The following is a 72089-nucleotide window of genomic DNA, read 5'->3' on the forward strand; positions in this document are numbered from 1 at the left end:
GTGCGAGGGCGCTCATCAACTCTATGTCTTGTCGAGACAAGTGTTGTTCTCCATTTGGGTTGGAAAAGCTTGGAATGAATGTATCTCCTTAAGCAGTGGAAGTGTGGTAGACTCCGGGCGCTAGATTTGAGTTAGGAAATGTCAAATCTGTAGAAAAATATGGTGAAAATGTTCCCGGTTCGATCATCGGTCTAGAAATTTAGAGCTGGGATAGATGAACTAATCTTGGACCGATTTGGGCTGCTTGAAATCCATGGGAGCAGGCTGGGTCGCGAGAGAAGGGTAGGCCACGGGAGTGGGCTACTCGGCGTGTAGCGCACGTGGGTACGAGGCTAGGGCTCAGCTTGGCAGCACGTTGGGTTCGCGTTGGGTTGGGTGGCACGGGCTGGTTTGCCTTGGGCTTGGAATGACACGACTTGGGCCGTAGCCTTGGTGCCATGGGCTTTGGATGGCACGGCAAGCTTGGATGACACAGCTTGGGCCATGGTGATAATGCCATAGACCTCGTCGTGGGTGGCTATTGTGGTGGCCACCGCGGTGGTTGCCATGGTGGTGCCTTGTGATGGTGGTGCCGATCCACTTATTGTCACGTTTAGCCTCGTGAATCGCCGTGGTCCCATCTTTTGAACATTGGAATTTTCTTTCTTTGAAGTTTCCAAATTTCTTGCCATTATACTTGTCTTTTATGTTTTCCCAAAGAATGTTTGCAAATAAAAAATTCTAAAAATAAGAACATACAAAAAATCTACAAATGGAGATACAAGAGTCTTCTACAAGTGTGGGATTCAACTCTTAATAAAAGCACCAATTTGTGGATGCAAATTTCTTCCTCCTTGTTCTTGGACAAAATTGCACCTACAACACAAATAACACCTTAGGTAAAGGCCAAGAGCCTTACGCACTCATGATGAATTGGGGGGGGCTTTGGCTGAAGAATCTCCGATGCCAAAGTTAGAATTTTGAGGGAAAAGTGTTTGGAGAATTTTGAGAATTTAGCAAGAGAATTGGAATTGAGTTTTGGAGAGAATAAGGTAGTATTTATAGGGGTGTGGCCGGCCCCTTTAGGAGGAAGAGGACTGGCCACTTGGTTGATATTTTGAGTGAGGTTCTTGATTTGTAGCTAATTAGGAATAATTGAATAATAATTAATATAATTAAAAATGAATGATTTGGGGGCTACTTTGTGGAGATGATTTGATGAGGATGGATGAAATAGGTTCAAAAATAAATACCTATTTAGGCATTTTTTACTTGATTGATAGATGATTGTCCACTGCTCACACGTAGGAATTCTGGTGTGCATTGAGGGTAATTTTGTCATTTTCACTCAAAAATTCACATGTCGCCTCTTAATTATTCTTTGCTCCATAATTGAGTATTCAACTTCCCTAAAGAACACGCTTTGTATGGCGGGAGTCCAACATAAGGAGGTAACCGATGCCCATGAGATGGTTTGAGGATAGAGCGCATCATGTCACATCCAGGATGTCCCAAATAGTCATGCCAAAACAAAAAAGTGTCCTGAAACTCAGGCATAGGGTCGGCCACACTGTGGGCTTCTATGCCGCAAAGGGTTGTGATGTACAACCTACTAGGGAGATGCTTCAACTTCTTGTGAATACGCTTCTAACCATATTCGTACGAAGTGATACAAAGAAATTCAGAACCATTATCTTCAGTCTTTCAATATGATATTGATTATCTCGAATATCTCTAAAACTCAACAACGTTTTTTTGGAACGTGGAGAATAGAATGCCTCCTTAATGGTTAAGATTGTACCATTGGACAACATGATACGGGCCTTTCTGTATCCTTCAATCAAGTTGGATGGGCCTAAGAGAGTTGTCAAATGAGCTTTATTGGGTATTAAGTTAATAAAATAGTGTCGTTCATGCAAGATGGTGTGCATGGCTGCACTATTTGCCAGTCAACTAACTTCCTCACTAAACATACCTAGAAATAAATTGATTGAATTGGTCACATGCATAAATATAATTCCATTTATTCAATGAAGCAATTCGAGAAAATAATATCCATTCAAATAACAATCCATAATTCAAAACAAATCAAAACCAAACAAATTATTCCAAATACTTTGAAAAATTGTTCAAAATTAAACCATAAACCTAGAGAAATAGGGGGAAGGGCCGGCCACTCCTAGTGGATTCGGCCACTAGGGGTAAACACCCTCAAACCATAGGAGCTGACACCTCCTAAAAATCCAACATCTCCATTGATGTAGTTGCATCTTCCGGATGATCCACATGTGACCAATGATCCCTCAGGGGAAGCTCGGCATACGCGTGACCAATGATCCCTTGATCCACAGCGGTACCACATGTCCAGTTTAGTAGAAGCAGGTTGAACGGGAGCTTTGCCCTTGTTCTTGAAGTTCGAGGCTTTAGGGGCAAATGTTGGAGGTTCCTGCGTCATATTTTTTCCCTTAGGTACGGCACTCTATTGACCTTGGGCCCATGGTTGGGCTTGCCACCCATTGCCATGGCCACGATGATTCTTTCGTCGTTTATGGCTGCTAGAATTGGTTGTATCCGTTTCAGGTTCGACGTTCGAGGCAGTCGGTCAAGCTTGATAATTCTTCATCAAAAGCTAGTTCTGCTTTTTAGCGAGAAGTAAAACAAAGATCAAATCTGAAAACTTGGTGAATTTTTGTGCCTTATATTGTTGATGCATGACAATATTGGCGGCATGGAAGGTCAAATAGGTCTTCTCTAGGAGATCTGTTTCGGTTAGTTCCACTTTGCAGAATTTCAACAGTGAATCGATTCTACAAACTTCAGAGTTGTATTCATTCACGGACTTAAAGTCATGGAAGCAAAGGTGCTACAAGTCGTGTCTTGCTTCAGGCAAGTATATATTTTTCTAGTGATTGAAACGGTCGGCCAAAGAAAGCCAAATGTGCATGGGTACTCCTCAGCGAGGTACTCGGTCTGCAGTGCATCATGGATATGTCTTCGAATGAAGATCATTGCATTAGCCTTTTGAGCTTCATCAACAGGTTTATCAGCAATGGGTGCCACGATGGTGGCTTTAATACCCTTTGCAATCAGATGGAGCTTCACGGCTTGAACCCACTTCAGATAGTTTCTTTCGAAGACTTCTAGAGCGAAGAAATAGAGCTTGTTTAAGTTCGACATGTCCCTAAAACGGAGGGAAAAAATGTGATTAGTCATATGGTAAGCCATAAACATATATTGTAGAACATACAGGTTCTATAGGCATGTATTGGTTTAACTTATGCATGAAAACTACAGGTTTCATGTGGTATGTTTTGAATGAAAACTTCAGGTTTCAATGGCACTAAATTTGAAACTACATGTTCAACTTAGTTTTATGAACAATTAGTTCATAAGGAGAGGTTCCTGCAAGAAATATAGAATGCAATATACTAATTTAAGTGTAGTGGGTTTGAGTTTCTTTGGGAACTCAAGTGTGAGACTTCGTTACTACGAAAGTATGCTAACGGTTCAAAGTATGAAAATAAATTATTGAATCGTTAATGTGCAAAAGTGATCTTCAGGTCAATAATTTTGTATTCATTGTCAGATTAATGGACTGCAGGTTACTTTTAATTAATTCAAAAAATCGGGCCATACAGGGTCGATTGTAGAAGCAAGAATAATATCATTGGGTCAAAAATACCATAGCCCAAAACTTGGGCTGGGTGCCGTGAGTAAAAGGGCTCTGGTTGGCTGTAATAGCAGCCTATGGGTAATGTTTTCATGCATCATGGGGAATATTTTCATGTTTCGTGGACATTTCAAATATCTTCTTTTATTTTAAGCATACCTGATTAGCAGAAAACAAATATAAGCCTTTGAATTTTGTAGAAGATAGCCTCCTCCTACGATGCGTCAATTCCTCAGCTTTTAGTAAGAGCGTGCTGATAACATGTTGTATGCCTATTTGATTGATCGATCTTAGGGTTTAGAGAAAGAAGGGGCCAGCGGCAATTAGAGAGAGGAGAGAGTGATTTAATTGCGAGGTGTGTTTGTATCAATTAGAGAGAGGAGAGAGTGATTTAATTGTGACATGTGTTTGTATCACCCCATTATGCCTTTATTTATAGTAGTAGGATAGGTAAAAACCTTTCCCTTTAGGATTACAACATTTAATTGGTAATCAACTCCTAATAGGAATATAAGATACATTCTCATATCTGCTAGGATTTACACAATCACACTCCTATTCTAAATATGACTGCAATAGAACTTAGGTTTTTGGAGAAAATGGGGTGGTATTTATAGAGTGTGACCGGCCCCTTTGGGAGAGATGGGGACCGGCCACTTTAGTGGTTTTTTTTGATGTAATTCACAATTAATTAGCTAATTAATAAATTAATTGAGTAATAAATCAATTAATTAGCTAATTAATATAATTTGAAAGAAATAATTTGGGAGTTACCTTGTGGGGAGGATTGATGAAATAGGCTTTGAATAATTACGTATTTTGACCACTTTTGACCTTAATTGATGAATGATTGTCCGCTACTTGCACGTAGAAATCTCGGTGTGCTTTAAGGGTGATCTTGTCATTTTAATCCAAAAACTCACATGTTACCTTCATATTTGTCTTGATTATTTTTTGCTCCACATAAACGATTTTAATCATAATAAGCATAAAGTTTCGTAAAATCGGTCATGTTATTACTTAAGGAGGAACGCTCCTTATCCATTGAAGAGTCAAACTAATTCCTATTTTAATTAGTTGGAATATATTAACGACCACGTGCGATCATGAGTGTGAATTAACAAACCCTATGTGCAAGGGCACTCTAATTTACAAGTCATGTTCAGACACTGCAGGGAGATTGAGTTCAAACGCAAGGTAAACACGGAATATCGTAATCAATGGGCATAAGCAAGCATTGGCTTATGGAACTTCGGTGAGTGTGACTTCAATAATACATATATTCAATACTACGTGTGTTTGTGTCTAATTCACAATTATTTAAATCTTCTGTTTTCAATCTTAGTCATTCATTCTCATATATCATTCAATGCTATGCAATGTCTTGAAGAAATTTTCCTTAATTTTTCACACTTTTATTTCCTTATTTTTTTAATAAATCACATCTACTTACCTGCGGGCATACTAAAGAACAGTAGTATGATGGAATTGTCTTTTCTAATTTATTCACAGAACTAGGGTTACACTTTTATACACATATTGCATAGTACGATCGTACTCTATTACGTACAATCAAGGCTGACAGGTAGCTAAATAAGAAAGTGAATAACTAATATTAATTTACAATATTTGACCAATCAATCACAATCAATCAAATATCTCTTTCTTAACACTCCCTTTCAAGTTGGAGTGTATGTTGATGACACCCAACTTGCCAAGTAAGGTCTCAAACTGTGTTGAACTCAGTGGTTTGGTGAATAAATCTGCTGGTTGATTTTCTATTCGTATATAGGCTGTTCGCACCATCCCTCCTTGAATTTTCTCGCGTACTAGGTGACAGTCTATTTCTATATGTTTCATTCGTTCATGAAATACTGAGTTTGAAGCAAAATGCATGACGGCTTGATTGTCACAGAATAATGTAATAGGTTATGCATGATTCACTCGCAAGTCCTTCAAAATATTCTTGAGCCACGTGACTTCGCAACAGGTAATGGCCATGGAGCGATATTCTGCCTCTGCACTAGAACGAGATACAATGCTTTGTTTCTTTGTCTTCTAAGAGATAGGTGCTTGTCCAAGAAAGATACAATAACCAGTTACTGATCTTCTTGTGACTTTACATCGAGCCCAGTCAGCGTCACAAAAAGCTTGTAATTGCAATGAACCTGTAGTAGGTAGAAAAATTCCCTGTCCAGGAGCCTGTTTAATGTATTTAAGGACTTTATGTGTTGCTTCAAGGTGTGGTTGTCGTGGTTTATCCATGAATTGACTCAACACATGGACCACATAGGTTAGGTCCGGTCTTGTAATTGTTAAATAAATTAACCTACCCACGAGCCATCTATGTGAAGATGGACTACTCAACAGTGTCCTATTTGTTTGCGTGAGGGACAAATTTTGTTCCATAGGAAACTGTGAAGGCTTTGATCCAAGGAAACCAGCATCGTCTAATATTTCCAACGCATACTTGCGTTGACATAAAGTAATTCCCTTGCTTGATCTTGCAACTTCTATTCCCAGGAAATATTTGAGTTATCCCAAATCCTTTAGTTTGAAATGTTGGGAAAGAAAGCGTTTAGTCTCTTCAAACTCTTGTAGGTTATTTCCTGCAAGTATTACATCATCAACGTAGACTAGTAACGCCATAAAACTACCTTGATGACTTCGAACGAACAATGAGTAATCAGACCACAATTGATGGAAACCAGCAACTTTGAGGGCATTGGATAACTTGATAAACCATTGTCTTAAAGCCTGTTTTAAACCATAAAGTGATTTGTTTAGTTTGCATACACAAGTCTCCCCCTTTCGTTCGAACCCAGAAGGCAAGGTCATATAGACATCTTTGTACAAATCACCATTCAAGAATGCATTGTTCACGTCGAGTTGGTGAAGATGCCAACGACGGGTGCAGCAACGCTCAGAAGGACACGGACAGTGGTGAGCTTGGCAACAGGAGAAAAAGTTTCCCGATAATCAATCCCCTCTATTTGACTGTAACCTTTCACAACAAGTCGAGCTTAGTAGCGCTCGACACTCCCATTAGGTTTGAGATTCACTTTGTACACCCATTTGCAACCAATGGGACGTTTGTGAAATGGTAAGGGCACAAGAGTCCAGGTATGATTTGCCTGGAGTGCTGCAATCTCATCTTACATGGCATCACGCCATTTGGAGTCCTGAACAGCCTGTGAAAAACTAGTGGGTTCCTTGATAAGGGTGAGATTAGTGGTGAAGGTTTTGTGTTTATGAGAGAGGTGGTCGTATGATAAATAACGGGAGAGAGAATGAGACGTACCTGACGATTGAACCATGCTCGTGGAAGAGTTAAGAACAACGCGGGAGGGGAGAGTTGCTTCTAAGTGAAAATCCTGCAAAAAGGTGGAAAGTTTGGTGGGACGCGTGCTGCGATGAGGGGGGTGGGGAAGTGCTGAAGTAGGTGATGAGGGGTCTAGGATAGAGGGTGGTGAAATAGGAGTCAAAGTAGGGGAATGGTGTGTGTTTGATGAGGGTGGGGTAGGTGCATTAAGTGGTGGAGTAGAATCAGCAAGTTGAGGGGAAAAATCAGGAGGGAGGTCCCCTGATGTGTCAGCTAAAGTTGGGGACTCATTAAAGGAGACCATATGGGACGGTAGCAGTGAAATGGGTAGGTGGCAAGATATGGTGTTGGGCAGCGGAAGTTTGATTATTTTGATAGGGAAATTGGTCCTCCAAGAACACAACATCTCGTGAAACAAAGACTTTCTTCAGAGTGGGATCAAACAGTCGATAACCCTTTTGTCCATAAAGATATCCAAGAAAAACACGTGTTGCATGGGGGTCAAATTTAGAAGGTCTGTGTGCATGTGTGGAGGCAGAACACAAACGGCCAAAAACTCTTAAATGGTAATAGGTAGGTTCTTTATGAAATAATTTTTCGTAAGGTGTTTTACCTTGGAGAAGTGGAGTTGGTGTACAATTGATGAGGTAAGCTGAAGCAAGTATGGCATCCCCCCCCCCCCAAAAAATGTTTTGGCAGAGAGGCTTGAAAAAGTAATGCCCTAGCTACGTTGAGCAAATGTCAATGCTTGCGTTTAGCGACACCATTTTGTTGTGGTGTGTTGACACAACTAGACTGGTGAATAATCCCTTTGAGAGCATAAAAAATCTCAAGTTTAAATTCAGGACCATTGTCACTTCTAATTATTTTGACCTTAGTATTGAATTGAGTTTCAACCATATGGATCAATTTGACTAAGAGAATAGAAGGAGATCTTTTGTCCTAGTATGATCATCGATAATAGTAAGGAAATATTTGGCACCTGAAAGGGAAGCAACTTTATAACCACCCCAGATATCAATGTGAAGTAATTCAAAAGCTGATTTACTAGAAATGGAACTAGAAGGAAATGGTGATCTTGTTTGTTTATCCAAAGGACAAATTAAACAATTGTCGGTAACACAAGACTTATTATGAAAAAAGGGAAATAACGAAGACACTTTATGAGATGGATGTCCAAGACGTTGGTGCCAAAGATTTGGAGACACTGTGTGAACAATGTTGCATATTCTTATCTTTGGTGGATCGAGGTAGTAGAGCCCCTCCCGTTCAATTCCCATCCCAATCATCTTCCCCGAGTGTAGGTCCTGTATGACACAAAAATGTTTTAGAAAAATTGTGACATATAGGGAATCGTAGGCTAGTTTATTGATGGATATCAAATTCAACCTAAAAGGTGGCACACACAAGACATTATCAAGGATGAGATTGGGAAAGAACACTATTTGTCCAATATGAGTGACTTTGGCAAATGACCCATTTGGTAGTTCAACAGTGTAGTTTTCAACAGGTTTTGAATTTGTAAGAAGATTGGGGTTACAAAAAATGTGGTCCGTAGCACCACTGTCCAGGATCCATATGTTTTTCGTGCCATTATGTGTGAAAGAGAAGGCTTTACCTGAAAGTTCTTCATGAGTAGAAGAATTACCAACTTGATTGACAAAGGATGACTTGTTCCTGTTGAGCATTTGAAGGATTTGCTTGCAATCCTCCTGGGAAAATGGAAAATTGGGCGTGTCCATCTTTGCATATGTTGTGACTTGATTTCCCTTTGAAGAAAATGAACGATTTGACTTGGTCTTAACATCAGCTCTTCTCTTTCGACAGAACTCGAAGGTATGACCTTTCCACCCACAAAAAGTGCACTTGAGATGTGCAAGACAGTTCTTGGTGGTATGGTTAGTTTTGTTACACTTACCACATCGAGTCCCATTGTCGTATGTATCAGGTTCTCGGCTGGGGTTTTTCACCGTAAAAACAGCAGCTTCTGGTTGAATGTTCTTCCCGTTGGAGACTTCTGCATGTCGTTCATATTGAATGACTAATGCATAAGCCTTATTCACTGTGGGCAGTGGGTTGAGAAGAAGAGTATTGCTTCGAACAGTAGCACATGAGTCATTAAGTCCCATAAGGAACTTCATTATTTTATGAGTTTCAACATATGATGTGATTTCTTTCTTTGTTCCACAATTGCATGCTGGGATTGAACACAAGACATCGCGTTCATCCCACAGGCTTTTAAGTTTTGTGAAATAAGAACTTACACTCATGTTACCTTGTATGCAATCATGGATTTCATTCTCTACATGGAATAGCTAAACAATATTTACATGTGAAAATCTCTCTTGCAAGTCAAGCCACATTTGTCGAGAACACTCCCTGAAATTTCTTTTGACATGGACCCTAGTAGCCATGTCTTAACCAAGTTGTTGCAGCGGTTCCATTGTTGTAACTCCTCAGGATTGTTTGAACTCGGTTCCTTGATTGTTCCATTAACAAGTCCAAGTTTGTTCTTGACAATTAAGGCCATGCTCATGGACTGAACCCATGTGCTATAATTATCTTCCATCAATGGCTGTGGTACAAGAATTGCACCAGGTTGGTCTGAGTGATGAAGGAAAAGTGGATGGTTGGGATTTTCCCATTGTGAGTGGGAAGTCATGCCTGAAGTGGTTGACTTTGATTCTAACTTGTCACCCATGCCTTGTCAGCTAGGGTTAAGTTTGTGTTGTGTGTTTTCCCATATCAGTGCTCTGGTACCAACTAAAGAACAATAGTATGATGGAATTGTCTTTTCTAATTTATTCACAGAACTAGGGTTACACTTTTATACACATTGCATAGTACGATCCTACTCTATTGCCTACAATCAAGGCTAACAGGGAGCTAAATAAGAAAATGAATAACTAATATTAATTTACAATATTTGACCAATCAATCAGAATCAATCAGAGATCTCTTTCTTAACAACATATGTCACACAAGATGATACTTTAATGACTACATTAACCATTAAAGAAGCAGCATGTTACTCTGCTCAGCTGCTACTGCAAGACTCCATGACCAAGTCAGATTAGAAAGAGAGAGCAGAAGTTACAATTAGAGAGATGGGTTTGCAGGACGCCATGAACGCAAGGATTGGCGGTTGGGGAGTCAAAGGCCTTAATGGTGGCTAAAAGAGAAGAGTCAGCATTTGCATTGAGCTTCTCACACGGCCTAAACTTCTATTCCTCGACAAACTGACAATCGGCCTTGACAATGCAGCTTCTTATTATGTCATGAGCAGAATTGCGAATCTTGATAAAGGTGATGGAACTCCAAGGACTATTGTTACATCCATCCATCAACATAGCTCTGAAGTCTTTCAACTTTTCGATAGTCTTTGTCTGCTGTCTTCTGGAAGAACTGTTTATTTTGGTCCTGCTTCTGCAGCAAATCAGGTGAGACTAGCCCCATGTATATTAGTTGGTTTATTTTCTAATTAAGTTCAGAAAAAACCTGAGTTATTTGATGTTAACTATGTACTGCTGTTCTTAATTGATTGCAGTTTTTCACTTTAACTGGTTTCCCATGCCCAACTCTCCAAAATCCATTGGATCACTTCCTTAAGACAACAACAACAACAACAAAGCCTTTTCCCACTAAGTGGGGTCTGCTATATGAATCCTAGAACGCCATTGCGCTCGGTTTTGTGTCATGTCCTCCGTTAGATCCAAGTACTCAAGTCTTTTCTTAGGGTCTCTTCCAAAGTTTTCCTAGGTCTTCCTCTACCCCTTCGGCCCTGAACCTCTGTCTCGTAGTCACATTTTCGAACCGGAGCGTCAGTAGGCCTTCTTTGCACATGTCCAAACCACCGGAACCGATTTTCTCTCATATTTCCTTCAATTTTGGCTACTCCTACTTTATCTCGGATAACCTCATTCCCAATCTTATCCTTTCTCGTGTGCCCATACATCCCACGAAGCATCCTCATCTCCGCTACACCCATTTTGTGTACGTTGATGCTTCACTGCCCAACATTCTGTGCCATACAACATCGCTGGCCTTATTGCCGTCCTATAAAATTTTCCCTTGAGCTTCAGTGGCCTACGACGGTCACACAACACGCCGGATGCACTCTTACACTTCATCCATCCAGCTTGTATTCTATGGTTGAGATCTCCATCTAATTCTCCGTTCTCTTGCAAGATAGATCCTAGGTAGCGAAAACGGTCACTTTTTGTGATCTTCGCTAGATTGCTCCGGTCATTAGTGTGGATAAGTATATAAATGGATAGAGATAGGAAAGCAAACACAAGATGTACGTGGTTCACCCAGATTGGCTACGTCCACGGAATAGAGGAGTTCTCATTAATTGTGAAGGGTTTACACAAAAGCAAACACAAGATGTACGTGGTTCACCCAGATTGGCTACGTCCACGGAATAGAGGAGTTCTCATTAATTGTGAAGGGTTTACACAAGTACATAGGTTCAAGCTCTCCTTTAGTGAGTACAAGTGAATGATTTAGTACAAATGACATTAAGAAATATTGTGGGAGAATGATCTCGTAGCCACGAAACTTCTAAGTACCGGAGTGTGGTATCGTCTTGACTTGCCTTATCTGTCTCATAGGTAGATGTGGCATCTTCTCTGGAAGTACTCTTCCTCCATCCAGGGGTGGTATCTGTAACTGGTGGAGATGCACAAGGTAATGTATCAATTTCACTTGAAGCTTACTTGTAGTTTCATGCTTGGTCAAGCGCGATACAAACCATGTAGTAGGAGTCCCCCAAGTCGCCGAGCTAGGGGATCTGCTGAAAGAGGTGACAGACAAGGTAAGCAATCAGAGCTCCGGCTGATTGTTCACATTCTCCCTATCTTGCGGGCAGCATGAAGGATAAAGAGAAGAAAAATGAGGAGAGATGATATGGGATACTTTTGCTTTTGAAGAAGTAACTTTCCACAGGCTTATTCTTGAACTGGGCTGGAGGGTTTTCAGGTTTCCTCCAGAGTATAAGGCCGACTGAAGAATTTGAGGGTCAAAACAAGTCCATCAAATCTAGAGTACGTTCGACCCTGCTGATATGGGATACTTTTGCTTTTGACAGAGTAGTGGATGTATCGGCACGTGTGCTGTTACGCTTGTCTCCACATGCTTCCTTGTATCCTTCTCACTTGCCCTATTTGTTCCTCAGGCAGATGCGGTATCTTCCCTGGAAGCATAAGATGTTGAAGATGAGTACTCGAGAGCAATGCCAGGTAAGTAATCAGGTAAGGGGTCTCAGGCAGTCAGTTCCTGGCTGGAATCTTGATTCCAAGTGCTGACTGATTGCTCTCTTTCTCCTTGTCTTGCAGGTAAGAACAAGGCCAAAGGAAAAGACAGGGAAAAAGCATGATATGGGATACTCTTGCTTTTAACCCTGATGATATGAGATATTCTTGCTCTAGTATAGCTTGTTTACAGAGGTATTATCGGGGGGAAAGAAAGCTGAATATTTCGAAAGGCTTCGTTGGGAGTGCCCTCTCAGATAAGAGAAAGGGTTGAGCATTTTTGCAGGTCTGCCTGTCCGTTAAGGATGGAGGTCGACATATATAGGAGTCTCCCTAACATCAAGTAATAATGCTATTCATTTACCCTGCTTGGTTATAGCACGGTAGTGGGAGCTGCCAGCTTCACATGTTTTAACTCTGTCAGAGCACTTTGAAAAAGTGGTCTGTGGTATCTGGAAAGCTGATGTTGCGTGTGAAGATTACAGACAAGCTTTATCCAAGGAGATCCAGCTCTTGAAGTTGGGAAAGTGGTGCCTCTTCGATTTTCGAACAAGCAATCCTGTCGGGGATCTGGCTCTCGAGATTCAGAGAACGATGCCTCTTCGATTTTTGAGAAAGCAATCCTGCTGGGGGTCTGGCTCTCGAGATTCGGAGAGCGGTGTCTCTTCGATTTTTGAGAAAGTAATCATATTGGGAGTCTGGCTCTCGAGATTCGGAGGGCGGTGCCTCTTCGATTTTGGAGCAAGCAATCTTGTTGGGAGTGTTTTCTCGAATGTGAGTAAAGGTTGGACGTGTTTGCTAGTCTACCTTGCCACGAAGCACAGAGGTTGACACACAGGGACTTTCCAATTATCCAGCAGTGGTACTGTTCCTTTACCCTCTCTTCGATTTTTGAGAAAGTAATCATGTTGGGAGTCTGGCTCTCGAGATTCGGAGGGCGGTGCCTCTTCGATTTTGGAGCAAGCAATCTTGTTGGGAGTGTTTTCTCGAATGTGAGTAAAGGTTGGGCATGTTTGCTAGTCTACCTTGCCACGAAGCACAAAGGTTGACACACAGGGACTTTCCAATTATCCAGCAGTGGTACTGTTCCTTTACCCTCTCTTCGATTTTTGAGAAAGTAATCATGTTGGGAGTCTGGCTCTCGAGATTCGGAGAGCGGTGCTTCTTCGATTTTGGAGCAAGCAATCTTGTTGGGAGTGTTTTCTCGAATGTGAGTACAGGTTGGGCATGTTTGCTAGTCTACCTTGCCACGAAGCACAGAGGTTGACACACCGGGACTTTCCAATTATCCAGCAGTGGTACTGTTCCTTTACCCTTGTGGGTAATAATATGGTAGCTAGACCTTCAAAATTTATGTGTTTAAACTTTGTTAGTGTTGTTTCTTTGCAATTTTTTTACCCTTCTTGGTCAGAGCGATGTAGTGGGAGCTGCAAGCTTCACGTGTCTCAACTTTGTCAGAGAACTTTGGCAAAGTTATCTGTGGTACCCATGAGCTACTGTTGCGTGTGGGAAGTGGGTGATTGAACAGTACGATTCATGTGCTTTCTACTTCGTCAAAAATCTTCGACAGAATGCCCATAATTTTCGCAAAGCTGAGTGTGCGTGTGACAGGTGCTGACAAGGCTGGAAAAGTAGGTGCCTCTTCGATTTCTGAGATCGGCCCTCGTGGTCTCTGAGCATCCCAGCTTTTGAGAAAGCAAGCCTCTTCGATTTCTGAGATCGGCCTTCGTGGTCTTTGAGCAGCCCAGCTTTTGAGAAAGCAAACGCCTCTTCGATTTCTGAGATCGACCCTCGTGGTCTCTGAGCAGCCCAGCTTTTGAGAAAGCAAACGCCTCTTCGATTTCTGAAGCTTCGTCTAGTGCAGATTTTTATAGGGGCTGACATTAAGTTCCAAAGCACACTTGAATATCCACCAGTAGAAGCTCCATTCTTGCACTTCTAAGATCTTGATTTGTCCGACCTCTTCTCTCTTCAACACCTTTGAAAATGTCTGGCCCCTCCGACCGTCGTTTTGACTTGAACCTTGTTGAAGAGGCAGCCCCGCCTTCTCCAGACAACATATGGCGCCCATCCTTCGTCTCCCCTATTGGTCCTCTTACCGTTGGGGATTCCGTGATGAAGAATGATATGACCGCTGCGGTAGTGGCCAGGAACCTTCTCACTCCCAAAAATAACAGACTACTTTCCAAACGGTCTGATGAGTTGGCTGTTAAGGATTCTCTGGCTCTCAGTGTTCAGTGTGCAGGTTCTGTGTCTAATATGGCCCAACGCCTATTTGCTCGAACCCGCCAAGTTGAATCATTGGCGGCTGAAGTGATGAGTCTCAAACAGGAGATTAGAGGGCTCAAGCATGAGAATAAACAGTTGCACCGGCTCGCACATGACTATGCTACAAACATGAAGAGGAAGCTTGACCAGATGAAGGAATCTGATGGTCAGGTTTTACTTGATCATCAGATATTTGTGGGTTTGTTCCAAAGGCATTTATTGCCTTCGTCTTCTGGGGCTGTACCGCGTAATGAAGCTCCAAATGATTAACCTCTGATGCCTCCTCCTTCTAGGGTTTTGTCCAGTACTGAGGCTCCGAATGATCCTCCTCCGATGCCTTCTCTTTCTGGGGCTCTACCGACTGCTGAGACTTCTCCTAAGCAACCTTTGTGAAGGCTCCCTCTTGTTTGTTTATTTTGACTCAAGTATATGTACATATTTGTAACTTATCGGGGATATCAATAAATAAGCTTTCCTTCATTTCAACGTATTGTGTTAAATACACCAAAGCCTTCTTCGCTAAGTTCTTTGAATTTTCTTTTGTTGAAGCTTGTATGTTGAAGCTTTGTGAGTGGAGCATATAGGTTGAGGTAGTGTTCCCTTAATTTCCCGAGTGAGGAAAACTTCTTGGTTGGAGACTTGGAAAATCCAAGTCACTGAGTGGGATCGGCTATATGAATCTTAGAACGCCATTGTGTTCTGTCCTGTGTCATGTCCTCCGTTAGATCCAAGTACTCCAAGTCTTTTCTTAGGGTCTCTTCCAAAGTTTTCCTAGGTCTTCCTCTGCCCCTTCGGCCCTGAACCTCTATCCCATAGTCGCATCTTCTAATCGGAGCGTCAGTAGGCCTTCTTTGCACATGTCCAAACCACCGTAACCGATTTTCTCTCATCTTTCCTTCAATTTCGGCTACTCCTACTTTACCCTGGATATCCTCATTCCTAATCTTATCCTTTCTCGTGTGCCCACACATCCAACGAAGCATCCTCATCTCCGCTACACCCATTTTGTGTACGTGTTGATGCTTCACCGCCCAACATTCTGTGCCATACAGCATCGCCGGCCTTATTGCCGTCCTATAAAATTTTCCCTTGAGCTTCAGTGGCATACGGCGGTCACACAACACGCCGGATGCACTCTTCCACTTCATCCATCCAGCTTGTATTCTATGGTTGAGATCTCCATCTAATTCTCCGTTCTTTTGCAAGATAGATCCTAGGTAACGAAAACGGTCGCTCTTTGGTATTTCTTGATCTCCGATCCTCACCCCTAACTCGTTTTGGCCTCCATTTGCACTGAACTTGCACTCCATATATTCTGTCTTTGATCGGCTTAGGCGAAGACCTTTAGATTCCAACACTTCTCTCCAAAGGTTAAGCTTTGCATTTACCCCTTCCTGAGTTTCATCTATCAACACTATATCGTCTGCGAAAAGCATACACCAAGGAATATCACCTTGAATATGTCCTGTTAACTCATCCATTACCAACGCAAAAAGGTAAGGACTTAAGGATGAGCCTTGATGTAATCCTACAGTTATGGGAAAGCTTTCAGTTTGTCCTTCATGAGTTCTTACGGCAGTCTTTGCTCCTTCATACATATCCTGTATAGCTTGGATATATACTACTCGTACTCCTTTCTTCTCTAAAATCCTCCAAAGAATGTCTCTTGGGACCCTATCATACGCTTTTTCCAAATCTATAAAGACCATGTGTAAATCCTTTTTCCCATCTCTATATCTTTCCATCAATCTTCGTAAGAGATAGATTGCCTCTATGGTTGAGCGCCCTGGCATGAACCCGAATTGGTTGTCCGAAACCCGTGTCTCTTGCCTCAATCTATGCTCAATGACTCTCTCCCAGAGCTTCATTGTATGACTCATTAGCTTAATACCCCTATAGTTCATGCAATTTTGTACATCGCCCTTATTCTTGTAGATAGGCACCAAAGTGCTCATTCGCCACTCATTCGGCATCTTCTTCGTTTTCAAAATCCTATTGAAAAGGTTAGTGAGCCATGTTATACCTGTCTCTCCCAAAACTTTCCACACTTCGATTGGTATATCGTCTGGGCCTACTGCTTTTCTATGCTTCATCTTCTTCAAAGCTACACCCACTTCTTCCTTCCGGATTCTACGATAAAAAGAGTAGTTTCTACACTCTTCTGAGTTACTCAACTCCCCTAAAGAAGCACTCCTTTCATGTCCTTCATTGAAAAATTATGAAAATAACCTTTCCATCTGTCTTTAACCGCGTTCTCTGTAGCAAGAACCTTTCCATCCTCATCCTTGATGCACCTCACTTGGTTTAGGTCCCTTGTCTTCTTGTCCCTTGCTCTAGCTAGTTTATAGATATCCAACTCTCCTTCTTTGGTATCTAGTCGCTTATACATATCGTCATAAGCCGCTAACTTAGCTTCTCTCACAGCTTTCTTCGCCTCTTGCTTCGCTTTTCTATACCTTTGACCATTTTCATCGATCCTATCCTTGTATAAGGCTTTACAACATTCCTTCTTAGCCTTCACCTTTGCTTGTACCTCCTCATTCCACCACCAAGATTCTTTTTGGTGTGGGGCAAAGCCCTTGGACTCTCCTAATACCTCTTTTGCTACTTTTCGGATACAACTAGCCATGGAATCCCACATTTGGTTAGCTTCCCCCTCTCTATCCCACACACACTGGGTGATTACTTTCTCTTTGAAAATGGCTTGTTTTTCTTCTTTTAGATTCCACCATCTAGTCCTTGGGCACTTCCAAGTCTTGTTCTTTTTTCTCACTCTTTTGATATGTACATCCATCACCAACAAGCGATGTTGATTAGCCACGCTCTCTCCTGGTATAACTTTGCAATCCTTACAAGTTATACGATCCCCTTTCCTCATTAGAAGAAAATCTATTTGTGTTTTTGACGACCCACTCTTGTAGGTGATCACATGTTCTTCTCTCTTCTTAAAGAAGGTGGTGGCTAAGAAGAGATCATATGCCATTGCAAAATCCAAGATAGCTTCCCCATCCTCGTTTCTCTCCCCAAAACCATGGCCACCATGAAAACCTCCATAGTTGCCTGTCTCCCTGCCCACGTGTCCATTTAAATCTCCTCCTATAAATAACTTCTCTGTCTGAGCAATTCCTTGTACCAAGTCTCCAAGGTCTTCCCAAAATTTCTCCTTCGAACTCGTATCCAACCCTACTTGAGGTGCGTACGCACTAATCACATTGATAAGTTCTTGTCCTATTACAATCTTGATTGCCATGATTCTATCTCCTACCCTCTTGACATCTACAACATCTTGTGTCAAGGTCTTGTCCACGATGATGCCAACACCGTTTCTCGTTCTATTTGTGCCCGAATACCATAGTTTAAACCCTGAGTTTTCTAGATCCTTTGCCTTACGACCAACCCACTTAGTTTCTTGTAGGCACATAATATTTATCCTTCTCCTCACCATAACTTCTACTACTTCCATAGATTTTCCCGTCAAGGTTCCTATATTCCACGTTCCTAAACGCATTTTGCTCTCTTGAACTCTACCCTTCTGTCCTAGCTTCTTCACCCTTCCCCGTCTAATAGGATCAAAGTACTTCTTTTGTGTGTCCCGTGTAAAGTTGATAGGAGCATATGCTCCCAAACAACTTTGAGTGGAGTCGTTCGAAAAGAAGTTTCTATAGCCCCCTTGCTCATTTAACACTGCATCCGGGTGCCGATGGAGATACAGCGACCCTTGCTCACTTATCACTGTGCTCAGGCCACACAGCGCGCCACTTACGGGTGACGCCCTAGCTTTAGCGCGATTTCGTTCTGGATTCATTTTCATAAGGATTCGACGTGATCATGGAGTGCCGGCTGTCGACTACCTGACGCCCTCCCCCTCCTCCTTTATCCGGGCTTGGGACCGGCAATGTAAGATAAACTTACACGGCGGAGTTGATCACTTCCTTAAGACCATAAACAAAAATTTTGAGCAGGTACGAAAATCTCTCTGGAAACGGAAAGTCACATGATATGTCGATAAACCTTAAATCTAATAGAACTTTGTAACACATCGCAGGACATTGAGCAAGGCGTGACCACACCAGCAGAAATAGCAATTGATACTCTAATAAGATCCTACAAAGAATCTGAAACCTTTCAGCAAGTTCAAAGACAAGTAGCTGAACTGTGTAAACAGGTAAACTAATAATCAAATTCATAGAAGTAATTACGCACATACCTTTTTTAAAATACTCTTAATTTGCAATAGTGACCCCATGATTAATGGGGGCAACATCGACTAACCTTAATTGACATGAAATTTAGGACTTTGGTGAAAATTGGAGAAGAGAAGCCGTGCCGGCTTTCTTACACAATGTCTCGTACTTACAAAAAGATCATTCGTGAACATGCATAGAGATTGAGGCTACTATTGGTTGCGCCTGGCTATATACATCTCCATAACTCTAGTCCTCGGTACTGTCTATCATGAGCTTGGACATGGTTATAGATCTATTCAGGTGAGTGAGAGAGATTTTTTTGTACTACAAATAAAAGGAAATTGTGTCCCCTTAGTAGACGGTTAATTTGAACTTAACATTCATATGTTGCAGGCAAGAGGCTCGCTGCTCATGTTCATATCTACTTTCTAACTTTCATGGCCATTGGTGGATTCCCTTCCTTTGTGGAAGACATGAAGTTAAATTAATTTAGAATACTTCTGTTTGGGCTCGATTTTATACTATCGATCCGAGTAATCGAGACCGTTAAATGAACAGAGTTTTAGATCATCGCATGAGTAAAATATCAAGATGATTTCCAATTATTTATATTATTATGATTATGATAATCATACTAATTATCTTTTGAATAATTGGAATTATCTTAATACTTTATAATCATGTGGTGTTCGAATGCAATCACATTTAGGATGCCGAGGTCATCTAACCAGGCCTAAGATCACGCATGCTAGCCTAGTGTTATTATCCTTTGGATAAAAGATTGGAATGAAATAAATGAGATGCAAGTAATATCTGTAAATTGGGAGCCAAGACAGATTTAAATTAATTGGGGATATTCGACATCTGGCAGTGCAGCTAATACTGGATTAGTTTCATGCAATTAATCCATGCATGGGATTGGATGGTCTTGGATAATGGTGAGATAAGAAACCTAGGTAGGCTAGGTTATTTGAGTAGTGATGGATGTTGTCAGATGAATTGATAATGGAATCACAATGCATGTCGTGTGAAAGACTACTTCCCATATAATTATGTACTGCGAATTTGGTGGTGATTATCTCCAAAAAAAGAACCAACCACAGCAGAGCAGGTGGATTGGTGGCTGTTTAGATGAACATTATTTGTTCAAATCCAAATATGCAGGTTATATTGGGATTTGATGTGATAAGACTAAACACAATGATTGAATTTGGTTGCATTTTTTGACTAAATTCAAAGTCTTGGGAGTAGTAAGGTTTATCCGAGGCTTAAGTCAGTGGAAGAGTTCTAATAGCATGGCAGAGTCTTTATCAACTTATCAACCAACATGGACTCGTCCCTATAAATACAAGACATCGTGCAGCAAAAAGGGCTCTCAAATTCAACACACAAACTGCCATGCGTAAACTCTCGCTCTATGCGAAACCTCTCAACAACCTTGAGATTTTTATTTTCTTTTTCCACCAACACATCTTCAGTTTGGATAAACAACACTGTGAAGACAACCGGTGAACATCTTTAGTTTGGATAAACAACACTGTAGCCGTAGAACCATTCGATCGCGAAGCACCTTCAATTTGGATAAATAGCACTGCTCCGAGACCGACTAGTTACTTATCCAAGTCTCAGTCAAGAAGAATTTTCGGGTCCTTATTGGTAGAGGTCATCTCATCAGCCTTCTTGACGAGGTGAGGTGTTACCAGGTTACTACATTTGGCACCCTGAGAGCCGAATTTAATAGTGAACTTTGCAGAACTAGCAGCCTTGTCTTCAGGCAAACCCGAAGGCCGAGACATGTTCTTTCCTCAGCCGCAGTTGCAAGATCAAGAAGTCAGCAACGCACTCAACACAACATCAACTCATTTTACTCATCGGCCGAGCTCGACCATCGAGTTGGCAAGCCCCGGACACAACCGAATGACGTAGTTAGCTTTTTAATTACTCGGTCTACACGCCACGTAGGCTTGGTAGTTTTTAGAGTCAACAACTTCATTAGCAATTGATGTTATAAATTAGTGTTCCAAAACTTTACTTTCTAATGTTGTAAATGCAGGTATTTGAAAAAGAAAGACTAAATGTGTAACGACCCGTCCCTAAATATTACGAATTTTATAGTTTTAAAATGTGAAATTACGAAAATGCCCTTCGAGGCAAATACATTGATTTTTTTTACCGCCTTGTCATATCACGTAAGATCCGTTTTCTTGGTGTATTCTTATAGCACTCATCGCTATGAGCGTATGCGTGTAAGGGAATCGAATTTGGAGTTACGATGAACATTTTACGGATCTACGAAGTCGAGGTGCAAAGTAGTCAATTCACTATTCTAGATATTAGGGTTGGATATTTTAATTATTTTAATATTATTCTGACCGTGGGACCCATACCTACTCTAGACTCTTCATTCTTCTCCTGCCACGTGGTTCCTCACCGAAATCTCACGAACTCTCTCTCCCTCATTCTTCTCTGTCACTCACTCACCTCTTCTCTGGGCACGAACACACACACACACCCAACAAACAACGATGGCACCGATTCCACCACCACTAGCATCGTCACTCCGATGAACATCATCACCCTCTATGGACCCTCCCTCCTCCCTTTCTCACCTTTTTACGATCTGACCATTTCTTTCTTTACAGTCATTGTGCATCGTCATCCCTGACGAACCACGACGAGTCCTTGCCATTCTCGATGCAGGTAAGTTCCTAAAATCCTTGTAGATCATGTTTACGAGTGAGTTGGGACGTTTTTTAGTAGTATTGGTGGTTATTGGATGCAGAAATAGCACGGGGGAATTTCCCCAGTTTTCCAGCAAAAAATCCGGTGGGTTCGAGCTTTTTCCCAGCCAATCCAACCACCACTCGGTCTCTTCTTGGTAAGAATCTATTCCTTGCATTCCCAACTTCATTTCCATAGGTAGAACATCATCTTTGGTGAAGGAATGGGCTTGATCAGAGCTTGGGAAGCTTCGGTTTTCTTCTTCGTGGAGTCCAGCCGACCCACGATCTGGAATCAAGTCAATCTGACCCACAACCTAAATCTAACTTGTCATTCGGCCTAATCCACTAACCTATTGACCCAAGCCTAATCCACTAACCCTAGCCCAAACCCAATCCTTTAAACCCGGTCCAACCCTAAGACCCAAGCCCAGATCCGACCTGAGTGTGACCTGACTCGAACTCTAGCCCAGGTTACATGGTCGGCGTGTAGAGCACATGCGTCTTTGCTAAAAGTATTGTGCTACACTACCATCCACGGAGGCACCAGCAATTTTTTCGGCTAACCATCTCGGCTCTTGGCGGTGCATGGCCTCTCGGGCCACCGCTTTGTGGCAACATGTGTGGCAACACGTGGGGAAACCTAAGGTTCCTCCTTAGGTTTTCCAACGTGCTAAATCCAAATCCACTGTTTGTTTCTCGAAATTCGACCATTTTAGTATAGTTTTATTAAATGTACCATCTTTGTGTTTAGGTGTATCGGTGGGAAGTGATTCCATCCTCTCTAGTTCGAGCAGCTCTCTGGTAGCAAAATATCTATGAGTGGACCCTTTCTAAACTTACATCTTGTTATAAAATATTAGCCTAGCATGCATTTCACATTTCATGATTTGAGTACGCTTTATACTATGCTTTATGAACTTTTATATTTATGATTTACGAACTTTTATATTTATACTATGCTTTACGCATACCCTTTTTTTTCTTCTAATTTTCAGTGTCCCAAAACCTAGATTCCCAGTCGAATTTGCACTCGACCAAGTTCGGATTCAAGTTCGAAATTGAATCAACACATGAAGAGGGCGCCGCCAGAGCACAGGCTAGACATATCCAACTTCCTCACCTGAGAGAGAAAGCTTGAGTTGACCATGTTGTGCGCCTTCTCTCCACCACTCCCCACTGTAGCTAGACAACTCAAACGGGGAGATCCGGTCGAAACCCAACCTGTCATTCAAGCATCCATACCTGCCAACCAAGACCATCTTCATCCTAGACAAGGAATGCTAGAAGCCAGACCTGGGATTGAAAATTTCACAACTTTTCACAAATTTTGAAAATCAAAATTAAGAAATTGACGAAATTGGAAGAAATGAGGGAAATGAGTTACCTTAGTATTGAGATCGGAGAAGGAGACGGAGAGGAGGGCGACGGCAGCATATCATTTCTCAATGGGGTGTGGGTGTGGGTGTGGTGTGTCTGTGCTCTAGGGATGAGAGTTGCAAAGATGGAGGGAGAAGAAACAAAAAAGAGGAATGAGGGAGAAGGTTTGAGAGATTAGGGGAGGGGGAAACATGGGGAGGTAGGGTGTGTGTGTGTGGAGTGTTCTCGAGAGTGAGAATTGTCACGGGGAGGAACATAAAAAAGTGAGCCTGGGAGATAGTAACGGTACCTAACATGGGGGTATTTTTGAAAACGGGCTGATTCGGGTACCCGTTTTTCTATACTTTTGGAACCAGCTCGAACCTAAAATTTTAAAAACCTGCCTCGCCCCGCCTCATTTCTCTTTTTTAAAATTAGGACCCGCCCCGAACTGCTAATACCCACCCCTACCCGCGGGCCCAGGGCCCGTTTGCCCACCTCTAGTTAGTATATTCAGAAAAAAAAATGATTTTCTTATATTAGTATTATTATTATTATAAACTTTGGTCCACTCACCTTTTTGGTTTTGCACCCCCTCAAGAGTTAGGATCGAGGCACACGATTCGATGTTAGGACACTTCCGTTTAGGCATCTTCGAGCCTTCTCGGTGTAGGTCATATTCCTCGGTTCGTACCTTTTTATAATAAATCTTTTACCTTATTCTTGACTGGTTGTATGCTCTAAACACGATTCTGTATTGGTGTATCGTTTCCTAAGTACATATTTTATTTATATGCATGTTTAAAATGGCTTCGTTACCCTCGGGTGTCGGCCAGCACGTGCCTACCCTGATATTTGGGGATATCGGGGTCGGGGCATGTCAGTTTGGTATCAGAGCATAGTTTGTTCAAAGCATACTTAGGATCTTCTCCTACTTTGGTAGTGTGTCGACCTTGATATCATTTGGATGTCATGGCTTCTGTTTGTTGGTGTCTTTCGGCACGATAGTGCAATCTTTATTCCGCCCAAATAGTCACATCCTATTGAAGAATAAGAAATCTGTGTCGGGATTATGCCTCAAGTTTGACGTAATTGATTGTTGGACGACTTTCAACATCCAACCAATACTCTGCGTCATGTGTTCCCTAGGAATGACGGACATATTCGGATTTACATAGAAGTGACATGAAATAGAGAAAACTTAGTGGGAGGAAGTCTAGTTTGGATCAATTGAGGGTCGAAGGCAATGATGGTCCTCTATGACATGCGTTCCATAAGAATGGTGGGCAGAGGCATACCTGTTGGGAGATAGCTTAAAACATCTGAAGTTCGTGTTGGAGAAAATTAAGAAAGCACCAGTTGTAGGCAAAGTTAGCAGGTATCTGTGGGGTAGACCGAATCAACTTCCTCGGACTTCTTGTTTCAACTTAGGGAAATTTGTGTGGACCATCAGGAAAATTATTGGTGATTGTCTTATTGATAACATTCTTATTTACTCCAAATCCAAGGTTACGACAATTGGAAATCGAAAATTCTCGCGAGTGGCGTGAATTACGAAATACCATTGGTTTTGTCAACTTCTATCGATAGTTATCAACGATTCTTTGACCATAGTTTTGCTTCCATTTCCTTTGGCTAGGAAAACAAGTCAGTTTGGGTTCGAGATGTTGTTCCACTCTACCATTGTTCTTACACCATTTGATAATACCAATAAATGTCGAATCCGGCAGTGATGTTTACTAAATGGGTTGCCATGCGAGGATCCAGCGTGAAAATGCGATATTCCAAGTGGGTGAATGTTGTTGTGCTATTAGGGATGATAGTTCTATATCGAATTCTGTTCTTGGTTATCATCAAGACTGGCCAAGGATTTGCTGTCCCTAAAATAGTGTCTCCCTTTGTGTCACATTTCTATTTGTTTGACATGAGTCTTTCCCCTTAATAGTGGTTAACTTCTGTTAAGCTTTATTATTTTCTATTGAGAAATAATAAAAAAAAACCTCCAAAATACCAAAAGTCAAGCCGAAGCGGCCGAGACTGTCTATTTCCCCAACGCCTTCGTCTGCATCGCCGAACACCCCCAACCATCCCAAAAGTTGCCATAATTCTCATTGATGGTGTCCATGCTAAAACTGATCATGTTGCAGGAAAAACTCGAAATGATGTTCCATGAAAAATACATCGATAAAGATTGGAATTGAATTGAATCGGAATTGTCGTTTGGAATCTAATTGAACCGGAGCCAACGATTTGATTTGAGTTGAACTAGAGTCGGCGATTTAAATTGAAATGAACTAGATCTGTCGATTTGATTTGAATCGAACTAAATCGGAGCTTGTGATTTGGATTGAATTTCTGAGAAATTGGGAGATAGCGATATCGTGGGGATCAATTAGACTCTGAAGCGGGAGTTTAGAGGGAGAGAGAGGGAGGGAGAGATACAAATCGAGGCCGGGGGTGTTGTCGTCGGTGAGGTGGGGCGGTTGAGGTGCTTGGCTGACGGCACCAGTTGCTCGGGAATCTGATACTCCTCATGTATTTTGGGGAATTTTTTTTCGTCTGAAGAACTCACAATAATACAACTTAACAGACGTAAACTTCTGTTAAAGTGGATGACACGTGTCAAATAAATAGAAAGGAGACATAGAAGGAGACACCATTTTAGGGACAGCAGATCCTTGGCCTTCTGGCAATGCCTCCCTAGCGAAGCATGCAAAGTACTGGTTAATCCATCCTCTACGCATGTGCATGGAGAGAACCACTCGCACAATGTCATACAAAGCCATGTGAGTAAAGAGATATAGGTACTTGGATCAATATTGGATTGAAATTGGGGATGTGTACGTAACAAGATTAAAGTTTTACTGTCTAAAGAATAATTTGGTGAAGGTTGATTTGGAATCATTTGGTGAAGGTTCTGATTCACTTCATCGATGTTTTGCTGCAATTTTACGTCTAAAGAAGATCGAGTCGGCTTTATGTTTTCATATTTTTGTTGCTATTTTCTTTTTTTTTAAATAAAATTGGCCATAATGCTCCTCACTATGTAATAAAATATGAAGGAATGCTAGATACCTTCCTCATTTGTCTTTACTTACTTACCTTCCCCATTTGTGTTTCCTTATTTACTTTCCTCATGTGGAATCAACTTACCCTTACATCTATGTATTGAATGTGTAGAGAAGTTTATTCTTCTTTTTTCAAATACGCCCCCTATTTAATATTTCTGATTTTAATCATATTACTTCTCTTTTTTATTAAAATTTATTTATTTATTTATTTTTATTTTTTTTTGGTTTTAAAAGATTCTGTTTTTAAGCTCTTGGTGGAGTTGTGGCCTCCTTCTCCCCATTTTTTGTTGTTTAAATTTATTTTTGACATTTTAATTTTTTTGCTTTGCCATCTTACGAGAATTTTAGTCTCCACAAAAAAACAGTATAGGTGGTCACTGCTTACTGTTTATCAATATTCAAGCATTATAATTTACAAGCCTCACTCTTTTATATAGTATTAAAAAAAAGAAAAAAAAGGCACTGAAATACCAACTTTGTGAAATTCATGTCAAACAATTTGCGCAAATTGTTATACAAATAATGCAATTAAGCAAAGTGATACAATCCACTCCCCAACCCTTTTAGTGTAAATAATATCGTTTGTGAAAAAAAAAGTTAAACAATTAAAAAAAATCTTATATTAGCATTTTATTTTTCACTTTAAATTCTTATTTTTCATCTTCTTTTTTTTTTATAGCAACTCTCTGTTAACTTTAGCCTCCTATATTGTTTTTATTGAGAAAAAATTTCTAGGAACAGAATAATGCATTTGAAAAAGAACGTCAAGGACAATTTAAAAGAAAATAAAATTGGAAGACAAATCCACCGAGAGCTTCATAATAGAAATTATTTAAACAAAAGAATTCATAACAAATTAAAAATGTTTAAAAAGCAATTTGTTAACAAAAAAGAAAAGCAATAATTGTTTGATTAAAACCTGGAATATTAATCAGGGGCATATTAGAAAAGAGAAAAATAAAATTCTCTACACATTAAATATATAAATGTATGTGTAAGTGGATTCAACATGGCATGAATGGAGTTGGAAAGGCAAGTAGAAAAAGACAAATGGAAAAGATACCTAGCATTCCTCTAAAATGTGTTTCAAGTTTTTAGTGTAACTTGGAATCATGTGGTGCAGCTTTTTGATCCTCTTCATCGTTGTTTCTCATTGTATTTGTATGTAAGCAGTTCAAGTCGATCGACTTTAAGTGTTCATGCAACCTGTTGCTATTGTTTTCTCAAAACTGACACATACACTCCTTCTAATGTAATTGTTCGGGCAGGAATGTCGCATGTGGGTGTTCCTGGCTCGAGCACACAGCTCCCCGCTGAGTTGGTACTTTGGTTGACTGTTGGGTTCTCGCTTTGTTCGTCGAGCTGCAAGAAGAGGACAGAGTTAATTCTGAAATGTGCCTTTGTCGGGCCTTAAGTATAGGCCATGAGGATCGTAGTCAAAACTAACTAAAATGTTGAGGCGTGCCACTGCCATCTCGGTATGGCAGATGTAAAATGAGTAGATTTAAGCCGATTACTTGCGCCCCAAGTTACTCTAACTTCTCATTATCAAAGGATTGTCGTGGATGATGTGAAATATTCTAACACAAAAATTAAACCCAATTAAGATAGTTGTAGTATATGAAAGTAGGAATCGTTCTAGGCCGGGGATTAACTAGGGCTACTAATCTACACAAATATGACTCAAAAACACAAAACTAGACTTAGAAACACTTAACTAGACTCAAAGAACTCAAAACAAACAAAAAAGACTCAAAACAGCACAAAACGATCAAATAGACTCAAACTAGACACTAGAGTGTGAATTGGATGAAAATTGATTTTAACTTGACTCAAAATACTTAAAAACACAAATTGCACCTATTCTAACTAACTTGACTCAACAAAGTAAAGGGATTGGGTTTTTTACGAATTTAAAGTAAAACTAAACAGAATTAAAGACTCTAAATACTTTGGACGAAATTGGTGAATTAAATGGGTGAATGGTTAGTTAGAGGGTCCTTCTCCACACATGACATATGCAAACAAACCAATTTCCAGTTATTATTCCTTTAAACCATGAATGACAACACCCCAAGTTAACCGTGATAGTACAAATTAACCATCAGATTTTCCTTATTTCATTGAATTGGACGGGATACGCATCACAACCAAATTATCCTTCTCAAGTCCCCTAACTATGAAAAGCATGATAGAAAACATATCAAAGGTCATTAAGTTCTTTGAAAATCATAAGCATTGACGAGGCATTCGTAACTATGAAAAGCATGATACTCCTACCAATGATTCACTTAACACGATCTTGACTAACAACATCCACTACTTGTGAACATAAGTTCATAACGATTAGGTGAAACTCCCTTATACTCTAGCTTCAAGTTTATGCATACAAATTAAGTGTCGACCCTCAATCAACATACATAAACAAGTTTTAATAACTCAGATAAGCAAATCACATTCAAGACTCAAGAAACAATAACTGGATGTAATCAATTCATATAAAGCATATAATCATGGCTTCGAATTCACCTCTAACCAAAAAGAAATTAGTTCCACATGTCTTTAGAAACTGAAAATAACATTAAAACAAACATTGAACTAAAACTAAGGATAGAATACACCTAGAAACGATCCAACAATCCAAACTTGAATGGCAGGCACGACTCCAAGGGTCTCCTCTCCTTCCTTCCTTGCAAATCTATGCAAAAATATGTATTTTCTGATGTTTTGGCTCTTGTATGTGTGGTGTGGATGAAGGGGACGAATTTGTGATGAAAGGTAGGTAGAGGGTGGGGTTTTGAATTGTGGCAGAAATGATGTATTTATAGGCTATAACCCACAGCACAATCCCTAAGGATTAGGATAGGTTCCTGAAATCAAAGTGGGACAAGGTTTATGTAACCAAAATCCAAGTGGAATGGGTTAAAACAATCAGAAACCAAAGGGGATTAGGTTTACACATCAAAACCATCAGGAACAAGGATATAGGGTGCGGCATAACTAGGAAAAGGGGTTCTAGAAAGGGTTGGGACCCCACTTTTGTAGGGAGAGGAGATAAGGCTTCTAGAATCTGAAATATGTATTTTAAATGCATAATTATCCCTTATAAATGGCTGGAATTAAGGCACAAACTGATTTAGATAAGATAAGATAGGATAAAGCTAGATAGGCAATGATAAGATAAGATAAGGTTTGTTTGGATAAGATAAGGTTGGACAAGGTTTTGGATAATGACTCCTTCTTTTGAGCTGATTCTTTATCTTCTTTGTCTTGGATTTATTTCTTCACTCTTTTCTGCACATTCCTAGCCTCTTGAACTTCAAATTCGTCCATCCATCTTGCTCCACTCATAAGCTATCCATTTGGTGCCCAAAACTGCCTCAAAATGCTCCAAATTGCACTTTCTTGTCAACTTTGCCATATGGACCTACAAACACACGAAAATAGCTTAAAAACACTATAATAAACACAAACAAACTATGAAAATGCAAGAAAACAAGCTAACTAAGTCGCATAAATATGCTCCGGGCAGAGGTCCGGATCAAATCAAGGCATTAAGTGGATTCACTCTTAAGATAGTAAAACCATTTAATTAAAACCAGATCTGAGAGTAAGCTGAACTTTGGATCATTAAAAGACCTAAGATGATTTGAATACATACTAGGGAATTCATTACAACACCAGATATATTAACTAAAAGACAAAACAAAGGGAATCGGGCAAGACTGAACCTTATCGGGCAAAATTGGACCTTTCGCCGTTTCTTTTCTTTGCCACTACAAAGATCTGAGGGTTTCAAGGGAGAATGGATGACAAATAAATTTACACAAGAGAATCGATAAACTAGACAAAATATGGCTTTTGTAAGGGCTGATCCTAAAAAGGATTGAGGTTGGGGGCTGACTACAGCTTCGTATGCAAATCTGGCTTGAGCAGAGTTTGTGTATTTATTTGTTTGATTGGTTGAGTGTCCTTGTTTCTAGGCCCTCTTCCTCCTTTTATAGGTGAATTAGCCTAACTGCTTGCAGCTTGGTTCATGCCCGAAAACAATTGAGGGGTAGTGACTCATCAGTAATTTACATACTCTGTCATCCAGAAAGTGCTTTTGGGCTGAGAGTAGGCTGATTTCCATCAAGTGTCACTTCTTTCAAGCTACTAGCATTTGCATTTAATGTGGAATCATCATTTTGCCTTGGGCTGGGTGAATGGGTTTGATGCTGGGCCTTCGGGCAGAGCCATGCCTCTTGGGCTTCTTTTTCGGGGTTCTCTTCCTTCAGCCCAAAGTTCAAATATTAACTCAAACAGTAATAAAATGTATTGCAATTTTTTAGACTAATTCAAAATTATTTTGTGCAGGTTTTGATTCATATCGCTGGGATTGACACAAATGCTCCTTTTGTTCACAGTTTTCGTTGCTATTTTTTAGGTAAAACTTGACCGCAAGTGCTCCTTCTATGCAATTTAATGAAATTAATGAATTTTGTTGATGCACAAAATCGGAGGTCTTGGAACAACGTAAATCCAACCGTGAATCTGCATGAAATGTAAATAACATAAGATGTATCGTGGTTCATCTCAAGGTTTGGGCTACGTCCACACTGATTATGTATTTATCTGAGAGGTGAGGGAGAGAACCTCTGAATATGAGAGGGCATGTGAGAGGGGTGAGAAGGCTTAAGAAATGGCCTCCCCTAATTGTGAGGGTGAAGGGTCCTTTTATAGAATAAGGACTCCTCACTTATTACATATTTGCCCCTTCTTTTAACACATAATTACATTTAAGTCTCCCGAGTATTTGTACAAGATCTAAATACGAGGCCCTAAATATGGTATAAACAGTAGTCCCCCAAGTCTTTAGTCAAGAGAGTCTTTTGGCTGAAGACTTAAAATTCAGTCCATGTATAGGTCGAAGTAACTAGATGTTGTCTTGAACTGATGTTCGATATGAGGTGGTGCTCAATCTGAAATGATGCTCAACTAGAAGTAACACATGTTGCGATGCTGCTCGGCTCATGGCTTATGTTGCCTTGGTTGGCTCGGCTTATGGCATTGAAGGTGAGAGAGTCCCTTTTATATAATAAGGGCTCGCTTCTCAATACATGAATGATGGGCTAGAGTTGATGCTCTCTAATGAAAGTGAGGGAGTCCCTTTTATAGAATAAGGGCTCACTCCTCAATACATGAATGATGGGCTAGAGTTGATGTTCTCTAATGATGGTGAGGGAGTCCCTTTTATAAAATAAGGGCTCGCTCCTCAATACATGAATAATGGGCTAGAGTTGATGTTCTCTAATGGTGGTGAGGGAATCCCTTTTATAGAATAAGGGCTCGCTACTCAATACATGATTGATGGGTTAGAGTCCCCCAAGTATTTTTCATGAGGCCCAGTTGAGGCCCAATATATGGTACATAATGTAGTCCCCCAAGTCTTCGGTCAATAGAGTCTGTTGGCTGGAGACTTCAAATTGAATCCATGTATAGGCCAAAGTGGCGGTTGTTCGGAGGCAGTATTTGTATACCCTGTACTAAAGCTTTGTAGGTAAAGCTTTGCAAGTGAAGCTTTGAAGCTAGAGCTCTGTAAATGAAGCTTTTGAAGCTAGAGCTTTGTAAATGAAGCTTTTGAAGTTGGAGCTTTGTAAAGGAAGCTTTTGAAGCTAGAGCTATGTAAATGAAGCTTTTGAAGCTAGAGCTCTGTAAATGAAGCTTTTGAAGCTAGAGCTTTTGTAAATGAAGCTTTTGAAGCTGGAGCTCTGTAAAGAAAGCTTTTGAAGCTAGAGCTTTTGTAATTGAAGTTTTTGAAGCTGATTGACATGAGTGATGCTCATGAATGTTTATGTTGATTGATATGAATGATGTTCATAGATGTTGACATGAGTGATGCTCATGAATGTTGACATGAGTGATGCTCATGAATGTTATGTATAATTGACATGAGTAATGCTCATGTATAATTTGGGAGTACTGGACGTACTTTTGATCACCTGGTTGGTGGTAATAGCGGCAGGTTGCCGAATAATTATGGAGTACTGGGCATACTTTTGATCTCCTGGTTGGTGGTAATAGCGGCAGGTTAGTTGGTGGTAATAGCGGCATGTTGCCAAATAATTGTGGAGTACTTGGCGTACTTTTGATCACCTGGTTGGTGGTAATAGTGGCAGGTTGTCGAATAATTATGAAGTACTGGGCGTACTTTTGATCGCCTGGTTTGAGCTATTTTGGGCTTATGGGTCTTCGCTCTCTACACAACATTCCAGCCTATTTATTTTGGGCTTTGCCTTTTTTTTTTTTTATTACCCTCTGATGGGGTTTATACAGATGTCTCCGAAGGATAAGAAAAATAAATCACATCATACATCTGCTAAGAAAAGTAAATCACATCATTCTGGTGGGGTGTTTATTCCTTGCTTTTGCTTTCTCTTTTGCTTTCTCTTTTCCCTTTTGGCAGATGGCAGACAACGCTTCCGTATTAGTTGAGGAAGTAAGCAGGCAATTATCAGCTATCACAGCTGGGTTTCTTGGGTCATCCTCGGAAATATTTCTTTCAACCTTGCCGACAAGATCTACACCGACATAAGCAGCTTTGGTATATATGCCTCCTCCTTTTTTTTTTGCTGTTTGAACACAAGCTGGTGTACTCCAGCTGTAAAACCCCATCAGAGTACTTTTCTTTCTGCTTTTCTGCTTTTGCTTTCGGCATGTTCAACCAAAAGCACAGACGGCGCCAGATGTTGATGCACAAAACCTGAGGTCTTGGAACAATGTAAATCCGACCGTGAATCTGCATAAAATGTAAATAACACAAGATGTATCGTGGTTCACCCCAATGTTTGGGCTACGTCCACACTGATTATGTATTTATCTGAGAGGTGAGGGAGATAACCTCTGAATATGAGAGGGGATGTGAGAGGGGTGAGAAGACTTAAGAAATGGTCTCCCCCAATTGTGAGAGTGAGGGGTTCTTTTATAGAATAATGACTCCTCACTTATTACATATTTGCCCCCTTCCTTTATCATATAATTACATTTAAGTCCCCCGAGTATTTGTACGAGATCTAAATACGAGGCCCTAAATATGGTATAAACAAATTTCAATTTTTGGGATTAATCTGGAATCATTTTGGTGTAAGTTTCGATCCACTTTATCGGTGTTTCATAAATATATCAAGTCGACTTTAAGCTTTCGTGCTTCTCATTGCTATTTTCCCATAAACGCTGGCCGCAATGCTCCTTCCTATATAATAAATTGTATAATAATCTGATTAGTGTGTTGTTTCCTATAAATACCATATCATTTTGTGTACCGGGTGGTACCATAAATCGATAAGCTGTGAAACTCGTACGAATGACTATAGGACAACATATGTGAATCGATTTTAAAACATTAATTTATAAATTTCTACAAATATATTCAAACCTCACTCGAAAACTCAATTGATCCACATATGCATTTGATCTTGGTAACCAAATAACCTAAATTAATACCCACTTCAGTACATATTTGTACTAGTTTAATTAACTAATAATCAACGACTATTTAATTAATCCCACCTTTAAATTATTAATCTAATCAATTAGCCTCATCACCCATTGTACTTATGTGGATATACTAGTGCGATTTATTAGGTTCTAATTAGCTAGGTAGTGGACATACAATTAGTACTGATGCAATAGTGAATTCAAATCGTCTTTTAATTCTCATTTGGTTAAAGACAAATGTAATTGTTTCTCGAGGGATCCCACAAGTCATGAGTAACACCTATTCATGTATCATGGCTATCCAGTTTAATATAGGAAAAAGGATCCTCGTCGGGATCCCTTGATCATGGCTATCCAGTTTTGTATTTTATGATTAAATATATTTAAATATGTTGATGCACAAAACCGGATGGGTCTTGGAACAACGTAAATCCGACCGTGAATCTGCAAGAAAGTAAAGAACACAAGATGTATCGTGGTTCACCCCAATGTTTTGGCTACGTCCACACTGATGTTGATATTGTTTCACTCTGAATGGTGAATATATAAGAAGGCTAGAGGCAGTGTGCTCTCTAGCCTATTTTCTTTCTTTCCATAGCCTAAACCTTCACCTCCCCTAATGAAGAAAGTGAGGAGTCCTTTTATGGAATAAAGGCTCCTCACTTATTACATATTTGCCCCTTCATTTATTACATAATTACATTTTAGTCCCCTGAGTATTTATACGATGTCTAAATATGGAGGCCTTAAGTATAGTACAAACAGTAGTCCCCCAAGTCTTCAGTCATGAGAGTCTTTTGGCTGGAGACTTGAAATTCTGTCCATATGTGGGCCGAAGTAACTAGTTGTCGTCTAGAACTGATACTTGATATTAAACGGTGCTCAATGTCAAATAATGTTCAACTAGAAGTAGCACATGTTGCGAGACTGCTCGGCTTGTGGCTTATGTTGCCTTAGTTGGCTCGGCTTGTGACGTTGATGGTGAGGGAGTCCCTTTTATAGAATAAGGGCTCGCTCCTCAATACATAAATGATGGGCTAGAGTGGATGGTCGTGGCGAGGCGGTTGCTCAGTATGCGGCGATGCTCTCTAATGATGGTGAGGAAGTCCCTTTTATAAAATAAGGGCTCACTCCTCAATACATAAGTGTTGGGTTAGGAGTGATGCTCGCGGCGAGGCGGTTGCTCTGCTAGCGGCGATGCTCTCTAATGAAGGTGAGGGAGTCCCTTTTATAAAATAAGGGATCGCTCCTCAATACATGAATAATGGGTGCTCTCTAATGAAAGTGACGGAGTCCCTTTTATAGAATAAGGGTTTGCTTCTCAATACATAAATGATGGGCTAAGTCCCCCAAGTATTTTTCATGAGGCCCAGTTGCGGAAGCCCAATATATGGTACATAGTGTATTCCCCTAAGTCTTCAGTCAATAGAGTCTGTTAGCTGGAGACTTCAAATTCAATCCATGTATGGGCCGAAGTGGCGGTTGTTCGGAGGTGGTCTTTGTATACCATGCACTGAAGCTTTGTAGGTGAAGCTTTAAAAGTGAAGCTTTAAAGCTGGAGCTTTTGTAAATGAAGTTTTTAAAGCTGATTGACATGAGTGATGCTCATGAATGTTTATGTTGATTGACATGAGTGATGCTCATGGATGTTGACATGAGTGATGCTCATGAATGTTGACATGAGTGATGTCATGAATGTTGATATGAGTGATGCTCCTGAATGTTTATGTATGATTGACATGAGTGATGCTCATGAATGTTTATGTATGATTGACATGAGTGATGCTCATGTATAATTTTTGGAGTACTGGACGTACTTTTGATCACCTAGTTGGTGATAATAGCGGCAGGCTGCCGAATAATTTTGGTGTACTGGACATACTTTTGATCACCTGGTTGATGATAATAGCGGTAGGCTGCCGAATAATTTTGGAGTACTGAACGTACTTTTGATCACCTGGTTGGTGATAATAGTGGCAGGCTGCCAAATAATTTTGGAGTACTGGACGTAGTTGTGATCACTTGGTTGGTGATAATAACGGCAGGCTGCCGAATAATTTTGGAGTACTGGACGTACTTTTTTTTTTGTTATGTTGTCTTCTTTACACATCAGTATAATTATACAATAATTACTCCAATTTGCAGAAGACAACTTAATAAAATATTCATCAATGATAGTAAGTATGGGTGTGCCATGCTTTCCACTTCCTTGGCTTTTCTCCATCTCCAGACATCTTTTCCTTTTTCATTATTTTCCTCCCTTTTTCTACTTTTGCTTTCTGCTTTCTGCTTTCACTTTACTGGTGGTCGATGCCCATGGAATCTGAGGAGACTACATTGGATGCTTGCAATGATCTCCCGCACTTGCATTTCCAGCTCATTGGCTTTCTACTTTTATTCCTGTCACTTCTTCTTTCTATTCATTTCTTCCCTTTTCCTTTTCTGAAATATTCTTTCAACAACTAGTACAACCCACGTTTAGCTCATCCTCTGGTGAAAAGCACGCCATTAACGAGATCGAGCTTCTGGAAAAGAATATCATGCAGCTCATTATAGATGAGAAGAATAACAAGAGCGCCAGCCGATTCGACGAACTTAACATATGAAGCTGCGATATACGACGCCGTGGTGGCTCAGGATGCCGATCACCAGCCGGTAATTAAGCTTGGGGTCGGGCGCCTCACATTTGGTCGAGGACGAGTCAGATGTTCTGAGTTGACTTGGTAAGACAATCATAGACTGGGCTTTGGCCAAGCTTAGCTCCTTGGACAGGGAAATTAGGAAATGAATCCAGAGGTAGCTCCATATCTCTGCGGGTGTCATCTTTGGGGACGCTGCAGCGGACTGAGCGTCGGAGGATGAGGAGGCGGAATCGGAGAGGTCAAAGCCTTGAAAAACTTCCTGAAGTTGTTACGGCAAATTCAGAGTCGAAATCAAGTCCTGCAAGATCAAGACCTTTCAGTCCTAGTGACTGCTGCGATAGCAGTTGCACTAGATGGACTAGTCAGGGTCCTCGGGGACGATCAATGGCGAAGCCACGTGAGGGCGAGGATTGGCGGCCGCCACTCCCCTAGCCGGAAAAACACGACTGGAGCGCGGTTCAGCCCCTCCTCTCACCAGAAAAGTAGTCTAGGAGCGAGTAGTCGCCCCTCTGGTCAATCGGATCTAGGCGAGATTAGGCAGGACTAGAGGGAGCTGGGCAGCAAAACTTGGTTATGTTTAGAACAGAATCTAAAAAGTGTAGTTGCAGAGCACATCTGCAACACGCGAAGAAGATGATGGTCTTGATATTTCCACACGGCGCCGTTTGGTTTTTGCTTATTTTTCATTTGTTCATCTTATTTCCTCTATCTCAACTGACCCCACCATCTTGCTAACATTTCGTCTCATTTCCCCATTTTTTCTCTTACCCCGCCATCTTCAATCTCTCTTTATTATCCTTATTTCCTTTTTAACGATTTATTTGTATTCCACCATATTTTATTACGAGAGTTTTAACGAAAAGTTCGTGGTACTGTTCACTTTAATGAAAAATCACATTTTTACATTAAAAAGTCAAACCTGGTACAATTCACTTTACCCTTTATTTTTTCTTTATCGTTAAAACTCAAAATTTTCAAATCATTTTCATTAGTTTTTCTTTTTATTATTATACTTTTGTCTTTGTTATATTTCTTTCTTTTCTTATTTAAGACCCACCATATTTTGTATCATATCAGTATGCCCTTCCCAAAAATCACAACTCAACCGTGATAACTTTGAATTTGATTATGCTTTTGTCCATACATTCGTGAGTATGAAAAATAATTAATAAAATAAGAAAACATAAGAAATTGAATTTAAACTCAGAGGTCTATATTTATTCAACACATCTTAACTAAGGGTATTTGGTCATTTCACAATGAATACATTTATTTTTTTAGGTACGAGTTATAACAGACATTAATATTGTCTACTATCTAAAATGATTTTATTGTCAACATTTTTTTAAGACTTTTTGTTATGTAAAATTTCGCCCTTCCCCCCGTCAATTCCCAGCTTCGTAACTGGGGACGGTGGTTCTGACTGATGCAGGATCCACATAACAATTCTGGCAAACTCAACAATACCGATGTATTTGTCGATCCAGCTAGCGTCCTCAGGGGCATCGACATCCACCACCGATGCACTAAGAATTTTATGTTGGGACAGGATTTTAACAGCTTCTGCTAAACTAGTGTCTAACTTTATCTCAATCACTTGATTCTCAAGAGCATGAAGGAAAGCAGAAACAGGGACACCCTCAAAGCAAGCATTGAGCTTCTCAATTGGACTCAGTTGTGGCTCTTGATCGTCCCACAAATCCTCTACCTGTATTCCCAGCTTCGCCTCTGGACTCCTCGGACTCCCTCCCTTCCCCATCGTCATCACCGCTGGCACACCCATCGTTCCTCTCAACACACCCAATATTCCAACTCTCTCTCTCTCTTGTTTCTCTCTCTACTATGTAAATGTGTGAAATGGGTTCGGGATAGAGAAGCGGGTTTAGGGCTTGGAGGGCGGAGGGGCCAGGTTTCCGTATAACTCGTGAGCCCTATTGCTGATCGGCGAGGCTCCGTGGCTGCTGCAGCCGCTGCTACAGTTGCTGCTGAAGTCAGCAGAGACAAGGTGGTCGTGATGGTACTGCAGTGGAGGAGCCTCATGCGAACCCTGATGATACTGAAAATCGGGGGCGCACGGGAATGTGTTGCTGTTGCTTCTTTCTCTAGAGAAAATATATCTTCTACTTTGTCTGTCCACTGGAGCTTTCATGAAAACGGTTTGCTTGGTCAGACAACTCAAACGAGCATATTTGTTTTCTCAAAATTGACTGGTTGGGTGCTTTTTGGTTCTTGGGTTTCTGCAAATTCACGGTGGACAGTGTGAGATTTGATGAAAAAATGAAAGAGAACCGACATAGTTTTTCGTGTCGTTTCCCACAGACGACGCCAAATGTTGATGCATAAACCGGAGGGGTCTTGGAACAACGTAAATCCGACCGTGAATCTGCAAGAAAGTAAAAAACACAAGATGTATCCTGGTTCACCCCAATGTTTGGGCTACGTCCACACTGATATTGATATTGTTTCACTCTGAATGGTGAATATACAAGAAGGCTAGAGGCAGTGTGCTCTCTAGCCTATTTTCTCTCTTCCCATAGCCTAAACCTTCACCTCCCCTAATGAGGAGAGTGAGGAGTCCTTTTATAGAATAAGGGCTCCTCACTTATTACATATTTGCCCCTTTATTTATTATATATTTGCCCCTTCATTTATTACATAATTATATTTGAGTCCCCCGAGTATTTATATGAGGTCTAAATACGAAGGCCCTAAGTATAGTACAAACAAAATAAAAGTTATTTTTTTGACCCAAACGTTTAGTATTAAATTTTATGCCCTAATATTTGGTATATATTTAAATCAAATGTACATTTTGAATTATTTGTACTATATACTTTTTAGATTTCAAATGGCACGTATAAAAATAATTGTGCCTTTTGTGCAAAATAACAATAAAAAAATATGAAAAACTTGAAGATGAAAAAAGGTTATTAGTCTTCTGTCTCTTCCCTTCCTCTTCCTTCCCCTTCACTCTCATTCCCATATCCTTCCTCTTCTTCTTGTATTTCAGGCAATAGCGCCGCCTTCCACTTGTCAACACAGACCGTCAAATTATACCTTCATAATCCTCTTCCCATCATCTTTTCGATCCTCAAGTTAGTTTCTACAAATTCATAGCCAAATTTCTTCAATTTCAGATCTAAGAAACATATGATTTTGTTTGGGTTTTGTGTCTTTTATAGGTATGAGAACGGCATATGGGACGACGAAGAGAGAAGTAGTAGTGGCGTCGATGGGTGATAGGGCCCAAGCTAGTGATGAAGCTGATCGTTTCTCTCGATGACCCACGACACAAATGGTTTCGTTGCCGTCTCCCTTATCTCACCTCCTTCGCCATTCTTATCATTTTTCCACCTACCTCAACTTGCTGTAGTTAACGAGACACAAGAGTTTTATAGCAGTTGAACCCGTCCAGCTCCATCTCGAACTGTGGCGGAGTCCTCCAGCTCTGCTTCTTCACACGAGCCTGAGGTGAGGACTCCATATTTCCCTCTTGCTTGGCTATACTGGTCATGTTACTTGATGGAATTGCCGCAGTGCTCTTTAGCTGTTGTGTTCTTCAATCATGATATGTTGCTTTTAATTTTTGGTGCAAAGCTTAAAAGAGATTGTGAAAAACTGCGCTCAGGTCCTCCCCAACGAAGTTGTCAATGGACTCCTCGCCCAAGGTCCTCCGCCTATTTCTCTCTCCTCACTTTGACTCTCTAAAATTTCAGATTTATTTCTCTAATTTTTTTAACTTGAAGTTTTTGGTTTTTTCTATTTTAGGCCAAATGAAAAAAAAAATAGAATTGGGCTGAGGCATAGTTGTATTAATGAATCCCTAATTCTAATAAATTCCAATTTCTCAACCCTAATATGATTTTGGTTCTGGGTACTTTCTCTCACTCTACAAATTTGAGCAGTAAAGCACAAATCTTTGTGTTCTTCACTTCAGCCAGTTTCGTATTGCAGGTACATCCACTTTCTATCTATCCTTTTTTTTTTTTTTGGTAAAGTGATTAGAGTTAACTCCGCCTGTGTAAGTTTATCTCACATTGCCGGTCCCAAGCCCGAATAAAGGAGAAGGGGGAGGGCGTCAGGTAGTCGACAGCCGGCACTCCATGGTTACGTCGAATCCTTATGAAAATGAATCTAGAACGAAATCGTGCTAAAGCTAGGGCGTCACCCGTAAGTGGCGCGCTGTGTGGCCCGAGCACAGTGATAAATGAGCAAGGGTCGCTGTATCTCCATCGGCACCCGGATGCAGTGTTAAATGAGCAAGGGGGCCATAGAAACTTCTTTTCGAACGACTCCACTCAAAGTTGTTTGGGAGCATATGCTTCTATCAACTTTACACGGGACACACAAAAGAAGTACTTTGATCCTATTAGACGGGGGAGGGTGAAGAAGCTAGGACAGAAGGGTAAAGTTCAAGAAAGCAGAATGCGTTTAGGAACGTGGAATATAGGAACCTTAACGGGAAAATCTATTGAAGTAGTGGAAGTTATGGTGAGGAGAAGGATAAATATTATGTGCCTACAAGAAACTAAGTGGGTTGGTCGTAAGGTAAAGGATCTAGAAAACGCAGGGTTTAAACTTTGGTATTCGGGCACAAATAGAACGAGAAACGGTGTTGGCATCATCGTGGACAAGACCTTGACACAAGATGTTGTAGATGTCAAGAGGGTAGGAGATAGAATCATGGCAATCAAGATTGTAATAGGACAAGAACGTATCAATGTGATTAGTGCGTACGCACCTCAAGTAGGGTTGGATACGAGTTCAAAGGAGAAATTTTGGGAAGACCTTGGAGACTTGGTGCAAGGAATTGCTCAGACGGAGAAGTTATTTATAGGATGAGATTTAAATGGACACGTGGGCAGGGAGACAGGCAACTATGGAGGTTTTCATGGTGGCCATGGTTTTGGGGAGAGAAACGAGGATGGGGAAGCTATCTTGGATTTTGCAATGGCATATGATCTTTTCTTAGCCAACACCTTCTTTAAGAAGAGAGAAGAACATGTGATCACCTACAAGAGTGGGTCGTCAAAAACACAAATAGATTTTCTTCTAATGAGGAAAGGGGATCGTATAACTTGTAAGGATTGCAAAGTTATACCGGGAGAGAGCTTGGTTAATCAACATCGCTTGTTGGTGATGGATGTACATATCAAAAGAGTGAGAAAAAAAAAAACAAGACTTGGAAGTGCCCAAGGACTAGATGGTGGAATCTAAAAGAAGAAAAACAAGCCATTTTCAAAGAGAAAGTAATCACCCAGTGTGTGTGGGATAGAGAGGGGGAAGCTAGCCAAAGGTGGGATTCCATGGCTAGTTGTATCCGAAAAGTAGCAAAAGAGGTATTAGGAGAGTCCAAGGGCTTTGCTCCACACCAGAAGGAATCTTGGTGGTGGAATGAGGAGGTACAAACAAAGGTGAAGGCTAAGAAGGAATGTTGTAAAGCCTTATACAAGGATAGGACCGATGAAAATGGTGAAAGGTATAGAAAAGCAAAGCAAGAGGCGAAGAAAGCTATGAGAGAAGCTAAGTTAGTGGCTTATGACGATATGTATAAGCGACTAGATACCAAAGAAGGAGAGTTGGATATCTATAAACTAGCTAGAGCAAGGGAAAAGAAGACAAGGGACCTAAACCAAGTGAGGTGTATCAAGGATGAGGATGGAAAGGTTCTTGCTACAGAGAACGCGGTCAAAGACAGATGGAGAGGTTATTTTCATAATCTTTTCAATGAAGGACATGAAATGAGTGCTTCTTTAGGGGAGTTGAGTAACTCAGAAGAGTGTAGAAACTACTCCTTTTATCGTCGAATCAGGAAGGAAGAAGTGGTTGTAGCTTTGAAGAAGATGAAGCATAAAAAAACAGTGGGCCCAGATGATATACCGATCGAAGTGTGGAAAGTCTTGGGAGAGACAGGTCTAGCATGGCTCACTGACCTTTTCAATAGGATTTTGAAAACAAAGAAGATGCCAAATGAGTGGCGAAAGAGCACTTTAGTGCCTATCTACAAGAATAAGGGCGACGTACAAAATTGCATGAACTATAGGGGTATTAAGCTAATGAGTCATACAATGAAGCTCTGGGAGAGAGTCATTGAACATAGATTGAGGCAAGAGACACGGGTTTCGGACAACCAATTCGGGTTCATGCCAGGGCGCTCAACCATGGAGGCAATCTATCTCTTATGAAGATTGATGGAAAGATATAGAGATGGGGAAAAGGATTTACACATGGTCTTTATAGATTTGGAAAAAGCGTATGATATGGTCCCAAGAGACATTCTTTGGAGGATTTTAGAGAAGAAAGGAGTACGAGTAGCATATATCCAAGCTATAAAGGATATGTATGAAGGAGCAAAGACTGCCGTAAGAACTCATGAAGGACAAACCGAAAACTTTCTCATAACTGTAGGATTACATCAAGGCTCATCCTTAAGTCCTTACCTTTTTGCGTTGGTAATGGATGAGTTAACAGGACATATTCAAGATGATATTCCTTGGTGTATGCTTTTCACAGACGATATAGTGTTGATAGATGAAACTCAGGAATGTGTAAATGCAAAGCTTAACCTTTGGAGAGAAGTGTTGGAATCTAAAGGTCTTATCCTAAGCCGATCAAAGACAGAATATATGGAGTGCAAGTTCAGTGCAAATGGAGGCCAAAACGAGTTAGGGGTGAGGATCGGAGATCAAGAAATACCAAAGAGCGACCGTTTTCGTTACCTAGGATCTATCTTGCAAAATAACGGAGAATTAGATGGAGATCTAAACCATAGAATACAAGCTGGATGGATGAAGTGGAAGAGTGCATCCGGCATGTTGTGTGACCGTCGTATGCCACTGAAGCTCAAGGGAAAATTTTATAGGACGGCAATAAGGTCGGCGATGCTGTATGGCACAGAATGTTGGGCTGTGAAGCATCAACACGTACACAAAATGGGTGTAGCGAAGATGAGGATGCTTCGTTGGATGTGTGGGCACACGAGAAAGGATAAGATTAGGAATGAGGATATCCGGGGTAAAGTAGGAGTAGCCGAAATTGAAGGAAATATGAGAGAAAATCGGTTACGGTGGTTTGGATATGTGCAAAGAAGGCCTACTGACGCTCCGATTAGAAGATGCGACTATGAGACAGAGGTTCAGGGCCGAAGGGGTAGAGGAAGACCTAGGAAAACTTTGGAAGAGACTCTAAGAAAAGACTTAGAGTACTTAGATCTAACGGATGACATGACACAGGACCGAGCACAATGGCGTTTTAAGATTCATATAGCCGACCCCACTCAGTGACTTGGATTTCCCAAGTCTCCAACTGAGAAGTTTTCCTCACTCGGGAAATTAAGGGAACACTACCTCAACCTACATGCTCCACTCACAAAGCTTCAACATAGCTTCAACAAAAGAAAAATTCAAAGAACTTAGCGAAGAAGGCTTTGGTGTATTTAACACAATACGTTGAAATGAAGCAAAGCTTATTTATTGATATCCCCGATAAGTTACAAATATGTACATATACATGAGTCAAAATAAACAAACAAGATTGAGCCTTCACAAAGGTTGCTTAGGAGAAGTCTCAGCAGTCGGTAGAGCCCCAGAAAGAGAAGGCACTAGAGGGGGATCATTTGGAGCTTCATTACGCGGTACAGCCCCAGAAGACGAAGGCAATAAATGCCTTTGGAACAAACCCACAAACCTCTGATGATCAAGTAAAACCTAACCATCAGATTCCTTCATCTGGTCAAGCTTCCTCTTCATGTTTGTAGCATAGTCATGTGCAAGCCGGTGCAACTGTTTATTCTCATGCTTGAGCCCTCTAATCTCCTGTTTGAGACTCATCACTTCAGCTGCCAATGATTCAACTTGGCGGGTTCGAGCAAATAGGCGTTGGGCCATATTAGACACAGAACCTGCACACTGAACACTGAGAGCCAGAGAATCCTTAACAGCCAACTCATCAGACCGTTTGGAAAGTAGTCTGTTATCTTTGGGAGTGAGAAGGTTCCTGGCCACCACCGCAGCGGTCATATCATTCTTCATCACGGAATCCCCAACGGTAAGAGGACCAGTAGGGGAGACGAAGGATGGGCGCCATATGTTGTCTGGAGAAGGCGTGGCTGCCTCTTCAACAAGGTTCAAGTCAAAACGACGGTCGGAGGGGCCAGACATTTTCAAATGTGTTGAAGAGAAGAGGTCGGACAAATCAAGATCTTATAAGTGCAAGAATGGAGCTTCTACTGGTGGAGATTCAAGTGTGCTTTGGAACTTAATGCCAGCCTCTATAAAAATCTGCACTCGACGGAGCTTCAGAAATCGAAGAGGTGCCTGCTCAGAAATCGAATAGGCTTTTACTTTCTCAAAAGCTGGGCTGCTCAGAGACCACGAGGGTCGATCTCAGAAATCGAAGAGGCGTTTGCTTTCTCAAAAGCTGGGCTGCTCAAAGACCACGAAGGCCGATCTCAGAAATCGAAGAGGCGCTTGCTTTTTCAAAAGCTGGGCTGCTCAGAGACCACGAGGGCCGATCTCAGAAATCGAAGAGGCACCTACTTTTTCAACCTTGTCAGCACCTGTCACACGCACACTCAGCTTTGCGGAAATTACGGGCATTCTGTCGAAGATTTCTGGTGAAGTAGAAAGCATATGAATTTTACTGTTCAATCACCCACTTTCCACACGCAACATTAACTCATGGGTACCACAAATAACTTTGCCAAAGTTCTCTGACAAAGTTGAGACACGTGAAGCTTGCAGCTCCCACTACATCGCTCTGACCAAGAAGGGTAAAAGAATAGCAAAGAAACAGCACTAACAAAGTTTAGACACATAAATTTTGAAGGTCTAGCTACCATATTATTACCCACAAGGGTAAAGGAACAGTACCACTGCTGGATAATTGGAAAGTCCATGTGTGTCAACCTCTGTGCTCCGTGGCAAGGTAGACTAGCAAACATTCCCAACCTTTACTCACATTCGAGAAAACACTCCCAACAAGATTGCTTGCTCCAAAATCGAAGAGGCACCGCCCTCCGAATCTCGAGAGCCAGACTCCCAACATGATTACTTTCTCAAAACTCGTAGAGACACTGCTCTCCGAATCTCGAGAGCCAGACCCCCAGCAGGATTGCTTTCTCAAAAATCGAAGAGGCATCGTTCTTCGAATCTCGAGAGCCAGATCCCCGACAGGATTGCTTGTTCGAAAACCGAAGAGGCACCACTTTCTCAACTTCGAGAGCCAGACCTTCTTGGATAAAGCTTGTCTGTAATCTTCACACGCAACATCAGCTTTCCAGATACCACAGACCATTTTTTCAAAGTGCTCTGACAGAGTTAAAACATGTGAAGCTGGCAGCTCCCACTACCGTGCTATGACCAAGCAGGGTAAAGGAATAGCATTACTACTTGTTGTTAGGGAGACTTCTATATATGTCGACCTCCATCCCCAACGAACAGGCAGACCTGCAAAAATGCTCAACCCTTCCTCATATCTGAGAGGGCACTCCCAACGAAGCCTTTCGAAATATTCAGCTTTCTTTCCCCCCGATAATACCTCTGCAAACAAGCTATACTAGAGCAAGAATATCTCATATCATCAGGGTTAAAAGCAAGAGTATCCCATATCATGCTTTTTCCCTGTCTTTTCCTTTGGCCTTGTTCTTACCTGCAAGACAAGGAGAAAGAGAGCAATCAGTCAGCACTTGGAATCAAGCTTTCAGTCAGGAACTGACTGCCTGGAACCCCTTACCTGATTACTTACCTGGCATTGCTCTCGAGTACTCATCTTCAACATCTTATGCTTCCAGGAAAGATACCGTATTTGCCTGAGGAACAGATAGGGCAAGTGAGAAGGATACAAGGAAGCATGTGGAGACAAGCGTAACAGCACACGTGCCGATACATCCACTATTTTGTCAAAAGCAAAAGTATCCCATATCAGCAGGGTCGAACGTACTCTAGATTTGATGGACTTGTTTTGACCCTCAAATTCTTCAGTCGGCCTTATACTCTGGAGGAAACCAGAAAACCCTCCAGCCCAGTTCAAGAATAAGCCCGTGGAAAGTTACTTCTTCAAAAGCAAAAGTATCTCATATCATCTCTTCTCATTTTTCTTCTCTTTATCCTTCATGCTGCCTGCAAGATAGGGAGAATGAGAACAATCAGCCGGAACTCGAAATCAAACTTCTGATATGGGACTGATTGCTTGGAGCTCTGATTGCTTACCTTGTCTGTCACCTCTTTCAGCAGATCCCCTAGCTCGGCGACTTGGGGGACTCCTACTACATAGTTTGTATCGCGCTTGACCAAGCCTGAAACTACAAGTAAGCTTCAAGTGAAATTGATACATTACCTTGTGCATCTCCACCAGTTAAAGATACCACCCCTGGATGGAGGAAGAGTACTTCCAGAGAAGATGCCACATCTACCTATGAGACAGATAAGGCAAGTGAAGACAATACCACACTTCGGTACTTAGAAGTTTCGTGATTATGAGATCATTCTCCCACAATATTTCCTAATGTCATTTGTACTAAATCATTCATTTGTACTCACTAAAGGAGAGCTTGAACCTATGTACTTGTGTTAACCCTTCACAATTAATGAGAACTCCTATATTCCGTGGACGTAGCCAATCTGGGTGAACCACGTACATCTTGTGTTTGCTTTCCTGTCTCTATCCATTTATATACTTATCCACACTAATGACCGGAGCAATCTAGCGAAAATCACAAAAAGCGACCGTTTTCGCTACCTAGGATCTATCTTGCAAAAGAAAGGAGAATTAGATGGAGATCTCAACCATAGAATACAAGCTGGATGGAGGAAGTGGAAGAGTGCATCCGGCGTGTTGTGGGACCGTCGTAGGCCACTGAAGCTCAAGGGAAAATTTTATAGGACAGCAATAAGGCCAGCGATGCTGTATGGCACAGAATGTTGGGCGGTGAAGCATAAACACGTACACAAAATGGGTGTAGCGGAGATGAGGATGCTTCGTGGGATGTGTGGGCACACGAGAAAGGATAAGATTGGGAATGAGGATATCCGAGGTAAAGTAGGAGTAGCCGAAATTGAAGGAAAGATGAGAGAAAATCGGTTACGGTGGTTTGGACATGTGCAAAGAAGGCCTACTGACGCTCCGGTTCGAAGATGTGACTACGGGACAAAGGTTCATGGCCGAAGGGGTAGAGGAAGACCTAGGAAAACTTTGGAAGAGACCCTAAGAAAAGACTTAGAGTACTTGGATCTAACGGAGGACATGACACAAAACCGAGCGCAATGGCGTTCTAGGATTCATATAGCCGACCCCACTTAGTGGGAAAAGGCTTTGTTGTTGTTGTTGTTGTTGTTGTTGTTGTTGTTGTTGTTGTTGTTGTTGTGGTAAAGTGATTAGAGTTGTTTCGGTTATAATTGTGTTAAAATTTTAGTTAGGATTGAAATTATTGATTGCCCAGCTTTTGCTATGTGGAATTGGAGGTGGGCTTTGTGTTAAAAGTCAAGAATTTGTGTGCAATAATAGGGATTGAGTTACAAAGTTGTGTGCTTTGTGCATCAATTGGTGAATGAATTTGATTGGTTTTGTTTTTTGGGATTGAAATTTGAAACAAAATATTCATGCTTTTGTGACTTACGTAGGTGAATGAATTTGATTGGTTTTGTGTGCCTACGATGTTAAAGAAAAGCCGAAACAAAACGAAACGAAAATGAAAATTAACAAGAGTGATCGAGCAATGATGAATAAACTTAACAGCATCGGTCACCCTGAGTAGCGTGAACTCGAATCATACTTACTGACCTTTTCTTTTTATGTTGAATTTTATTTTATTTTATTTTATGATTTAGGGTCAGATTTGAATGGGGGAGTTGCTGCGGTTATAGAAGAGCTTCATCATGGTGATGCTGGTACAAGAAAAATGGATGCTTGGGGTACTTTGCAGGGCCAATCAAAACGACCCAGTTGTTCAGAAGCAGGCAATCATTTTTTTCCCTCTCTATACGAGATGGCCACATCGAAACCCATCAACCACCAAAGCCACCCCTGACCAGGTTGTCGACTCGAACATGAGAAAAGAATTGTGCAGGTTCACTTAAAACCTTAATATTTGATGTTCTCATTCCTGAGAGAACCGATATTCACTTAAAACCTCTATAATTTTAGTTTTATTTTAGTTGGGGATAGAACATGTAAAATTCTAGTTGTTTTTATATATAATGGTTGTGAATATCTTTGTAAATTGTAATATTATAGATGCTTGTGGTTGTGGGCTGTTTTAATTTTAAGAAAAAATAATTTTTTGTTTGGCCTCAATCTCAATTTGTAGGTGATTTTGGTTTTTAATTTTTTTTTTTAAATAGTTGATATATTGGGCACAATAACAATAAATGTGCTAACATGGGTGACAGCAGTCATCTGACAATTTTGTCAGAACTCGGCAAAAAATGACCTTTATTTGTGCTTACACTTTTCAGCACAACATACATTATTGTATCCTTTTAGCAATGGTGACGCCCATAGAGACCACAGACATTAAGATAGTAGCTGCATTGTTGCTATTGGTCTATGAGCACATATGTTGATGCTCTTTGGCCTCAAATGGCACAGATAATTTATTGTGTGCAATGACCATTTTTTATGTAGTGTTTTGAAATGATCATCGTTTCATATTTGATCAATATGTAGCTAATTTCTAATATAAATCAGTTTAAGAATTTGATGTCGTAAAACTTTACCTATACTGTATAAATCCACTAAACTTTATTCTTACATATGTATACTTCAAAGTAAACTCTTGCTGGGCTTTTGCTTGATAATAAATGGTGACTATGTGATGTTTTCAATTTGTGTCCTTTTTTTCTGACAAGGCTTTTTACTACGTGGACTCCAATTGGTGAATATCACTTCTATCTTGATATAATTTATTTTGATACCCGATGGAATGAGAATTTTGCTGCTTAAGACAAAGAATGGTAAATTAATTTCTCTATAAACATAAATGCATGTAAATAGGAAAAAAAACATTTTGTGTATAAATTTTTTCTAACTTTTTGAATGTAAATAATATTAATCTTCTACCACGCAATTTTTCAATCTTTCAAACATAATCTTTCATATAATTTTTAATTTGCAGTAATGCGCGGGCATCATTTTCTAGTTTTATCAATTTCAAGGACTGAATGTAATGAAACTTTTAATTCAAGGCCAAAGTTACAATTCAATCACAGTTTAGGGACCATTCCTCGAATTTTTTTTTGGAAATTAAAATGTAGCTTTCCAGAAAATCTTAGAAAAGTCACCATCGCTTCTCAGCAATTAGTTTCGTCTCTATTTTCTTCTTCCATTCACTTCTCTCTTTCAGTCCAACTCCCACTTCCAGCTAAATGACTAATCAAGGGAATCAAAGCCTGTCGTTGCAAAATACTAAGGTACGAAGAATTCGTTGCGCAACATTTTGGTGCCAATTCTCCCGTTCCTAGTGTTTTTTCTCAGCTTTTGCGTGAAGAACATTTGGTTTCATCGTGCAAAAAATACCCTAATTTCATCGTGCAAATGTCCATTGCATGACGAAATTTAGTGTGTCGTGTAAAGTTTAGTCGCGCAAATAATTTTTTCACTAGTGATTAACTCAATCAAAGAGGAAGCAAGAAACAAAAACTTTATAATAAGCATGAAGTAAAAATGGGTATTTTTGTGGAAATCACTTCCACATCTCTGCATGCATGCATGCCGATATTTAAAAAAATTAGAAATAAAAATAATTGGGACTAGTTGTGGGGTTCAAATCTGCAGGAACTTTAACAATGGGAACTATATATTTTCAAGTTGCACTTCATACATTATTCTTGGAGAATGTTAGCCAAATAAAAAATGTCTGATGATTCTAATTGAGCTCAAGAAGATTGATGAACACTATATACTACGAAATATTGAAATTTCGTCATGACAATCAAATGAATAAATGTTTTGGATTGAAATGAATTTTTGAAAAAATATTCTATAAAAGGCGGTTTAAAATTTAAAATATTTAGATCATTAAAGTTCGATGTAAAATGAACACTACAACTGGTTTATTTTTTACGACAAAGTGGGGGTCGCTTTAGAGAGAGAATCTGTGCATGCATGTCCAATAATTTATGATGGCTTGCTCGACTTTCTCCAAACAAGGGCCCCGGCCCTGTCCTCCTCTTCGCATGATTTTTTCATATACGACAATTCATGCAAGCAGTCGTTTTAAGTTAAATGGTAAACATAAAACGCCGTCGTTTCAAGGGTTATGGTTCGGTTTCCGAACTCTTAAGACCGAAACCGAACCAATAGAATTCGGTTAGGATTTCTTAATTTGGTTCCTTTTTCTTCTTTTTTTTCCAATTTTTTAGTTTCGATTCGGTATGGATAGAATTGTTTTCGATTTTTTTATTTATTTAACCCACCCCTATATAAATTAAATACCTGATTGTGTTCAATTAATGTTTTGCTCATTCATGCATCCACATCCAGGGCCGGCCCAGGCCCAGTGCAGGAGGAGCGACCGTTCAGGGCCTAAAAAAATTAGGGGCACCAAAATTATTAGGGCGGTATATTTATATATATTTTTATAAGAGTATAAATTTATAAAATTTGATTCAAAAACATAAAAATTTAACTAGAAGTGGTGGTTTGTCATTTGAAAATAATAAGGAGGTCTTGGGTTCAAAACACCATGTGTGCTTATTTACTTTCCTTTTTTTTACAAATTTCTTTTTGTAAGAGTATAAATTTAGAAAATTTGGTTAAAGGATCAAGAAGTTTAATTAGAAACAATGATTTTTGTTGTTTAAAATTAACAAGAGGTCCTAAGTTCGAAATGCTATGTGCATGTTTATTCTTTTCAATTTTTACAAATTTTTGTTTGGTTGGTAATTTATTTTTAGTTACTATCTAGTAGCTATGTGGGTTGTTATTTTTAAATATTCGTTTTAATTCAAGTCTAATCTTCAACAAAGAATAATACGTAGACCAAATTTGCAAATTATATGACGTGTCATCAAAATGTTTAATTTAGTGCCCATTCATTAATAATACATATCAATTAAAGACTCGAAAACATCATTATTTTTTAGTCCCATATTGACAAGGTTAGTAATAAGAAAAAAACACCTCACGATTTATTCAAAAACATATTCAAAGTTCAAATGGAAAACAAAACTCATCATCTATCTACTTGTAAGCCCGAAGTTTTTTTGTTTCCCTCTCTCAATACAAAATAAATTAGTCTTTCTGTGTTTTTAAATTATTGAGTTTGAAGTGTTTTTCTAAGTATAATTTTTTCGATATCTTATGTATGAAAATAAATAATTTTCTTACATAAAGTTATGGCACTTTTTTTTACATCGCCCCGGGCCTCAAAAATCTCTAGACCGGCCCTGTCCACATCACAAAACAGATGAGAGATTTTTTATTGTAATCGGAATATGGGATGATACATTATGTGTCACTAAACAAATTATAGAATATGTTTACTAAACAAATTATATAAAAATACGTAATGTATCATCTATGTTCTGATCATAATACCAAATTTCTCAAAACATACAATGTATATTGACAACAACGTTTGCTCATTCATGCATTCGCACACAATCACATCAAGAATAAAAAGATGTACAGTGAAAACGTGACCAGAAAACTGTTACTATTTAAAATATGTGGCTCCAGAACGTTCTCATTAATTTGATGGAACAAGGTACCAACCACAAATATAAAACAAGAGCATTGACTAGTATTTACATGCAGATGCACTACTATTTAACAAACAAAACGAGTGGACGAACTATCGTCGTCCTTTTGCATCTGTTATAGTTTTAGCACTGCTCCCCAATTTTCTGTTTTTTGGGTCAAAGGTAAAATTCATTACCAACATGAGAAGTACAACAAAGGCTCAAAACGATATAAACACAGCAAAATAAAAAGGATTACAACTCACATAAAACAAAGGCCAAGACCATCCTTGGAGCCCAGCACAAACAACCAAACCACATAGAAAACCCTAGACAACTAGGCTTCCTGAAGCTGCAAACAACGTCGCCGCCGTCAGAGAACCCCATAACGCTTGTCACGATTGACCACCCTCCACGATCACTTGAGATCAGACCATCAAGAACCCAGAATTGATGAAGACAAATGTCACATCATCATCCAAAGACCAGCACTGGAATAGAAACACGCAGACTAGAAAGAACCCACGAACTCCAAATTTAAGTCGAAATGGAGACATACAATTTGGATCCTTAGACGGATTCTAACTCCAAACAAGTTAAATTTTAACCTATAAATATGTGAAAAAAAAAGAAAAAAAACTTGAATTTAATTTTTGTACCTCTTCATAATTACAAAGAAAAATGTAGGCTCTTGCAGATTAAATCTTTTTCAGTACAACGATATTTGGGGTGAGGGATAGAACTATATTAAACTCGTTATTCATGAGAATTGAATATAAGGTAATCTACATACAATTGAGGATGAATACAACCACATTAGTGATGAAATTTTTTTTTTCCTTGTTCAAGTTTGTTATATATAGAGATAAACACTATAAATCAATTGTTAGCAAAATTTTATTTACAGGAATAGCAAAATAGGGAAGACAAAAAAAAGTTACAACAACGTTAAAATCTCATTGAAACGTGATCAATAAACTATTAGTATTTTAATCCCATTATGAACTTGAAACATTAGTGCATAATGAGATTATAATTAACGTTTTAACACTTTTCGCGACGAAGCAAAGTTTGTCGCGTAAACATTAGCACACCGAAAGCTTCGTCGCAAACATGTTGTCACGTAAAGCTCATGAAGAAAGCGTTTGCAGGACTGGCATTTGTTGCGCAAGAGCTCTTGGCAACAAAGAAGACATTCATCGAATATATATATTGTTGGAAAATTTAATATTATTTTTATTATATTAAATTAATTAATTGAATGGAAATTAGAAGTGATGCATTTTGGTAGAAATATATGTCTATCGTAATGAGTAGTAGCTTTTGAGTTTTGATGAATGGTTACATGATTTCCAAAAAGATATCTCAAATTCTATAAATAGGGAAGCCCCCTATAAACATAAAATAACTTTTCATTGTTTTGAATAATCATACATAGAGTTCACTAAATATTAGAGAGTCTCATTAAGTCCTTATGAGAGGTTTTCAACACAATCGTGGTTCATTGAGCCTTGTGATTTAAGATGCTACTATTACAAAGACATGGTTGTTGTATCTTGGGAGACAAGCGCTGATCAACTATGAGCACCGTAGTGAGACGTAAACTTGTCTTAAAGACAAAGTGTCTAACACTTACCTCGACCGTATTTCCAAGTTTTTCTAATTCATTATGTCATGTTCATTTAACATTAATTATTAATGTGCATGCATTATTTTGATATAGAGTAAACTGTCGGTTTACCCCCTGAACTTTCACCTCACTTTCGATTTCCCCCCTGAACTTTTCCATTGGAAAATTAAGGACTCAAACTAATTTTTTTAGCCAATTTGCCCCCTACCGTTAGTTTTTCATATATTCCATCCATATTTCCGTTAAGTGAGACCATGTGCACAACATGTGAGGGTAGTTAAGTCATTTCACTCTTAAAAATGATTAAAAAACTAAAAATAATAAAAAAAGCAAAACTTTCCCTCTATTTTTTCCCGCTAATTCCTATCCTCGATTTTATTTTTCCCTCTCATTCCTATGCATGAGAAATGACATATGGTGTTATTGTCTACCATTTTTATTTTCTCTAACAAATTAATAATTTGACAAATGCTAATGATGCTATTGTCTCCAAAGCAGTGCATTAATATAAGAAACCCTAGTCTTTTTTATGGACATGTTTCTTATATTAATGCACTGCTTTGGAGACAATAACACCATAAGCATTTGTCAAATTATTAATTTGTTAGAGAAAATAAAAATGGTAGTACATGCTTCAAAAAAAAGATTAACTTAGCTACTTATGAAGACAATAACACCATATGTTATTTCTCATGCATAGGAATGAGAGGGAAAATTAAAATTGAGGATAGGAATTAGTGGGAAAAAATAGAGGGAAAATTATTATTATTATTTATTTTCAGTTTTTAAACATTTTTAAATTGAAATGACTTAACTATCCTCACATGTTATGCACATGGTCTCACTTAACGGAAATATGGATGGAATATATGAAAAACTAACGGTAGGGGGCAAATTGGCTAAAAAAATTAGTTTGAGTCCTTAATTTTCCAATAGAAAAGTTCAGGGGGGAAATCGAAAGTGAGGTGAAAGTTCAGGGGGTAAACCGACAGTTTACCCTTTTGATATATAATTGCATGCATTATTTATTAATTTTTCATGTTATTTAATATATCAATTAGATCCTACTTTTTTAACATATACATAAAAACGAAGCCTGTCGTTGCCCAGATATCAAGGGTACGAAGTACTGTCGTTGCGCTGACTTTTTGGTCATGATAAAGCGTGGTTAGGTAAGACAAATGAATAGCCTCGATACCTAAATTTACGGTGCCCCGCCGCCTGCACTCAAATGTCTCTTCGCTCACCAAATATAGGTAAGAATTTTGTGGGATGCCGGTTCGTCGGTGTTCGGGGGAAGGCTGTGGTCTGTAGGTTATAGGTTAGGGTCGGCTAGGGAATGGGAATTGGGGGTTGGAACTGGGAGGTTTGGAAAGATTTTTTAATATAACCGGAACACAGGATGATACATCATATATCATTATACAAATAGTAAGGTATATGTGTTAAAAAATTAATAACTTAAAAAATAAAATTTCTCACCACTTATATAAAAACAATTAAGAATGTTGCACGACGAAACGCTTCATCACATAATGTTTTTAATAATTTTTTTGATCAAAACGTTTTCGCGCAACCATACCCTAATATTGTCACGCAAATGTCCATTGCGGGAGAAAATTTGGTGCATCGCGTAAAGTTTGGCAACACAAATAATTTTTTCTACTAGTGATTGAATAAATTAAAGAGGAAGCTAGCAACATTTACATTATAACAAGCATGGGCGTGAAGTGAAAATTTGGTATTTGTGAAAATCACTTCCACATCTCTGCATGCATGTGCCCATTTTTTTTTTAAAAAAAAATTGGTACTAGTCATGTGGGGCTGAATTCTGCATGAATTTTAATGATTCCAAGTGTCTATTTTTTAAGTTGTATTTCATATATTATTCTTGTAAAATATTAGTTAAATTAAAAATATTTTATGTATCTAATTAAGTTTAAAATAATACTATATACTATGAAATATTGAAATTCCATCATGACATTAAATAGATAAGTTTTTCCGATTGAAATAGATAAATATCCGGCCAAACTTTGATGATTTAAAAAATAAAATATTTAGATCATCAAAGTTTGATATAGAATGGACTCTCCAACTGGACTCTATTTTTTTATAACAAAATAGGGGTTGCTTTAGAGTTTAGACAGAGAGTCCGTGCATGAATGTCCAATAATTTGGGAGGTTTATATCATTTTTGTTTTTATCCTAAGGCCTATGTATTTGAGGTCATGCGCGATTTTCTCCACACGAGGGCCCCAGCCCTGTCCTCTTCTTCCCATGTTTTTTTTCATGATAAAAATTTGAATGGACAAGAATTGTCTTCCTTCCTTATTCTCATGTTCCTTCATGTTTTCTTATTTGTGTGATCACGATTAAATCACATCAATATTTATATTACTATTCATTTTTTTCTTATTATTTTTATAAAAAATTAATATAAAATGTTAATCTGGCTTAACCGTGACCACACAAAACAGAAGGGCACAAATAAGGAGGGCAGACAATCCTTGTCCAATTTGAAGCGCACGTTACGTCCATTTTTAAGATTCTTTAAATACAGGGAATCCTTAACCATTTCCCCAACACAAACTCACCCTAAAATCTCTCCTCTCTCTCTCTCTCTCTCTCTCTGACATAGAACTTGCCGATATCCATATGGCTTCTACTATTAATTTTAATGTCCACCACAAAGCTACTGAGCATGAATATGGTTCAGCAGCACTGGAGGTTGAAACAGAAGTTAATAATATTGATCTAGCAGTACTGCGAAGAGCTGGCGGAGGAGGAGGTGCCGGAGTCCAAAACAACCACCATGCAAAGATATTGGAGGAGGGTGTTTTGCTGACATGGGAAGACTTGTGGGTGACAGTAGTTTCCAAGAAAAATAACAGTACTGGTAGCAGCAGCAGATCAATCCTGCAAGGTCTAACCGGTTATGCCAAGCCTGGGGAGCTCTTGGCTATAATGGGCCCTTCTGGCTGTGGCAAGTCCACTCTTCTTGATGCTTTAGGAGGTAATAATCGATATCCTCCTTAATAATTCTTTCCAATTCCCACTCTACGAAATATAGTTTCAGCATGGTTTAACGATTGCATGCAGGTATAGAGATCAGTATGTCAAAACCGGTATTATTATACAAATAGTAGGAAATATGTGTTAGAGGGTTAGTAATTTAAAAAATAAAATTTCTCACCGCTTATATAAAAACACGTAATGTACCACCCATATTCCGGTCGCAGTAAAATATTTCTCTAATATGTGGATGTTATTTTTTGGTTGTCAAATCAAACAATATTTAATAAACCTTGTGAAGAATATAGAATCTGGTGTCGGAGAATTAACAAAATAAAACAAATATAAAGGACAGTTTTGTATTTAATTGTCAAGATTTTTGAGTTAAACTAGTGGCCGATACTATATCGATATTGTTTTGATTTAATTAATATTCTATTAAGTTTAACAAATATTGAGTTTTATTACAAAATACATTTTTATTATTAAATTCATATAATTATATTAAGTTGTATATACTTTTGTCAGACTCTTGATGTTGAATTTTCGACACATCCTCTCATGTAAATTCAAATTTTATTAATAGAATTTCAAATTGTCTTGCCTATATCACTTTAGTTGCACTTGTGACCTACTATGTTTCATGTGCCAAGTTCTGTTCCTAAAGCCGCGGGAATAGGATCTTATCTGGTTTTCTTTGTGAGAATTTTGAGAATTACTTTATCTTGTTCGTTCATCGTATATCATATGATCATAAATTTTTTTAAATATTTTTAATTTAAAATTAAACACAAATAATATTTGATAAAAATTGATTGTACACTATATAATAAACAAACACAATAAATTAATTTATTACAAAGAGGATCAGAAGAGAATCTCATCCAAAGCTGCCAATGATTCATAGACATGACAATTAAGACCTGTACCAAAATTGTGTGGTTGCATGATTGAAGATATATATATGTCATTTTACCAAAAAAGAAGATATATATGTCATATTTTTACCTAAAAAAGAAGATATATATGTCATATGATGTTAATTAATTGAAAAATGCTAGATTGAAGAGGAGTTTCTCCTGTCCTCAATTTGTTTAGTGGTTAATTAACAAAATTTTATATTTATAATCGGAATTATTAATATTATAAATATTTCTGCTAAAATCATTTTTTATAAAATCTTTTAAATCAAGATTGTTTAGTCAATCAATGGAAGCAAATATAAAGACAATTCTGAATTTTTTTATTGAATTTGTCCATCTGTTCCTATGCAGTCCAATGATTAAACGGTCTCATATTTTATTGATTTCTTGCAAATATGGTCTTTACAAAGTGTTTTATCATGTAAACTGCTTTGGTCATAATAAGTGTGAATTAGGTTTCGTAAAATTAGCCATGTTATGACTTAAGGATGAAACATTCTCATCCATTGAGGAGCCAAGTTAATTCCTATTTAACTAGTTGGACTGCTGAGTTCTTAACCAAGTATATTAAAGATCAAATCAACCCTATGTGCAAAGGCACTCTAACTTACAAGTAATGTTAATACACTGCAGGGAGACTGAATTCAAACACTAGGCAAACAGGGAAGATCCTAATCAATGGGCATAAACAAGCACTGACTTATGGAACTTCGGTGAGTGTGACTTCAATAATACGTATATTGAATACTACATGTGTTTGTGTTTTAACTGTTAGATTTAATTCACAATTATTTAAATCTTCTATTTTCAATCTTAGTCATTCATTTTCGTATATCATTAAATGATATGCAATGTCTTGAAGAAATTTTCCTTAATTTTTCACTTTTATTTCCTTATTTTTTAATAAATCACATCTACTTACCTGCGGACACAGGCATATGTCACACAAGATGATACTTTAATGACGACATTAACCGTTAAAGAAGCAGTATATTACTCTGCTCAGCTGCAACTGCCAGACTCCATGACCAAGTCAGAGAAGAAAGAGAGAGCAGAAGTTACAATTAGAGAGATGGGCTTGCAGGATGCCATGAACACAAGGATTGGAGGTTGGGGAGTTAAAGGCCTTAGTGGTGGCCAAAAGAGAAGAGTTAGCATTTGCTTTGAGCTTCTCACACGGCCTAAACTTCTATTCCTCGACGAACCGACAAGCGGCCTTGACAGTGCAGCTTCTTATTATGTCATGAGCAGAATTGCAAATCTTGATAAAGGTGATGGAACTCCAAGGACTATTGTTACATCCATCCATCAGCCTAGCTCTGAAGTCTTTCAACTTTTCGATAGTCTTTTTCTGCTGTCTTCTGGAAGAACTGTTTATTTTGGTCCTGCTTCTGCAGCAAATCAGGTGAGACTAGCTCCATGTATATTAGTTGGCTTATTTTCTAATTAAGTTCAGAAAAAACCTGAGTTATTTGTTGTTAACTATGTACTGCTGTTCTTAATTGATTGCAGTTTTTCACTTTAACTGGTTTCCCATGCCCAACTCTCCAAAATCCATCGGATCACTTCCTTAAGACCATAAACAAAGATTTTGAGCAGGTACGAAAATCTCTTTGGAAACGGAAAGTCACATGATATGTCGATAAACCTTTAGAAATCTAATCGAACTTTGTAACACATCGCAGGACATTGAGCAAGGCGTAACCACACCAGCAGAAATAGCAATTGATACTCTAATAAGATCCTATAAAGAATCTGAAAACTTTCAGCATGTTCAAAGACAAGTAGCTGAACTGTGTAAACAGGTAAACTAGTAAACAAATTCATAGAAGTAATTATGCACATACCTTTTTTAAAATACTCTTAATTTGCAATAGTGACCCCATGATCAATGGGGGAAACATCGACTAACCTTAATTGACATGAAATTTAGGACTTGGGTGAAAAATTGGAGAAGAGAAACCGTGCTGGCTTTCTTACACAATGTCTCGTACTTACAAAAAGATCATTCGTGAACATGCATAGAGATCGAGGCTACTATTGGTTGCGCCTGGCTATATACATCTCCATCGCTCTAGGCCTCGGTACCGTCTATCATGAGCTTGGACATGGTTATAGATCTATTCAGGTGAGTGAGAGAGAGATCTTTTTTGCACTACAAATAAAAGGAAATTATGTCCCCTTAGTAGACGGTTAATTTGAACTTAAATTCATATGTTGCAGGCAAGAGGCTCGCTGCTCATGTTCATATCTACTTTTCTAACTTTCATGGCCATTGGTGGATTCCCTTCCTTTGTGGAAGACATGAAGGTAAATTAATTTAGAATACTACATTAGCAATTGATGTTATAAATTAGTGTTCCTAAACTCTACTTTCTGATGTTGTAAATACAGGTATTTGAAAGAGAAAGACTAAACGGGCACTACGGTGTCTGTGCATTTGCTTTTGGCAACACATTTTCTTCTGTTCCTTTCTTGGTAATGATTTCGGTAATTCCCGGGGCAATAGTTTATTACCTTGCTGGACTTCAAACCGGATTCGAACACTTTGTTTTCTTTTCTTGTGTGTTATTTGCTTGCATGATGTTGGTTGAGAGTCTTATGATGATAGTTGCTAGTATTGTGCCCAATTACCTAATGGGGATAATAGCTGGTGCTGGAATTCAAGGGCTTATGATGTTGTCTGGTGGATTTTTCCAATTACCAAGTGATATTCCAGGACCGGTGTGGAAGTACCCAATGTACCACATTGCCTTCCACAAGTACGCATACCAGGGATTGTTCAAAAATGAATTCAAAGGAACAATGTTTCCGGCAAGTGAAGCCGGAGGGCCGTTCACCCTCAGCGGCGAGCAAATTTTGAGAGAGAGATGGCAAGTGGAAATGGGATATTCTAAGTGGGTGAATGTTGCTGTGTTGTTAGGGATGGTAGTTCTATATCGAATTCTGTTCTTGGTTATCATCAAGACTACAGAGAAAGTGAAGACTATTAAAACAGCTCTTCTGTCAACGCCTCCTAAGCGAAGCATGCAAGTATTGGCCAATCCCTCCTCTACCCCCGTGCATGGAGAGAACCACTAGCATAATGTCATATGAAGGTGTGTTGAGTAGAGAGATAGGTACTTCAATCAGTAGTGGATTGAAATTGGGAATACTAAAGTTGTACCATCGGAAGAACTTACCACAATGTTTCTCATTTCCTCGTGTAATATAACCTTATGTAATAAAGTTTTATTTTCAAGTTTTAAGATTGATCTGAAATGATTTGGTGAAGGTTCCGATCCTTTTCATCGTTGTTTCTCTCTAGTTGTACGTATAAACCAAATCAAGTCGACTTTATGTTTTCATGCAACCTCATAAAAATTGACACTAATTATCGTTTTTATGTGATAAAAATGTATTTCAATTTTTGGGATTGTTTCAAATTTATTTTTTGTAGGTTTCGATCCGAAGAGAAATTTTTCTAGGTGACGGGTACAGTTGCTGAGCTGGAATTCCCCTCCACTTATATGTTGCCACATATCCCACTAAACCTACTTTTGTTTACTAGAAGTCAGTTAAATAAAATTAAAAACAAAAAAACTTGTTGAAGGCATAAAGTCTCCAGACTCCCCACCCCCAACGGCAACTCACTGTCGACCTACGACGACGACAGATGGTGCAAAATATTTCTCATACAAATTCAAAGCATCTGTTTTTCGCAAAACCCAGAAGACAAAGGAGCGAAAACCCAGACGACAGATGGCGACAACTCACTCCAAATTCGAAGCATCTGTTTTTCGCAAAACCCAGAAGACTCCTAGCTGGGTTGATGCCATTTCCAGTGATGCGGATGGTGGCCAAGTGCAATAAGAACACGGCGAACCCAACACGCAATGGAGTAAAAATCTGATCCAAACCCATTAAAATTCACCACAAATTAATCAAAAAACCAAATCAAACCCCAACAAAAACAATCAAAATCACAAGTTTTATCTAAGATAGGAAAACAAAACATGAAGAGATGATGGAAAAGGAAGGAATGGGGTCGGGCGTAATAGAAGATGATGTGAGGAATCTGGGTTCTTCTTTTATTTATCAAGAAAAAGATGAATCTGGGTTGTTTATTTAATTAATTTGAATTCTATTCTAAAAATGAATAATAGGTGTCATAAGTTATCTTAGGTGTCAGATGTTAATAGGTGGTACTCCAGCTCAGCAACTATACCCGTCACTTAGAAAAATTTCTCCACATTGTCAGGATTGACACTAATGCTTAACAGAAGATGATGGGAGGAATCTGGGTTCTTCTTTTATTTATCAAGAAAAAGATGAATCTGGGTTCTTTATTTAATTAATTTGAATTCTATTCTAAAAATGAATAATAGGTGTCATAAGTTATCTTAGGTGTCAGATGTTAATAGATGGTACTCCAGCTCAGCAACTATACCCGTCACTTAGAAAAATTTCTCCACATTGTTAGGATTGACACTAATGCTTCTTTTATTCACACTTGCCATTGCTATTTTTTGGTTAAAAACTAACCACAAGCGCTCCTCCCTATGCAATGAAATGCATTTGAAATTTTGGGATTGATCCGAAATCATTTGGTGTGGGTTTCGATCCACTTCGTCAATGTTTCTCTTTAGTTTTGCATAGAAGCATATCAAGTTGACTTCATGTTAGCCTTATGTGATCATACAGTTAAAACACAAAGAATAGAAGAACGATAATTAAGTTAACTTTATGCCAGCTGAGCATCAAGGAGCAAGGTCTAAAAGCCTAGACACATGCAGCTCAGGCGTTGGCCTTCCCACGCACGAGCACAACGCTCCGCAGGTTAACCCGCTTTAGTGCCTACGTTCGTGCACCCAACCCGAACCACTCTAGACAAATCAGATCCAAAACTGGTTCAGCTGAACCACTGGTCGACAACCGAATTAGTTCCGGTTTAGGCTAGATTGACCAATCCATCAACGGCCTAGACTAGGCATCTAGGTGCTACAGCTCAGCCTGCAGCCTTGCAGGCCTACAATGAAGTCGAGCAAGCCCCAGCAAGCAAGGGCAGAAGGCCAGGTGGAAAACTAGGTCCATAAGGCACAAGCTTAGCATGCAGCGGCTCCAGCCTAAACCAAGGAAGTACTTGTTGTAGCTCGGGCAACCCAATCCCACTTTCCGATAACTCTAACCCAAGACCAAATGCTGACCTTTGTTCCTAGGAACATGCACTAGCCAACAAGCTTATCCTTCCCAAGCCTAAGGCCTGGGATCCCAACACAAGGCATCCAATGTCTACTACAATTCTACCACTTACAAAGATGCCCCTTAAATGAGCTTCGCCATTCTAAATGGTGATCCATACCTATCCCAGCAGGTTACATACTTGACTAGTGCCCTCGCGCAACAGTTCATCTTAGCGAGTCAACTCTTAGAGCACATCAAAACACAGCACACTCTTGATGAGTTATTTCGAAGCGGGATGAGAGCTGATGATGATATTTTTTCTAAAGGCATCCTACCAACTTATCACTCAACCAGACATGAACCAGGAGTTTAGTCAGCTGCATTCCCTCATTGGCCACCATAAAAACATTTTATCTTCTTAAACAGCTCTTTCTCATCAATAATATATGTAGGACATGGGTATGCGTTGTTCAAGTCGATGCCTCTTTGAAGCGAAATACGACTTTTTGCAAATCTTTCACTTGCAGTTTCTTTGGCTAACAAACTTCGTCGGACTCCCTCCAAGGACTTACATATCTCAAAAACGTCTTCCCATATCTTGCCTATGGCGGTAACCCCGTTAACTCAGGGTTGGTCGCGTGTGTAGGGATGCCAGGTTCGTAACATGATGATTTAGGGAAAAAAATTCATAGGGGTTGAGTTGATGCGAAATATATAAGCACACAAATTAAACCCTCTTTTTATCAATTGTAGCAAAGTATGTAAGTAGGGATCGTTCTAGGCCGGGGATTAGGAGGGATTGCCAAATCACTTGAAACTGACTCAAAACGTAAAAACAAAGTTTAAAACACTAAACTAGACTCAAAGAATGCAAAACTAAACTATAAAACACCAAAACAAACCAAAAGACTCAAAACAGCAAATAAACTCTCAAAACTGCCTTAAAAACACTTTCTGGGCAGTTTTGAACACCTAACACTAAATTGGACGAAATTGGGTTATGACTTGACTCAAGACACTTAAAAACACAAACTAAATTGATTTCTAACTAATCTAACACTTCAAAATAAATGGGGATTGAGTTTTGACGAAAATTGAAAACAAGAACAAACTTTGTAAATTGAACAGATTCTAAAACGAATTTGATAAAAGTGAATGGATGGAAAGCTAGCTAAGGGGTTCTTCTCCACACATGTCACACTTGCATACAAAACGATTTCCAATTGCTTCTCAATAAACCATGAATTCCCAACACCCCAGATTAACCGTGAATTGCACTAATTAACCCTCAGATTTTCCTTAAGTTATTGAATTGGATGAATTGCATACGACAACCCAAAGCATTCCCCACAAGTTTCCTACATGAATTGCATAATAGAGATACAAGCAAGAATCATTAAGTTCTATGAAAATCATAAGCATTGGCGAAGCACTCGTTACTATGAATTGCATGAAACTCATGCCAAGAATTTACTTAACACAATTATGATCAACAACCTTTACTACTTGTGAATATAAGTTCATAACGATTAGGTGAAACTCCCTTATATCCTAGCATCAAACTTATGCATGAAAATTAAGCGTGCACTCTCAACCAACATACACAAATCAGTTTTAATTCATGTAGATAAGTAAATTGAATTCACAACTTATGAAACGCAATTAGAAGTAATCAAATCATATAGCAAGCATAAACATGGTTTCGAATTCCCCCCTAGCCAAGGGGGGTTTAGTTCTTCATACTCACAAAGCAAAGATACATAAATTTAGACATTAAAATCCAAAGAAAGAAAACACCTAGATGATCCAACTTGGACAGCAGGTGCATCCACAAGTCTTCTTTCCTCCTTGCTGCGGCACTTGGTCTAAAGTCAGGTTCTAGGGTGGTATTTGTATGGGAGAATGGGTAAGGAATGGTATGGAAGGGTTTAGGATTGATGGGGGGTACGGCTAGGGTAAAAAGAATCAGAAAAATATGGAAGAATGGTGAATGAAGGCTGCGGCAAAGAGAGGGAATGATTTCTGGCGAAAATTCTGAATATGGAGGGCTGGTTGATATGTTTTTTATGTAGTGTTCTTCCCTTCACTCCCTATTTATAGAAGCTCCAAAGCAAAGAATCACTCAAGTGGCTTCAATAAACAATACAAACAAAGACCAAAATGATGCAAAAACAGCTAGTTTACATGCTCTTTTATCATTGTGTCTTGCCTTTAACAAAAGGCAATCATTCCTCTTTTGCTAATTCAACTCCTTTGTAGCTGTCCATGTGCCTTCATTCTTCAATTTCTGATGCATTTGCCTTGTATTCCATCCTTTTTCCACATGTACTAGCTGTTAGACAACTTTCACACACATGTTTTGCATCATTTCATCTTGCAAACATCAACTTTTGGCCACTTTACACCTCTACACACATGCTATGCATCATTTCAGCTTGCAATTATGTTTGTAGTTGCTGAAAATGTGAATACATCTTGTAAAGCAATCCAACAAATGGCATCTTTCACTTCTTTTCCTTTCAAATTGTTCCTTAAGTGTATGTATCTGCACACTTCCACACTTCAACTTCATTATTCAGATTTTTGCATGTGTTGAAACCCTTTTTAAAACACCAAAAACGTCCATCCCACTTGCTCCATATGCATGCAATCCATTTTGGCCCAAAATTGCTCCAAATTGCACCAAAATGCACTTTCTTTCCAACTTTGTTATTAGGACCTACAAACACACGAAAATAGCTTAAAACACTCTTATAAGCAATAACTAACTAAGTAAATGCAAGAAAACATGTTAACTAAGTCGCATAAATATGCTCCTATCATGAGTGGTTTAGTCGAAAGGAATATGAGTTCATCTTTCAATGAAAGCACCAATTGTTGGAACCAAATTTGCGCACAGCCGCAGATGGTGGATGCACAAACTCAAGTAACCTGCAAAACAGAGAACAATCACGAGCAACCCTTAAACTGAGGGTGGGCGTTTTGGCTAATGGGTATCTGATGGTCAAGTTAGTAAGCAATTTTAGACTCAAGTAGTGGGCAAGAGAATAAAAGTACTTACATAAACGAGCCTTAGATGGGTGTATTTCTACCGTTTGGGAGAGAGACTTTTTTAGGATAGAATCCTCGTTCTAAGCTAGGAGAATCCTAGAGGATATCTAGATGTAGATATTGCACCTTCTTAGGAGTTGTGATTACTTGCGGTGCGGCACATGACAATTCCTAGATTGTGGGACCACCAAGACTAATGAGAAATCTGATTGTGTCTATATCCAGATTTGATTTCGTGTCTTGCGAACAAGCATGGTCATACCAGCAAAGTCATTCAGACTTCGCTTATTACCTTAGAATAAAGTGATGAGCACCTCTACTCCGTCTGCTCCAGCTTCACTAGGAGCTGTAGAGTCCATGACCAGACTTCTGATGTAACAATATTCAGATTAGCCTTACTCCATCCCTAGAAAATTATGGTCCAATAGAGATGAAAACCCTCACAACTAACAAAAAGTGTAAATTATGCCATGCCATTTAAAATCGAACCAGAAAAACTTAATCCACAATTGTAACCAAGAAGGTTAGCCCTTATGTTATGATCAAAATGCAATTCGACAGTAACTTGATAACATGGATTAATTATTTCATAATAAACAACTACGCCCTTGTTTATATGATCCAAAAATTTATGTTAAGTACAGATCATGCAACTGAATAGGTAATGAAATACCAACAATCATGTAAATTAGTTAAAATTAACATGAATTAATATAATGCAAGGGGACTATATGTGATATCAATTGAACAACAATACATATAAGAACTAACAAAACTGAAACAATTTAAGTGAAGAAAACCATGACATCAATCATGCAAGCTAACAATATTATATGTATATATCGATTCAAAATAGACTTGTATACATTTTAACCATATAATCAAGGGCTCTGATACCAACTGTTAGCCTTATATAATCATACGGCCAGAACATAAAAAATAGAAGAATAATAATTTTCTTGAAATAAGCTCCAGAAGCCATTGAATCAAGTTGAACTCGAGAGATGTAACGACTCGGCCTGGAATTTACGGAACGGAATGACAATTTTGTAATTTCACAATGGTTGGGTTAGATATTTTGAAATGTTGCTTTTTGGGTCTTAAATTGTGTGCCTTGTGGAGCCCATTTCTTTTGGTTTGTCCCTCGGCCCAAATCCTTCATCTTTCTCTTCCCTCACAGCTCTCTCTATCTCTTTTCGTCACATATTTCTCTTCTTCCTACTTAGTCCCCCGACTCCCCCTCTCTGTAAGTTCTCCCTTTCTTCTCTAAGTTCCACCCACACAACCACAACCACCCCAAACCACCACAACCTGGACTTTGGATCTCAAACCCTAAGCCAAACGTGGAACTCCACCATGACAATCACGGTGCATACTTCCCCGGTGAGCTCCGATGGCTTTTGAGGATTTTCTTATTTAGGTAAGTTTCTAGAAACCCTTGGGATGTGTTTTAAGGTTAGATCGAAGCTTTGTTTAAGTTGTAGATATGTGTTAAACGCAGAAAATAGTTCGGAGTAGCTTTTCCCAGTTTTCGGCGAGCACCACCACTTTCGAGGAATTTTTTGTCCAAACCACAGCGAGTTAGTCATTTTCTAAGGTACCATTCTCTTCATCTCATTGAAAACTACAACTTTCGTTTTTGAATCACTTGATTTGGTTGAGTATCGAAGAAGTTATGAGCGTTAGAAGTTTTGCCTAGAAATGATCTGACCCACAGCTTGAAACCAGGTCGACCCGACCCAAACCCTCAGACCCACATCCAACAAACCAAACCTTTGGGCTAGGCTGCCAAGCCCAAACCCTTATTTGCAACCAAGCCTTAGGCCCATTAAACCCAAGCCTAAGCCAGATACTAAACCCAGCCTATAAACCAAGCCTAACCCAAAACCCAGACCCGACCCGATCAGATCCTAGATTCCAAGCCACACATGGGTCTGTGCGTGGGCCTGCACGTTGGCACATGTTTTGGCTAGCATGTGAAGCATACGCACCTCCACCGGAGGTATTGTGCTCCGTCGCCGCCCACGGCAGCGCCGACTACTTTTTTGGCCAACTTTTCGACGACCCATCTAGACACGTGGGGGTACCCGAGGTTCCCTTATAGGTTTTTCAACGTCCTGAATCTGTTTACAATGTTCATTTTCCCAAATTCAATCATTATAATACAGTTTTATTAATCATCACTTTATGTGCTTAGGTGCGTTTGTTAGTGGTGTTTTCATCCACCCTTGTTTGCACGGCTTTTCACCAATGGTGTAAGGTGAGTGGACCCCTTCCAAAATGCATGATTTTACTATTAGAAATGCATACATGAAAAGTATGATTTTATGGTACGTTTTATCAAACATTTATTGGAAAATTGGATTCATGCTTTATCAAATACCATGCTTTATCAGAGTTACATTCTTTGAAGGAATTATGATTATATATTATGAATAAGTTTTATGATATGATGTTTGAGTTACTGAGCTCCGATGAGATATATTTTGGAAAGTTATGTTCATGTTTTTATGTGCTTATCTAGTGGTTATTCATACGATCTGTCTACGGGCAAATGATACTGCCTAAGGGCGAATGAAGATTTGTTCTGCCTACTGGCGATTGATATCATTATATGGCTCGGTCAGATGATGTAGGGCTTACGGGTGAATGATAATGCCTTCAGGCAATTTTGAAACCACTACTAAGCACACTATATATGATATATGTTTTATGAAGTTTTATGGCATGCTAGGGTTTTCGGAAAACCTATTACATATTATGCTATTGAGTTTTCATAAACTTTGGGGGTTAGTACATTGAAGAATAGCTGTTTTAGTATTACTTATTTATCAACTTGGTTAACTCATGTTTTGTTTTGCGCCCCCTCAGGACTTAGAATTGAGGCGTACAATCCGGATGCCAAGGCATTCCCGCATCAATATCTTTATGTCCTCTCGGTGTAGGACCCTTTCCTTTGTTCATGCATTTGTGTAATATTCCACCTTAAATGTTTTGGATTAGTTGTATGCTCTGAACATGTTCCACAATTGCATATTCACTATAGTTTAATTTACAAGTTTTATTTATGTTCGTTCTTTCTTCATAGTTCTCATGCATGTTAGTATGGCTTCGTCACCTTCGGGTGTCGGCCAACATGTGCTTACCTCAATGTTTGGAGAATATCAGGGTTGGGCGTGTTAATTTGGTATCAGAGTGAGGTTTGTTCAGAGCATACTTAGGATCTTCTGTTACTTTAGTAGTGTGTTGGTCATAACATCATTTGGATGTCACGACTTCCGAATTTGGTGCAATTCGGCACAGTTGTGCAAACCTTTCTCTGTTTGAATTGTCACCTTCTGGTTGAAATACAAGAATTCGTGTCGGGATTGTGCCTCATCGGTAACGAAATGGTTTGTTGGACGACTTTCAACATCGGACCGATACTCTGCAACATGCGTTCCTTAGGAATTATGGGCAGAGTCGATTTTACATTGAAGTGACGTGAATTAGAAATTTTAGTAAAAGGAAGCCTCGTTAAGACTAGATGATGGCGATGCTACTCTGTGACATACATTACTTAGGAATTGTGGGCAGAGTCGAATCTACATAGAAGTATTGTGAAACGGAAAAATCTTAGTGGTTTAAGTTTGGAGATCTAAAACGGTGATTTTACTTTGTGACATGCATTCCCTAAGAATGGCAGGCAAAGTCATATCTATATGGAAATTGTTCGAAACATTCAAAGTGCGTGTTAGAGAAGGCAAGTAAGCAATAGTTGTCGTGAAGTTTAGTAAGTGTTAGTTGGGTGGGATCGAATCAATATTCTCGGACTTGTTGTTGCCATCGAGCGAATTCGTGTGGACCCTCAAAACAATTCTCGACAATTGTTCTTTCGTTAACTTTCTTGCTTTCTCCAACTTCGAGGTCAAGTTCACTAAACATCGGCAGTCAGCTTTACACCAAATTCTTCGAACGTTGATTTTGTTTAGATTAAATCCTTTCTTGGGAGACTCTTTTGTAGCAAACGCTACTCTCATCAATTTCCAAAAAGGGTTACGACCGTTGGAAATTGAAAATCCTCACAAGGTGTTGTGAAATGAGATGTACCTTTAGTCTTGTCACTTTCGTTCAGCAATTCTTAATGATTCTTTGAGCATAGCCCTATTTTCTTTTTAGCTACGAAACCAGTCAATTTTGTTGCGATGTTGAGGGTGAATGTAGTTTCTGGCAACAGAAGTATTGTCTTACTTGATAATTGTTCTTATACTTTTCGACGATAAATTTCGAATTCTACGGTGATATTTTATTAAATATTTGGTTGCACGCTGATGCAGCATGATCGAGTAACGCATGTTCATCTTGACGATTGGAACCGCATGAGTAAAACATTCTATCTACGACCTAAGCTGGTAACCTTTTTCCTTTGTTGTAAAATCTGGTGGCATTTTCTCTACAGCGAGAAATGTTGCATCTTTTCCGACCAAGAAGTTGTTTGCACCTTTGTGACCAAGAAGTTGTTTGCACCTTTGAGTACCATCTTGGTTAGGCAAATGCTATAGCTAAATGCTCTTAGTTAGAAATCCCCTAGATTTCTTACCTTCATCTAAGCTACCCATGTCTCATTATTGTTTTCCCTTCAAGGATTTGGCCTTACTTTGGCATCCGATCCACGGTGAGTATTGTCGGCTCACTTCTTAGTCAAACATGTATCGGTGGATTTCAAGTAGGAAGCCCAAGAGTTTGATCAGTAACGTGTGAGTTGAATGAGCGAGTGTCAGTTGACATGAGACGAGATTTGAAAGTCCAAGGAGTTGGAACTCTGTTGATAAGAAACAAATTGCTTTAGCTTAAGGGCGATGAAGCTATAAAAAGGAAAATTCTTAATAAGGCTCACGTTTCAGTGTATGTCATGCATGCTGGTAGTACTAAATTGTACCACTGTTTCCGTCAATTTTAGTACTGGTTTTGTATGAATGAGATATCACTGAATATGTGAGTAAACGTCTGTTTTATTGGTAAATGGAAACGGTGAGATGGAAACCATCAAGCTTATCTCACTTTCTTTCTATTCTTGTTTGGAGATAGGAAGAAATTCCCATGGTTGTCCTTGGGTTGTTGATGACCCACCGGGGATGCGAATGGAGGCGGGTGAGTGTCACCATAGATTTTTGGTACAAACCACCTTGTACACGTGGAGACTATGATGATGTGTCGATACTTATTGGTCAACTCACTCAGCGTATTATCTACCAGTCTATGAGGACTATACTTTTGACCATTTGGTAGAATTCTTCATCTTAGACTTTGTTTGACTGATGTCTTGATTAACATGGCATGAGGGTTTCTACAAGCAGCACTGTATAGACAGTATAGTTATGCGAATTGGTTTTCGAATGTTTAAATTTTTGTTCTGGGAACTGTGTGCTTCTGATGTTGTCGACTTGGTGTTGGATAAATGGTAATTTTGCACCTTTGAGAATTGCTACTTGTTTAGCGAGACAACAATGTGTTAATGATATTACGGGCTACAGACCGTGATATTGATAGCTTATTCGTTGGGTTCGTTGAGCAAGTGGGTTGGTAGACCGGTTGACGATAGTTGTTACTATTTGGTTATTGTTGGGGCTCGACCCAAAGACACACACCTATTCTCGAAGTACATGACGTTACGAATGCTTGGGTGAGACCCGCTTTCATTTTTGGTTTTAATTCTCAGTGCAAGTATTTTAACTTACTTATTATAGTTATATTTGTATTTTTTGACGTTGTCTAGTATGTGTACATATTCTTGAACTTATATTATATATTTTTTACTTTATATCTTTATATAGTATGATTCTACTTTTATACAGATGGGGAAAGAAGGTATGAGCTTAGAGGCATAAAAGAGGAATCATTGCAACCCGATCGCAACGGGTGGCATATTCTCTTTGATTTAACAACTCTGACTTGATTTCATCTTTATACATATATTATTTCCTATCTTTGAGTATTTATGTATATTACGTTATTTCAAATTTCGGGACGAAATTTTCTTAATAGGGGTATATTGTAAAGACCCATCCCAGAATTTACGGAACGAAAGAACAATTTTGTAATTTCACTATGGTTGGGGTTAGATATTTTGAAATGTTGCTTTTTGGGTCTTCAATTGTGTGCCTTGTGGAGCCAACTTATTTTGGTTTGTCCCCCGGCCCAAATCCTCCATCTCTCTCTTCCCTCACAACTCTCTCTCTCTCTTTCCCTCACATATTTCTCTTATTCCTACTTAGTCCCCCGACTCCCCCTCTCTACAAGCTCTCACTCTCTTCTCTGAGTTCCACTCACACAACCACAACCACAACCACCCCAAACCACCACAACCTAGACATTGGATCTTGAACCCAAAGCCAAACGTGGAACTCCGTGGCAATCTGTTGACCCTAGAAATTACAAAGCCTACGTGGCGCGCAGGCCGAGTGTATTCTAAGCTAACTACGTCCTTCGGTGATTGCGGGGCGTGCCAACTCGTCGGCCGAGGCTCGGCCGAGGAGTAAATTTGATGATGTTGCGTTGGGTCGCGCTACTGACTTCTGCGTCTTGCGATTGCGGCCGAGAAAGGAACACGTCTCGGCCTCTTGGGTTCTCGAGCCTGAAGACAAGGCTGCTACTCTTACAAAGTTCACGAACCGAATTCGGCTTTCAATGTGCCGAATGTAATAA

General features: G+C 39.4%; 1 protein-coding gene and 1 long non-coding RNA gene across 2 annotated transcripts; both read left to right on the plus strand.

The window, feature by feature from the left end:
• The first annotated feature begins 39656 nt into the window (after window positions 1–39656).
• LOC126622122 (uncharacterized) lies at window positions 39657–48229 on the plus strand. The gene is made up of 2 exons (XR_007623339.1): window positions 39657–39900; window positions 47772–48229. It is a non-coding gene; the product is annotated as an uncharacterized LOC126622122 (long non-coding RNA).
• A 7595-nt stretch (window positions 48230–55824) lies between these two features.
• On the plus strand, window positions 55825–60439 carry LOC126622103 (ABC transporter G family member 1-like). Its single transcript, XM_050290759.1, has 8 exons — window positions 55825–56269; window positions 57825–57904; window positions 58126–58596; window positions 58704–58790; window positions 58877–58996; window positions 59125–59319; window positions 59415–59501; window positions 59586–60439. Exons 1-8 carry the CDS (start codon window positions 55912–55914, stop codon window positions 60270–60272), a joined length of 2085 nt encoding a protein of 694 aa, XP_050146716.1. The 5' UTR covers window positions 55825–55911; the 3' UTR covers window positions 60273–60439.
• Window positions 60440–72089: the final 11650 nt, after the last annotated feature.

The sequence above is a fragment of the Malus sylvestris genome, chromosome 5 (genome assembly GCF_916048215.2).
Source record: "Malus sylvestris chromosome 5, drMalSylv7.2, whole genome shotgun sequence".
In the NCBI taxonomy this organism is placed as follows: Eukaryota; Viridiplantae; Streptophyta; class Magnoliopsida; order Rosales; family Rosaceae; genus Malus; species Malus sylvestris.

What these genes read in the sequence shown, in the direction of transcription:
- LOC126622103 (XM_050290759.1), top strand. Translation starts at nt 55,912, where the DNA reads ATGGCTTCTACTATTAATTTTAATGTCCACCACAAAGCTACTGAGCAT. An exon ending in TAAACAAAGATTTTGAGCAG is followed by an intron (nt 58,791 to 58,876) that starts GTACGAAAATCT and finishes AACACATCGCAG; the next exon opens with GACATTGAGCAAGGCGTAAC. An exon ending in CCTTTGTGGAAGACATGAAG is followed by an intron (nt 59,502 to 59,585) that starts GTAAATTAATTT and finishes TTGTAAATACAG; the next exon opens with GTATTTGAAAGAGAAAGACT.